Source organism: Equus asinus, chromosome 17 (genome assembly GCF_041296235.1).
Source record: "Equus asinus isolate D_3611 breed Donkey chromosome 17, EquAss-T2T_v2, whole genome shotgun sequence".
In the NCBI taxonomy this organism is placed as follows: domain Eukaryota; kingdom Metazoa; phylum Chordata; class Mammalia; order Perissodactyla; family Equidae; genus Equus; species Equus asinus.
In genome coordinates this window covers 29132913-29205001 of record NC_091806.1, presented here as the reverse complement: position 1 = coordinate 29205001, position 72089 = coordinate 29132913, and the positions used below count along the sequence as shown (strand labels likewise).

General features: G+C 38.3%; 1 pseudogene; it reads right to left on the bottom strand.

Annotated features, from left to right (window-relative positions):
- Positions 1–19231: 19231 nt before the first annotated feature.
- On the bottom strand, positions 19232–48355 carry LOC139040467 (fatty acid desaturase 2-like protein FADS2B; annotated as a pseudogene).
- Positions 48356–72089: the final 23734 nt, after the last annotated feature.

The following is a 72089-nucleotide window of genomic DNA, read 5'->3' as shown; positions in this document are numbered from 1 at the left end:
TAGAATATAGAATAGTATAAAATGATAAACCATGAATATTCACAAAAGTAATTTGTAGATTTCCTAAAAAAAAAAAGTCATTGAAATGAAATACTCTTTTAGGAGTTAACAAAAAAATTAAAGACTCCTGAAAAGAGAATTTGTGAGCTGGAAGACATATATGAAGGAATTCCCCAGAATATGGGACATAGTGACAATGATATGAAAAGTATAAAAGAGAGTTTAAGAAATGTGGAAGTTAGAATAGTAGGCATTAAATTGGCATAGGAAAAGGAAATGGCTGAGAAGTTCTGAGACATGCCAAAAGGTAAAAAAAAAATTGGAAGGTATGAAGAATCTCAAGCAGCAAAATAAAAAATTGTCTACATCTGTTGTAAAACAAAGTAAGACAAAAAAGGAAAGATCACAAAAGCAGAGCAAAAGAAGAGAATGACAGTCTCTGAAAAAGCAGACATCCCAATAGTTACAATAAAAACCTGAAGAGACAAAAATAAAATTTTCAGAGTGCTATGAGAAAATAATCACAGCCCAGAAATGTGTACCTATATAAATAGTGAAAAAGGGAGGACAAAAACATCGCCTACTTTTTTTTTAATGCCAAAATGTTTTTCATGAATCTAATCATGATGGAGAAACTTGAAAAAATTCATATGGTGGGGAATTCTAAAAATTAACTTGATTGAACACCTAACAACATCAATTTTGTAAAAGACAAAGAAGTAATAAAACAGGGAAATGTTCTAGATTTTAAAATACAAGAAGATGGGGCTGGCCCCGTGTCCGAGTGGTTAAGTTCATGCGCTCCGCTGTGGGCAACCCAGTGCTTCGTTGGTTTGAGTCCTGGGCACGAACATGGCACTGCTCATCAAACCATGCTGAGGCAGCATCCCACATGCCACAGCTAGAAGGACCCACAACGAGGAATATACAGCTATGTACCGGGGGGCTTTGGGGAGAAAAAGGAAAAAAATAAAATCTTAAAAAAAATAAAAATAAAATAAAATCTTAAAATACAAGAAGATGTTATATCTAAATTTAATAAACAATCATTGATTGGATCCTGAATCTGAAAATAAAACATCTCCAAATGATATTGTTGAGAAAACTGGGGGAATTTGAAGAGTGATTATATATTAGATTATGTTATCTTATCAACATTTAATTCCTTTGGTGTGAAAAGTTGGTTTTAACAAAGGTTTTCTTTCTTTTTTCACTTAGCTTGTGGAAGATTGTCTTCTAGCTAACATCTGTGCCAATCTTCATCTATTTTGTACGTGGGAGGCTGCCACTGCGTAGCTTGATGAGTGATATGATGGTCTGCAGCCAGGGCCCAAACCTGCGAAGCTCAGGCTGTCAAAGCAGAGCAGGCAAATTTAAGAGCTACACCACTGGGCTAGCCCCTGTAGGATATATATATATATATATATATATATATATATATATATATACACTGAATAGCTCTACTCTATCCATTTGTCTATGTAGAGACAAAGCAAAATGAAAAGAAAAAGAATTGGTTAATCTAGGTGAAGCATATACCATTTCACCATACTATCATTTTAACTTTTGTGTGTGTGTGTGTATGTGAGGAGGATTGGCTCTGAGCTAAGATCTGTTGCCAATATTCCTTTTTTTTTCCTTGATTAAGACTGTCCCTAAGTTGAGATCCATACGAAAGTTCCTGTATTTTGTTTAGGGGATGTCACCACAGCATGGCTTGATGAGTGATGTGTAGGTCTGTGCCCCAGATCTGATCCCAAGAACCCCTGGCCTCTGAAGAGGAATGCACAAACTTAACCACTATGCCACTGGTCCAGGCCTCATTTTAACTATGATGAAGATTTTACATTTAAAAATAAGAAGGTAAGGAAAAACAAGGAGAAAATGAAAGATTTTCATGTGAAAACAAATGGATAAAGTTTACCATCAACAGTTGTAGACTAAAGACACTTCTAATGACTGTTGTTCAGAAGAAAGTAATATGATCTCTGAAAAAAGTCTCAGAAGCAAGAAAAAATGGTGAGCTTAAAAGTTGGTAAACATGGGAAAACTGGAATACAGGAAGTATAAAATATTAACAATATTGTCCATGGGGAAGTGATAAAATAAAAATAGATAACGCTAATATAGGATTGGGGGATTCATTAGATTTAAGGTGCTTTAAAATTCTTGTACTTTAGACTTTTACTTAGATGTACATATTTTCAATAATTAGAAAAGATAAAAATGTAGTTTTTTCAAAGTGTATGGCAATAAAGGGAATTTTAAAAATCAATCTGAATAAATATAATGAAAGAGATAAAAAATAATAGAAAAAAACTAAGACAAATGTAAATCACCTGAGAAGGCATAAATAAATCCAAATTAGTTAGTAAGAAAAGTATCAGTGGACTAAACTCATTGTTAAAATTCAAATATTGTCAAATGAGATTTTAAAAAGCTAAAATCAAGTCGGATATAATTGAAGAAAAATTGAAAAGAATATAAACAACTAATGATTAATGGTATAGAAATCATGGTATAGGAAAGAATAAAATACTTTGCATCAGTGAAGATGAAATGCCCTAAATGGCTGCAATTTCCATATTAAATGACAGCAGACATTTCCTGCATGTCTTTCAGAGATTTCCATCTTTTCCCCAGCTTTATTGAGATATAAGTGGCATAGGACATTGTGTAAGTTTAAATTGTGCAATGTGATGAATTTGATACACATATATACTGTGAAATGTTCATCATAATGTTAGGTAACACATCCTTCACCTCACATAATGATCATGTTGGTGCTGTAGTTTTGACAGGAAGATTTAAAATCTACTCTCACAGCAACTTTCACATTTACAATGCAGTATTGTTAACTGCAGTCACCATGTTGTACTTTAGATCCCCAGATCCAGTTCCTCTTATAACTGGAAGTCTGTGCCCTTTGACCAACATCTCATTTCTCCCACCCTCTGGCCCCTGGAAATCACTGTTCTACTCCAAGTTATTCTTAAGTAATTTTTTTACCTTTTTATTGAGATTATGATAGTTTACAACCTTGTGAAATTTCAGTTTCACATTATTGTTTGTCAGTCTTGGTGCAGGTGCACCCCTTCACCCTTTGTGCCCACCCCAACCCCCACTTTCCCCTAGTAGCCACTAATCTGTTCTCTTTGTCTACATGTTTAACTTCCACCTATGAGTGGAGTCTTATAGAGATTGTCTTTCTCTATCTCACTCATTTCACTTAACATCATATCCTCAAGGTCCATCCATGCTGTTGTGAATGGGACGATTTTATCTTTTTTTAAGCCTGAGTACTCCATTGTGTATATATAGCATATCTTCGTTATCCACATTTTGCCTCCACATCTTGGCTATTGTAAATAAAGCTGGAATGAATATAGGGGTGCATGGGACTTTTGGAAGTTCTGATTTCAAGTTTTTGAATAGATACTCAGTAGTGGGATGGCTGAGTCATATGGTATTTCTATTTGTAATTTTTCCAGAAATATCCATACTGTTTTCCATAGTGGCTGCACCAGCTTGCATTCCCACCAGCAGTGTATGAGGGTTGCTTTTTCTCCACAACCTCGCCAACATTTTTTACTTTTTGTTTTGGTTATTTTTGCCATTCTAATGGTTGTAAGGTGATATCTTAGTGTAGTTTTGATGTGCATTTCCCTCATGATCAGGGATAACGAGCATCTTTGCATGTGCCTATTGACCATCCGTTTATCTTCTTTGGAGAAATGTCTGTTCATGTTCCCTGCCCATTTTTTCATCGGGTTGTTTGATTTTTGTTGTGGAGTTGTGTCAGTTCTCTATATATTATGGAGATTAACCCTTTGTCGGATATATGACTTGAAAATATTTTTTCCCAATTGGTGGGTTTTTTCTTTTTTGTTTCAATCCTGTTTTCTCTTGCCTTGAAGAAGCTCTTTAGTCTGATGAAGTCCATTTGTTTATTCTTTCTATTGTTTCCCTTGTCTGAGAAGACATGGTGTCTGAAAAGATCCTTTTGATACTGATGTCAAAGAATGCCCTGCCTATATTTTCTCCTAGAAGCCTTATGGGTTCAGGTCTTACCTTTAGGTCTTTGATCCATTTTGAGTTTAATTTTGCGAAGAGTGAAAAAGAATGGTCAATTTTCATTCTTTTACATGTGGCTGTCCAGTTTTCCCAGCACCATTTGTTGAAGAGACTTTCTTTTCTCCATTGTATGTCCTCAGCCCCTTTGTCAAAGATTAGCTGTCCATAGATGTGTGATTTTATTTCTGGGCTTTCAATTCTGTTCCATTGATCTGTGTGGCTGTTTTTGCACCAGTACCATGCTGTTTTGATTTCTGTAGCTTTGTAGTATGTTTTGAAGTCAGAGATTGTGATGCCTCCAGTGTTGTTCTCGTTTCTCAGGATTGCTTTAGCAATTCAGGGTCTTTTGTTGCCCCATATGAATTTTAGGATTCTTTGTTCAATTTCTGTAAAGAATGTCATTGGGATTCTGATTGGGATAGTGTTGAATCTGTAGATTGCTTTAGGTAGTATGGACATTTTAACTATGTTTATTCTTCCAAACAATGTGCATGGAATGTCTTTCCATCTCTTTATGATGTCATCAATTTCTTTCAGGAAAGTCGTGTAGTTTTTCATTGTACAAGTCTTTCACTTCCTTAGTTAAATTCACCCCAAGGTATTTTCTTCTTTTTGTTGTGATTGTGAATGGTATGTCTTCTTGAGTTCTTTTTCTGTTTGTTTGTTATTAGAGTATAGAAATGCTACTGGTTTATGTAAATTGATTTTATACCCTGCAACTTTGTTGCATTTGTTGATTATTTCTAATAATTTTCCAATGGATTCCTTGGGGTTTTCTATATATAAGATCATGTTGTCTACAACAGTGAGAGTTTCCTCCTTCACTTCCTATTTGGATTCCTTTTATTACTTTCTCTCACCTAATTGCTCTGGCCAAACCTCCAGTACTATGCTGAATAGGAGTGGTGACGGAAGGCATCCTTGTCTCATTCCTGTTCTCAGGGGTATGGCACTCAGTTTTTGCCCATTGAATATGATGTTGGCTGTGGGTTTGTCATATATGGCCTTTATTATGTTGAGGTAATTTCCTTCTATCCCCATTTTGTTCAGTTTTTACCTTAAATGGCTGTTGGATCTTGTCAAATGCTTTCTCTGCATCTATTGAGATGATCATGTGATTTTTATTCCTCAATTTGTTGATCTGGTGTATATGTTGATTGATTTTCTGAGGCTGAATAATCCTTCTATGCCTGGTATGAATCCCACTTGATTGTGATGCATGATCCTCTTCATGTATTGATGAATTTGGATTGCCAAAATTTTTTTGAGAATTTTTGCATCTACGTGCATCAGTGATATTGGCCTATAGTTCTCTTTTTTCGTGCTGTTCTTGTCAGGTTTTGGTATCAGAGTGATGTTGGCCTCGTAGAATTTGTTAGGAAGTGTCCCATCATCCCTAATTTTTTGGAATAGCTTGAAAAGAATAGGTATTAAATCCTCTCAGAAAGTTTGGCAGAATTCCCCAGGAAAGCCATCTGGTCCTGGGGTTTTATTCTTTGGGATGATTTTGATTACTGTTTCAATCTCTTTCCTTGTGATTGGTCTATTCAGTTTGTCTGCTTTTCCTTGATGTAGCTTTGGGAGGTTGTAAGAGTCTAAGAATTTATCCATTTCCTCTAGGTTATCCATTTTGTTGACATATACTTTTTTGTAGTATTCTCTTACAATCCATTGTATTTCTGTGGAATCCATTGTTATTTCTCCTCTTTCATTTCTGATTATGTTTATTCGAGATTTCTCTCTTATTTTCTTTGTAAGTCTGGCAAGGGGTTTGTCAATTTTATTTATCTTCTCAAAGAACCATCTCTTTGTTTCATTGATCCTTTCTACTGCCTTTTTTGTTTCAATAGCATTTATTTCTGCTCTGACTTTTATTTTATTTCTCTTCTGGTGACTTTGGGCTTTGTTTTTTCTTCTTTTTCTAATTCAGTTAGGTGTAATTTGAAATCCTCTATTTGGGATTTTTCTTGTTTGTTAAGATGTGCCTGTATTGTGATGAATTTCCCTCTTAATACAGCTTTTGCTGTATCCCACATGAGTTAGGATGGCATGTTATCATTTTCATTTGTCTCTTGATATTTTTTGATTTCTTCTTTAATTTCTTCAATGATCCCTTGCTTGTTCAATAGCATATTGTTTAGTCTCCACATCTTTGTCCCTTTCTCAGATTTATTCTTGTAATTAATTTCTAGCTTTCTAGCATTATGATTGTAGAGGATGCTTGTTATTATTTCAAATTTCTTTAAATTTATAGAGGTTTGCCTTGTTTCCCAACATATGGTCTATCCTTGAGAATGATCCATGTGAACTTGAGAAGAATGTGTATTCTGCTGTTTTCGGAGGGAGTGTTTCATATATGTTTATTAAGTCCAACTGTTTTAGCTTTTCATTTAATTCCACAGTTTCTTGTTGATTTTCTGTCTGGGTCATCTGCCAAATGATGTGAGTCAGGTGTTGAGGTCCTCTACTATTATTGTGTTATTTTTGATGTCTTCTTTTAGGTTTCTTAATAGTTGCTTTATGAACTTTGATGCTCCTGTGTTGGGTGCATAGATATTTATAAGCATTATTTCTCATTGATATAGTGTCCCTTTGATCATTATATATTGCCTCTCTTTGTCTCTCTTTACCTGCCTTATCTTGAAATCTACTTTGTCTGGCATAAGTATTGTGATACTTGCTTTATTTTGTTTGCCATTAGCTTGGAGTATCGTCTTCCACCCTTTCACTCTGTGCCTGTATTTGTCATTGGAGCTGAGATGTGTTTCCTGGAGACAACAAACTGTTGGATCTTGTTCTTTAATCCATCTTGTCACTGTGTCTTTGTTTTGGAGAGTTCAATACGTTTACATTGAGGGTGACTATTGATGTATGAGGGCTTCATGCTGTCATTCTGTCACTCGTTTTCTGGTTTTCCTGTGTTTCCTTTGTTTCTTGTCCTGTGTGTTTTGGTCTACACTTTTACTTCTGCAGTTTCTTATGCTGTGTTTATTAGTTTTTTCCTTATTTATTTTTTGGGTCTCTGTTCTGCTTTTTAGTTTAGTGGCTACCCTGAAGTTTGTATTCAGAATCTCATGCATAACATAGTCCATTTTCTGATGGTTTCTTATTTCCTTAGTCTAAACTGATTCAGTCTATTTCCTGCCCTCTTCCTAAGTTATTATTCTCATATCTTATTCCAATTTGTGTTGTGAGTTTGAGGTTAAAGTGACGAGAATGTCCTTGAAAACAAGTTGTTTTCCTTCCCTTTATCCTAATGTTATAGTTGAATATTTCCTATCCTGTTTGTATTCTGTTTGTCTCCTTACTCAGCATTTTGTGACCCCTTTCTCCTTGTTTTTTTAATGTATGAGGACCTACTTGAGGATATCTTGTAGGCAGGGTCTTGTGGCTATGAAGTCCCTGAACTTCTGTTTGTCTGGGAAAGATTTAATTTCTCCCTCATATCTGAAGGATATTTTTGCTGGGTAGAGTTATTCTTGGCTGAAGAATTTTATCTTTTAAAGTTTCCAATATGTCATTTCATTCTCTCCTAGCTTGTAAGGTTTCTGCAGAGAAATCTGCTGAAAGTCTGACAGGGGTTTCTTTGTAGATTATTTTCTTCTGTCTTGTTGCCCTGAGTAGTCTTTCTTTGTCATCCATTTTTGCCAGTTTTACTACTTCATGCCTTGCAGTAGGTCTTTTTACATTGACATATCTAGGAGATCTGAAAGCTTCCTCCACACACATTTCCATCTCACTACTTAGATTTGGGAAGTTTGCTGCTATTATTTCTTTGAGCATGCTTTCTGCTCCATTCTCCTCTTCACCTTCTGAGATACCTGTAATTCTTATGTTGCCTTTCCTCATTCAGTCGGGTATTCCTTGGAGACTTTCTTCATTTCTTTTAGTCTTAGTCCTCTCTCCTCCTCTGGAACAATTCAACATGTCTATCTTCAATAATGCTGATTTGCTCCTCTAAGGTGCCCACACAATCATTCAGGGAATCCATATTTTGTTTTATCTCTTCTGTTGTGTCTATCATCTCTAGTATTTCTGATTGATTCTTCTTTATAGTTTCAATCTCTTTTGTGCAGCAGCTCCTGAACTCCTTGAATAGTTTCTCTATATTTTCTTTTACATCATCCAGTTTTTTTATGATAGCTATTCTGAATTCATTATCGTTTAGTTTAATTATTTCTGAGTCCTCAGGACATAATTCTGGATGTTTATTGTATTCCCTCTGGTTTGGAGATTTGATGAACTGTTTGATGCTGGAAGTATGGTTTTCCCCATTATGATATTTTGTCATTGCAATTACATCCTATCGCCACTAGATAGTGGTCTATAGCCACATATTCTGACCCCTCTGCCTATAGCCAAAACAGCACAGACCAGTGCAGGTAGGGGGCACATTTTCTCTAGCAGGGCAGTCCCAGGTTTCCTGATCAGCTCTCACTATCTGGTTTCCTGGGGTCTTGCCTTGGTGAGATCAACCAACATGAAAGCTTTGGCCCCATTAGAGTCTTTCCCTCTAGGCTGCAAGGGTGCTAGGGAATCCTGGGTGATCCTCAGAACATGCAACCCCTTCCCCTCTCCTTCCCTCAGGAAGCTGCCTGCAGCAGTGATCCCAGTCTTTAGGGGAGGGAGTGAAGTTCTCTCTTACTCCATTCCAGCTCCTCTGAGGGGGACTCCAGTCTCTCTGGCCTCCATTGTGTGGCTGCCATGATTCTCCAAGGATTCCTGTGCTATTAGAGTATTTTCTGATGCTATATGGTTTCTCCTTTATGTTGTATGTTGGAGGGGAGAGAGTCCTGGGAAAGCTCACTCCACCATGATGCTGATGTATCTCCCCTTAAGTAAAGTAAATTTTAAGTCTATGCCTGACTTCTCCCTTTATCAAAGTGTTAGTTTGCAAATAAGATGAATTATTACAATCACAAAACTTAGAGCATTGACAATATTCAAGGCATTGTTTTAGGTACTGAATGCCCAAAGTGCTCCAAACTAACCCCATCAGCATATCCTGCTACTCTGTTTCCATGTTTGATTTTCAGGAGAAAGATTTTCTGGAGCCTGCAAAGAGGCAAAGATAAAATTTTTGGTGTATTTCTTGGAATTATAGAGTTGGATTTTCCTTTCCTACAACCAGCATCTGCTTAGAAAAATACAAGAATTACTTTTTGAAAAGTCATATTTATATGGAATATCCCTTTCTACATCTGCTGTAGAGGTGATAGTTTTGCTTTTGTTACAAATGTGGGTTTATTTTTGAAGGCCGTGGGATTAAGACCTATTCCCATTTAAATCTTAGATACTGGGGACTGTGTTGAATGTATAGTACTGAGCTTGCAAGGTGAGACCATTATTTTTTTCCCCCAATTTTCCATCCTTTAGGGACTTTGCACCTTGTTTACTTCCATGAGCTTGGGGAACATCTGTTCCAACTTGGGGCTAATCTTGGTTTTTGAAAACCAGGTTCTTCATCCTGGATCTTCCACTCATTCTCAACCTCAGTTTCTCCATTTATAAAATAGGGTTAATGACACTAGTCATAGCCACCTCAGTGGTGCTGGAAGAGCAAGCGAGGGATTGCACACGCACATTGTTTTTGAACTGTGAAGGGCTTTGGCATGAAACGGTTTTCGTGATTGTCATTTTTAGAAGGCTCTCCAAATCTGGGTGCCACTTTTTCCTCTTTCACTGCTGAAGCTGTTGTCGTTCTCACATAACTTGAGGACCTTCTTGGCCCCTATACAGACAGGCTCTTCCACTGAAGGTCTGCCTTGAAAAGCAGAAGAGACATTCACATGCCTTTTTAACTTGATTAGCTCCATGCCTCACTTTATTAACCTTGTGGTAGTTATTAAAAGAAAGATCACAGGCATTATTCTATAGTTCTAGACCATCATTTCAGAAAGTTCTTTACGTACCCTCCCTGAGTTCAATATCTGAGAGATTCTTCAGAATTGTCGTCCTTTCTCCTCTTGTCTATAAATGCTCTCCCTGGTAGGGACTCTGGCCAAACAAAAAATGGTTGCATTTTATTACTTCCTCTTCTTACATTCAGTGATCTCTCAGTTTTTATCAGGAAGTATTAAATGGCCGTCTTCCTTGATCTTTTTCCTAGAAGGATGGGCAAGGTGATAAGCTCTGTGGCATAGGGGTTTAAATTATGAAGTATTCGAGTCACCTATCTATGTCCAAATGTTGATTATATCACTTATTAACCAAGTGAATATTGACAAAGTAGTGAATCTGTTGGAGACTTCAGACTTCAGGTTTCCTGGGTTTAAGGATTGTATAATGCATTCTATTATGTAATCCATGTTTATTGTAGTGCTTGATACATGTGAATCTGTTGCCTGAATATCTAGCAAGTAGCAGGCATCAGTGTCTGCCAGTTGCCAGCCCTGGTGGTCTAGAGATTAAGATACCTCACTCTCAGCACTACAGATATGGTACATTTCCCAGTCATGGAAGCACACCACATATCTGTCAGTTGGCATGCTGTAGCAGCTGCATGTTGCTGTGACATGGAAAGCTATGCCACCAATATTTCAAATACCAGCAGGTTCAGCCCTGGTGGACAGGTTTCAATGGAGCTTCCAATCCTGATGGGCTAGAAAGAAAGATCTGGCCACTCACTTCTGAAAAACAGGCCATGAAAACTCTATGAATATCTGTGCAACATTGTCTGACATAGCACCAGAAGATGTAAGGATGGTGCAAAAACACTGTGCAGTATTCTGTTCTTCAGTACGTATGTTCACTAGAAGTCACAATTAACTTGATGGCACTAACAACAACAAAGCAGGCATTATTCCTGTTGTACTTTGATTGAACAAGTGATCACTGTACTAGAAGGATAATCCACACTGAAGATTGATATTGGTGATGAGCACAGCTTACCATGTTTTAATTTCATCAACTGTCCCACCACATCTTCATCATGGGCTGTGCTTAATCACTCATGACTCAAGTCTTAGAGCATGCCTAAAAGGAAATTAAATTTCACAATCCTAAAACTAATGAGGCCTATGGTTCCCTTCCATTGGCCATACTTGGGTTTCTCAATCTGGTTTTTGAATGCCTCATAAACCCAAGTTAATTCTACTTCTTCCTATGTCTCCTACTTCCTATCTCCACAGCCAGTGCCTTAGTTCACAACTTTGCTACTCCTGCTCAGGGTTACAAACCTAACTTCCTAATAAAACTTATATTCACAACTCTTACCTCCCACAAATCCAGTCTTTCTTAAATGCACATCTGGTGATGCATCTTCTCTGACTTAATTCGTTCCATGATGCCTCATTCTTTCAGGATAAAGTTCAAACTCTTTGGCTCAGCACAGATGATGTCTCACCAACTTCCCCCTGCTGTCTGCTCCAAATGTCCCAAAGGCATCATTGCTGCTCTTCAAACCATGCTGTTTCCTGCAAAGCATTCTGAGACCCACTGTCGCATCCTTCCATCCACTTTCCCACAACTCACACTTTTTCTGACTAATTTGACTCTTAGTTCAGGGAAATGTGCATCTACTTCCTCCTCATCCCTTGTGACTCAGATATTTCTGTCTTTCTTCCCATAGCCAATAGGCATGTATGTATTCTTTGTCCCTATATGCTAGCTACTAATGTGGATCATTTGTTTGCAATGGATGGTGTGCTATTTGAGGGCAAGTACACTTATTTGTAGGTTATACCTAGCATGGCATCTGGAAATAGAATGTATTCCAAACTTCATGGAATACATAAATGAATGAATGTGAAAGAAAGAGGCAAGATCTTTGATAGAGAAATCTATCCCTTCAAATTTATGCCAATGACAACTGTGAGCACAAAACCAACATTGGCTACAGTAGTAATGTTTATCGAAGACTTGCCATTTCAAGACATTGAACAGAAAGCTTTTACATGCATTGTCTTGTTAATCTGCCCACACCTTATGGTGTGAGTACTGTTGTTATCTGCATTTTACAGACAAAGGAGCTGAGGTGCAGAGACATGAATGAAAGCAGTCAGCCAAGACCACAGGGATGGTACAGGATTAAGATGGAGTTCAAATAAGTCAGTTGGAATTCAGAATTTAAGATCTTAGTCATCAGGCTGGACCGGACCCAAGATTGAAAAGAACTAAAATGGAGAAATATTATATCTTCTTGAGGAAAAACAAAGTTGCAATGATTGTATTTTAAATGTTCCATGTTATTGCAATAGATAATATTAGCACTTAATGCCTGCCAGATGCCATTTTAGGCACTGGGGACACCTAGGAAACAGAAACATATGGCTATAACTTTCATGGAATTTGCATCCTAGTGTGTGTGGAGAGCAGAGAATAAACAAGGAAATTCACTAATAAGAAAGATAATTTCTACCAAGGATAAGTACAAGAAGGAAAATATACTATGGTATTAAGGTGCCTAAGAGGAGGCACCCCCTCAGTCAGGAGAGGCCTCTTTATTCAGATACTATGGTGGGAAAAGCAAACACATCTGAGGCAAAAGATTGTTCATAATCTTTAAAATGAGAACTGGAATAAGCTTGGCTTGTTTGTGTGCTCCAAGGACAAGAAAGCAGCCTGGAGGGACAGAAGGAGAACACGTTACACATTGGGTCAGAGGCCCAGGCAATGGCCTTATAACATAGTGTCTTTGGGGTCTTGGTGAGGAGTTTGGCTTTCATCCTAAGTGTGATAGGGTGTCAATGTAGGGTCAGTGGCGAAGTGACATTGGATAAATCATTGCAGTGGACAAATTATTCTTGTTTCTTATTGGAGTATAGATTATATTAACAAGAATGGAAGTTGTGACCCCATATATGAGGCTAGTTCAGTCTTTCAATTGGGAGATAACAGTGGCTTGAGTAGGGTAATGTGAGGGAAGTGGAGACAATGATAATTAATTTCACTTTTTTGAGAAGGTAGAGTTTCTAGAAATTGCTTTGGTTTGCATGTAGTAAGTGAAAGAAACAGAGAAAAGCTGTTTGACTCTAGGTTCTTATTCTAATCAATTGCGTGATGATGGTGCACTTAACTGTGATGGAGAAGACAGACAGAGTAGGGTAAAATAAAGTGCAGATAAATCAGATAAGACATTATGAAAAACACCACAAAATCCAGCCTCAGCATAATTTAAATATAAAGTGGATTTCAAAAGGCTTCATAAGGCACATTGTCAAAACTGAAAATGGTGAAAAACTGCTAACCAGGGTCCACAGGGGTCCAAGGAGACAAAAACAGATTCATTTGGTCCCTTTACAAAACTCCTCCATAGCTGAGTTGCAGAGTAAACAATCCCCAAGCAGCCCACTGCAAAGGCAAACAACAAGAGCTCCCATTTTAGCTGACCCCTTATCTGCTTAAACTTCCTGAGGGGAGATCAGCTGAGTCCTTGTCAACCTCCTGTAGAAATCAGCAGGTAACCTACAACCAGACCTACAGCTTTGAGGGAGCAGGAGTAGCTTGTTTCCATATACCTTCTTTTCTGATAGTCTATAGTCTGTTGTTGAGGTAGGATAGGTAACGCACATTAATCCTTTTCACCTGACACACCTACCTGTTTATTACCACTCCATACTGGTATCTCTTACTCTTATTTGCCTTCCATGATCCATAAGGGTATTTCCTCCAATTGCTTGCTACACAACTCCACTTAGGTTTTCTTTCACTACAGTAAACTCGTTAGTTAGAAGGGTCCTTTAAAAGCAACCCTTCACTTTTGCTCCATCTTCTACTTTTCCTCCCCTGATTAATGTCACCACCTATGATCGAAACTTTAGTTTGTCTTTAGGTTTCCCCAGTGTTTAGTTACTTACCATGTTCAGGGACCCAGCCTTGGCACCACATCTCAATTTATTCCTTTCCATTTCATATTTGTACCACCAGCTGCATTCAGGTTTCTTTTCTCTCTTGTACAGATTGTGGCAATTGTCTTACACTCCATGCCACTCACTCTTCCAATCTTCCCTTTGTGTGGCTTCAAGAAGGGTCCTTCCAGAGCCCAATTCCAATTACACTGCTCTACAGCTCAAAGATTCTCTGTGGACCCATGTCGTCTACCTAATCAAGCATTTAATTTCTAGTCTGACATTTTAGATATTTTTCAATATGAACTCAAATTTCACTTTCCAGGCTTATCTAGCATTTCTCTAATTAACTAATTATCTAAGTAATCATCAAAATATTTATTGAATGCCAAGTCAGTGTGCTACAATGGACTAAGGCTGGTGATAAAATGGTGAGTAACTGCATACTCCCCTCATGGAGTTTTCAGTCTAGTGGGTGTACAGGCAGAAATAAGTTGTATAAGTGATGTACACAGGGCAAAATAGCTTATAAAGAGAGAATTAACCTGGTCAGTTAAATCAGAGAAGACGTCTTAGAGAAAACTAGGCTCATAGACATAACAGAAAAGTTTTCTTTCAATGGTGCTGAAAGGCCAAGGTGAACCTACTCTCAAGAAATGAAGTTGAAGTGATACTGAAGGCAAGATCTAGCACTCTGTGCCACAGTCCTGCAGACCCTCTGCTCTGTTCTTTGAACAGGAGCTCATTCCTGCCTCAGGGCCTTTGCACTTGCTTCCTATGATCCTGCTCCTCAGGATCTCATGGCAGCCTTCTTCACATTCTTCTCACATTCATCTTTCCCTGACCTCCTTATCTAAACTAGTCCCCTACTTATCAATCTCTCTCCTCATGCCCTATTTTCTTTATGCTATCATCTTGATTTTTCTTCCATTTACTTGTTTATTGACAGTCTTCTCTAGATTGTAAGCTCCAAAAGGCCAGGCTCCTACCTCTCTTGTTCACATCACCTAGCCAAATGTGTGACATAAGGTAAGTGCTCAATAAATGTTGTCAAATGAAAAAGAAGGATGAAGATAAATATATTTATATATATAAATACATGAAAAATAATGAAAGATAAGTGTATGCATGAGAAGGTTTATTCTGTTTTGAGTTAATATTTGATTTTGCATAAAGTTAACTACATTATATTCCCTTAACATAGCAAAATTCCCTTAAAGATGAAGCTTCTACTGAATTTTCACCAATTCTTTACTGAAGAGGAGAAATATGCTTTGTTGTTTGCATAATCTGAGGTTTATTTTTAAAAGTAACACTCTGTAAATTTACTTTGAAGTGCATTAACGAATAAGAGGGATTAATATGTAGAGAGATAGGTAGATGGACAAATATGAAATGAAAAATGTTTACTAAAATGTTCAAGTTGAAATTTAGGTGATGGCTATACAGATGTTCATTGCAATATTCTTTCAATGTTGCTGTGTGTTTGCAAAGTTTAATAAATGAAGTCAAGAAAGAAGAAGTGCATTCTGAGTATAGTCCTGCCATCAATAGTGTTGAAGTTCAAACTCCTCTACTTTCTGCAACTTTAGAGTTGGTGCTTAACAGGGAAATAGTCGAGATAGTCCTTTATAATATACTGGTTGTGCAACAAATGGTGCTTATATTTGGTATGATTTCCAACAGTAAGAACTGTGCACTCACATGGTTAACTAGAAGTTTATCTGATTAGAACCCCTGGTTGTCTATGGTCCCTCAGGCCTGAAATGTGCACACTGGTCCCATAAGTTTTAACACAGTCAGACATGCAAGTTTACAGGGGTGTTACTTCTTGTAACAGGAGACATTCTTTTTTCCCTTGTGACTCATAAGCCTGTCATCTGTGTAAAAGTGCTCCAGTCATTGTTAAAATGACCCAGTGTCTTTCTATCCTTTGGGCCTATGTGATCCTAAAGCCTTTCTTGCTTTTGGTGGGTCTAGAATGAGAGGAACCCTCACTATAATAATAAGAACAATAATCAGCATCTGAATGAGTATTCTTGGTTTATGAAACTGTTCCATTTTCCTTAATTCATTTGGTTGTGCCAACCATGCTATGATGCATAAAGGCAAGGTAATATTATGCTCCATATCGATTTTAGAGATTGCAATAGGAAGTGTATAAAAGGTCTGGCCAATTTCACTATACAGCCTTAAGTGAAGGAACAGAAATTGGAATCTAGGTTCTGGACTTCCAATCCAGTCACCCTTAACTAATGCTGAACTGAATATGCACACAATTTCCCACAGCTTAATTTTAAGAAGAGGAGTGAGAATTTAGAGGATACAAGGTCCAGGAAAACTTCATGAAAATAGCTACAGGGAAGGTGAATTCTTCTTGCCTTGAATTCCTGCTCAGGAACCACAAAATCTCAAATCCATTTTTCATAATGTTCGTCCATGTTTAATGGGTGTCTGTCCTTTATGAAAAGTTAAATCTCACCTTGGCTACCCCCAAGTGAAAGTTCTGTGAGCTGGATACTCTTTCAGGATTGTTGGCTAGACGTAATCACCAGGGACGCTTTCTAAGTTGCTGCTGTGCCTGTCATGGGATCCTCCCAACTTCCCCTCCCCAGGCACCTGTTCTTACTGAGATGGAAAGATAACCACCTTAATGCTTATTCTTTCAGCTTCTGGGAACCTATTAGAGATATTCCAGAAATGCCAACTGACCCTGTCTTCTGCATTTCGTCTTAGCCAAAAAGCCAATAAGCAATTGCCCTTGTCTTCTAATGCCTCTTAACTCCCCTTTATTTTGAATTGTGTGGCATGGAAATTAATGAGTGTTGACTATGGAGTCAGTCATCCTTGGATCTGAAACTTTTTTGTTCATTTTCTACCTTGATATCAGGCGTGTTGTTTTGCCTCCTTAAGCCTCAAGGTTTTCACCTGTAAAATGAGATTAATTATAAGACTTACATCATGAGGTTGTTGTAAGGATTAAATGAAACAATGCCCGTGAAGATGTAGCTCAGTACTTATCGCTTTGTAGAGTCTCTTAACTTTTGGTAAGAATTTTAATAATTCAGAGTTAGAATGTAGAACTGCTCTTCATATATTTGCTAAAATTTACCTTTGTATCTAATTAGAATGAATTATATTCACATACATCTATTCCTTCCTTTGTCCCTCCCTTCCCCCCTCCCTTCCTCCTTTTCTAAATCCCTTTATCCCTTCTTTCCGTCCTTCCTTCCTTCCTTTCCTCTGAACATCTTTATTGAATGTGTAACATGTCACCCAGCCCCTGCCGTGAAGGATATTGCAGACTAGAGTGGAAGACAAACAAATTAATTAAGGAATCACAGAAATACATGTAAAATTACACCTGTAACAATTACTACACAATATATTACAGAAGACCTTGACTTATGTTGGAAGCTTTCCTTGGGATGTGATAATGGTGCTGAGATCTGCAGGTGAGTGGCAGCTAACCAGGTGAGAAGGAGTGAGGGCAGGAAGAGTGAAGGAGCAGTTCAGACACTGGGTTCAGGAGCAAGGACCCTGCAGCAAAAGGGAGTGTGATGATTTGAAAGAAGCCTTTGGGGCTGAAATAGAGGAAGCAAGGGCCAGAATGGTACAACGCAGGGCAGAATGCATAGGGTAGGGCTAATGCAGGCAAAGTTTGTTGGCAATCTTCAGGGTTTGTCCATGGAAGAGTTTTAGGTAGGGCTGTAACATAACTCTCAGGAGTCATTTAGCTTAAAGAGGCAGAAGGCTGGCTGATTAAGCTGCTTTCATTGATACAACAACAGTTCAGAGCCCTACAGTACAGAGGGCAGAAATCAAATGTGTCACTAGGTGATTTCATGATTATGTGAACATCATAGACTGTACTTACAGAAACCCAGATGGTATAGCCTATTGCACCTAGGCAACAGGATACGTATGAGGCTGCTGCTGGAGTAACAGGGCATACTGTTTCACAGCAAACTTTCTTTTTCCTGCTTTTTTCTCCCCTAATCCCCCCAGTACACAGTTGTATATATTTTTGTTGTGGGTCCTTCTAGTTGTGGCATACAGCAAACTTTTTTTATAAGTAGGAAGAGTATACTCTAAAATAAGGATAAGAGTATAGTATATTAAATACGTAAACCAGTGAGGTAGTCATTTATTAAAATTATCAAGTATTACTTACTGTACGTAATTATACAGCATATACTCTTGACTGGAAGAGCAGTAAATTTGTTTATACCAGCATCATCACAAACTTGTGAGTCACATGCCGTCTGTCAATGTTATGACAGCTATGACATAACTAGGTGATAGGAATTATCCAGCTCCATCACAATTTTGTGGTACCACTGCTGCATATTATGTTCATTATTGACTGAAACCATATTATGTGGTACATGGCTGCACTATGAGAATCCTGAAGTCAACAAAGCCTTTTTTCCTTTTCATTCTCTCCCCAATTTCCCCATCTGATATTTTTATTTGATATTATTACCACTTCATTGCCCAATTCTCCCAGACAACCAGTTAGCTTTTCTTAGCTTTGGCATGCATGGCTTAGTCCCAGGACTGCAGAGCAATTTAATGTACTGTCATTCATTGCTCCACCTTGTACTACTCTGGCCCTTGTGCCCTCTGCCTCAGCCCCAATGGCTTCTTTCAAGTCATCACATTCCCTTCTGCCACAGGGTCTTTGTTTCTGAATCCAGGGATTTAATTATGAAACAATCAGACAAAAAGAGTACTTTGTAGTATTTGAAATAAGGGAATGAAATGGTCCCTGGTAGAATACAAGAAAAGAGAGAAACTCATACTGTTGACTCATTTGGAGCTGAGGATGGAAGCTGGTAATATTGTCCATTCCTTCCATACAGCTAAGGTCAGCTTTAACATGCCCCCATGATTACATGAGCAAAAGCACAGACTCTAAATATTAGTATACTTCTGAGAATGTCCACTCATCCTATAGCATTGAAACTTTCTCATCCTAAGACATGCTTAACTCAATGCCAAGCTTGAAAAATGCCTTGACACAGCCTGGAGTCTACATTATAGAAAACAGTTTCCTTTATTTCATTAGGGTCACCCAATGACGAGGTACCATAGTTCTGTTCTGGTCGGGAGAGATTAGGCAAACAAATCTTACACTCAGGGACACTCAATTCTTTACTAGAACACTAATCACCTTCAAAGATTGAACCTTGATCTGCATGATCGGTTGCTTTTGGGACTGGATGTAGAAAGTTCCTTTAAGAGATTTTATAACTTGGACAAAAAATGTATATCTATACACGTTTATTACACATAGGCATGTACAATATTGAAAATCTAAGGTGAATATTGAAATATTTAGAGACTTTAATGTTAATTATACTGAATTCTTAAATAAATGAAGTTCACACATTTGAAAGAAGAATAAGCAAAATTTCGTACTTCAGTAGGAAGTTCTTAAATATATGATTCTCTTCTAAAAGCAATTGCACTCATTTCCAAAGTACCCCATTAGTGGTCTCTGCTCTGACCCAATGCTGCCTATGCCCTCTTCATCAGTAAAGCTTTTGCCTGGTCCCTCGCTTCCTGCACAGTGATCAAGATAATCTGACTAAGGAATACTGGTAGAAATAAGTTCAAGATCCTATTGAAAAAAATGAAAATATTGGCTCCCATTTCCCTTTTGTCACCCTGACCAAAGCCACCTTGTGTTTCCTCTGCTTCTTATTTGCAGAGAAAACCTTCAGGGAAGGGAGTCATCATGTGTCCTTGAAATTCACACTTTTGGCACACTCAGGTATGCCAATGGTGTTCACAGTTAAGCAGGAAAAAACTCCTACACATTCACCTACCCCTTCAGAGATGCAATTATGTGCATATTAAGTCTGAGATTCTGCATCGTTTCCCTGTTTCGTAGTAAGCATCCTTCCAGAGGGCTCCAGATTTCTTCAGTGCCCTGTGGGAGGGGGAAACAAAATCACCAGAAGGTGAGACTCTAATATAAAAGGAGCTACTCCACAGATCATTTGTTCTTTTACCTGGTTCAGGGCAATGTTATCATTTTCAACTATATCTGCAAAATGTCTTTATCTGTTTCCCAGTAGAGGGAGTCAAATGCACTGAATTGATTTTTAGCAGGTGAGTTCATCTTTCCTTTATGAATGAGATTGAGTTTTTTTTCAACTTATTTTATTACGTACCCAAAAACATCACCTATACTTTTCTCTATTTAAAATAAAATTTCTCTGAGTCACTAGAAGATAAGGCAGATACTTGTAAACCAGCCCACCCTATTTCCACCTACCCATGCTATTTTATAATGTGAAACAAATTTTTTTAGGCTCTGGAAATACAGCAATGAAAAGAACAGAAGTGACTCTCCTGTGCACATGGAGTTCCTGGTCTAGATTTGGAGATATACATTAGATAATTTATCAACCAATATGTTATTTAGTCATTATTGTGGTAAAGGTCATGAATGAAGAGATGCAGGTACTACAAGAGCATGTGATGAAATTTGTGTTAGGGCCAGGGAAGAATGAGATGAGGAAAAGGCATTTGATATGAGCCTTGGAGAGTAAACAGAAATTGACTAGATGATATGAAGGGAGGGGGTGTGTTGGAGGAACCCTCTAAGCAGAAGAAAATGTGGCAAAAAAAAAAAATAAAATGGCACAGAGCAAAGAGTTATTCAGCAACTGAAGGGAGGCCAGAAATCTGTAGGGTAAAAAAGTAGGAAGAGAGTCGCAGAGAGCCTCAAACTTGAGCAGTAGGCAGGGATCAGATCAGACTGGGCCTGGCGTTGTTGACATCATTCAATATAATGTTTTGTTTTCAATCCTAAACAAAAGAGAAAGTTATTAAACTCAGATCACTGGCTGTTAATTTCACCAGCACAATGTTCTCTAGGGAACAGTGAATGCTTCAGGATGAGGATGGGTTTTCAGTTTCTCCAAGTCTGAACACTCTTGGTTAGTCACCCCTGTGGTCAGTATAGAGGAGATCAGTCACCCCTTCCTGATCCACACACTTATGCCCCACCACACCCTGCAGGCATCCAAGTTTGCAACACTGGACCAGATGATTTGACCATCTCTTCCACCACTTAAATCTAAAGCAGGTAGAGTTTCAGCAGGGGATACAAAGACAAATAAACGTAGCCCTGATTTTAAGAAGCTTGAAGTTTAGTAGGGCAGTAGGGCACTTTCACTAAGAAGTACTTAGAAGGCAGTAGGTAACAGTAAGAATTATGATTATCATTACTGTCATTGATGTTGGGCCCTGTAGAGTCTCATGTCCACAGTGGGCATACACAGCTGCTCCTTAATGAATGTTTGTTGGGTGAATGAATCCAAAGTCAGAGAATATTCTGACGAATGGCAGTGAAGAGAAATGAGAGCTTTGAGTTGAGAGAGACTCTTTATTGCCTGACAATATCTCCAAACGCTTTCAACAAGGGCTTGTTCACATACTGCAGTCCATGCTTGGCACACAGTGACCTCACCAGAGGTGCCACCTTGTGATAATTATGGCGTGGCATTGTGGGGAATAGACTAGGGAAAGAGAGATGAGAGATATAATACTTGGGCCTAAAGAGAAACTCAAAGCACAGATGTCTTTCCCCTATTATTCAATAAAATTATATCAGCAATGCATACACAACCTTGACCTTGCACAATGCTTCTGTTCTGGGAAATTCAAAAACTCTTGGCAAAACACTGTCATTTTCTCCTCACCCTCTGTGAGCCCTGTGGGTGGCAAATGTAGAGGAAGGGCTAAGAGAAAAAATATTAGCTCCATTGAAAGTGTTCATATTTGGCCAGGGCAATAGAAGCATGGGTTTTTTAACCATTATTTTGAAGGACCAAGAGAATTAGAGATAACCACACTTCATCTCTGTGTCTGTTTCTCTCTATCCTTCTAACTACTGTGTCATGGAAATGATCTAGTAATGATATGTGGGGAAAAGTCCTAAGACAGGAGTAAGAAGTGAGGAGAGGTGAGATTTTATGCAAGTTTTCTCTAATCACCAGATGACCTTCTAGAGTTTCGAGCTCCTCCTTGGTAAAATAGGAATATGCAGATGTTTTAAAAGACTAACATGAGAGCAAGGATGAGAACATATCATGAATAAATCTAAGATCTCTTTCCTTCTCTGACTGTCACAGAAATGGCTTAGACAGAGAGGATCTGGAAAGTCCCTCCCCTGAATATTCTAGACTGACTGACTCTCAAAGTATTATCATTTTCTCTTTCTTTGGGGCATGTCTACCTAACTGACCCATTGGTAAATTATTTCCAGGTACCATTCAGAAATTGCAGGAGGGATTGGATTCTCTCATGGATTATTTTCTAACCTTGGCTCTAAAGATATAGATAGATAATTAAATTGTAATTAAGTTAAACACAAATTTTCATCCAAGTGATAAAATTTTTCTTGGATTTTTCCAACAAACCAAATGCAAAAAAAAAAAAAAATCACCAATTTCTAAGTCATAGGAATCTGGAAATTCAGGCGCTGGTACTTTTCTAAGATTTCACTCCATCTACTCAAAACTATTATACATCCTTCTTTTATTTCTTCCTTTCCTTACCATTGATATTAATGGAAAGATAGATGCCTTTAGAGAATTCTGGTTCATATTTTCCTTCTGATATCTCAACACCAGGGCTCTGCTCTGGACTGTATGGGAGTGATGTTATAAGTGATAGCCCTTGCCCCTGTGATCATTAATATCACTGTTCCTATCACTCACTGGTACTTGATTTGGAAGTTCAGGTGCCCTGTGAACCAGTCGTTGAAAAAGGACTGTTCAACATTACAGCTTGTCAAGACCTGCAAAGATAAAGATTACATTAGATGTAAATGAGCCCAAGGGTCAAAGAAAGGAAATGTTTATTTATTCTTTTATTCAGTCAACAAGTGCTTATTGAGTACCTATTTTGTGTAAGAAACTGTGAGGGATAAAAATTATACATGGTCCTACATCTCAAGGAACTTACAATTTAACAAGGCAATAAGATATTTTGCTAAGAACTACATACAAGGCAACAGACGTGAAAACATATGTAGGATGTGAAGGGGCTATGTCACTACCATCCCTTGGATACAGAAGACTAAGGTGTCATGAGTGAAGACTTTGGAAGTTAGAAGTGGGATTGTAAGGATCTGGTAAAGATGTAGGGGTTAGAATACCATGTCCATTGAGTGGACTCCTAAATGCAGAGTAAGGCATTCAATAGTTCTGTGCATATTAGTGCAGTCAAATATAACTGGCTTCCTTTGTAGTATAATGTATTCTATTTTATGAATTTAAAAAACATTATTCTGAGAATGAATTCATAAACTTCTCCAGACTACCTAGATTAAGAACCCTCATGAAGGTCATTTGATTCAACGCCTTTCTAAGGTTTAATTCCAGTTGGGGTTGTTGTCATTTTGAATGCAATTTTTCTATTTGTTCTATGTCAATGTTTCTCAAAGTGTACTTCAGAAAAACTTGGGGTTCTGTAGGATTTTTTCAGGGGGTCTTCAGTTTCAAAACTATTCCTGTAATTCTTCTAAGATATTATTTGCTCTTTTTATTCTCATTCTTTTGTCCTTGTATAATGTATTTTTCCAGAGTTTACTAAACATGGGATGGCATCATGAATCTTATGTTTTCATGTATTGGTTTTATTCTTGTTATTTTAAACTCAATAATTTAAATTTTCTCCATTTTATTTTCAAATACAATAAATATAAATACATATGACCTATGTAAACAAAAGCTCTTTGAGCTTCTCAATAACTTTTAGAAATGTAAAATTGTTCTGTGACCAAAAGGTTTGAGAACCACTATTCTATACACCATGGAAGGTCCCTTGAGCTTGGGAAGGAAGTTGGAGGAGGGATCAGCATATTGGCTGGATTCTGGAGTTAATTATGGCAGGACTACTGCAAGGCTGAGGAGGCAGGGGTGTTCTGCATTGATCACAAATCTGTTGATCATTAGTGGCATGCTTAGAGAGCATGTCATGTATTCTCTCTTAGACTCTCTTTATATAAATGAAAGGAGGTGAATTCTAGGGTCTTTCTAGGTTAAAAATTCATTCTGTAATTCCAGGAGTCTTGTAATCACTTGAAAGTCTGTGTCATGTGATGGTTTAAAGCAGGGGTCTGTAAACTTTTTCTACAAAGTGCCAGAAGGTAAAGATTTTAATCCTTTGCCAGAGCTACTGAATTCTGCTGTCATAGCATGAAAACAGTCATAGATAATATGCAAATGAGTGAGCATGGCTGTGTTCCAATAAAACTTTACTTGTGAAAACAGGTAGTGAGCTGGATTTGACCCTTGGACTGAAATTTATTGACCTTTGCTTGAGTGCAAGAGCTCTGAAATCCTACTGCTAAGGTTTAAGACCTACTTCTACCACCTATTATCTCTGTGACTTTAGGCAAGTTACTCAACTTCTTCATGCCTCAATTTCTCATCTATAAAATAGGAAAAATCATAGCACTTCCCATATGTAGTTGCATGCGAAAAAGTAGACAGTGCTTGGCCCCCAGCAGACATTCAGTAAGTATGAATTACTATTATTATTATTAATTTTTTGAGTGGAGTTGTAGAAGATTGCTCCTGAGTTAACATCTGTTACCAATCTTTCTCTTTTTGTTTGAGGAAGATTCTCCATGAGCTAACATCTGTGTCAATCTTCCTCTGGATGGTATGTGAGAGGCCATAACATCATGGCTTTATGAGCCCTGTGTAGGTCTGCACCCTGGAGCTGAACACAAGAAACCCAGATCACCAAAGCGCAGCATGTAAACTCAACCACTATACCACCTGGCCAGCCTCCAAATTATTATTATTTTAGGCAATCATACTCTTAATCAGTATGTTTTGAAGTATCATCTTCCAGGATCTCCATTATTACCTGAGTGCTGAGCCAGTCCCGATTCTCTTCTCTGCTTATTTTCATTGGTATGTGTCTCGTCTGGGTGACATATACTATCCAGGGACTTTCAAGAAACTTTTCAGAGAATAAAAGGGGAAGTGATGACTCCATGGGGTGCTATGGTTCCAATCACAAGGCTGCAAGAGCTAGCTGAGCATTGGGGGAAATGGAAGAGACTCAACAGTTCCCCGAAAATGGTAGTCATTTGTTGCTCTTTTTATCTGGAGATGACACTTTCAGCATTTGTTTACATAACTTGTCATACTGCCTATTGTGTGAGAGCAGTGCCCCAATAATTTGCTGTAAACATTGGTGCAGGATCAAAAGATATCTAGAGAAATTAACTGCATATGCAAAATGATTGACAGCCTAAGTTTTGTCATCAGGTAGAGCTGGTTCCAATCTCTGGTTTGGCACTGCCAGTGGCACTTACTGGCTTTAGAAACTTGGGAAAGTGATTCGATCTTTCTGACTTTGGTTTTGGGAGACTCTCTAGTCATGAAGTAACTTTAAAAATTCCTCTCCTTGTATTATCTTTGGGAAGGTTTATGGGTGTACAACTGGATTATAATTTTAAAGGATTTGGGATTAGATGGAATACTGAAATTGTGAATAAAGAAAGTGGGGGAAAAAAGAGAAGATTGGTTAATGTTTTTCCAAGTATCTCTGTGTATTAAACTATTTCAACCAATTATTTTCACACTATTTTGCTAATGTCACAGTTATAGAGAATGGGACATATTGTCATAATCTTCTGAAAATCACAAATAGAGTAGACAAGGAATGTAAGAGGACCATCCAGGTTATTGGAATAAGAGGATATTCTTGCTTTCTTACTTGACCAAATAGATGAGGCCCAGGTTTCCACAGATTCCATAGAAATGGCCAAATATGATGAAATAGCGGATGTAAAAACTGCTGACCCAGGCCAGATCCTGTAGAGAGAAGTGCTCAAAAGTTAGATGCCTTGAACACAATTTCAATTCCCCTTCATTGGGCTAGGGTCCCTTCACATACTTGCTAAATCTTATGTCCTGTTATTCAAGGAAGTTACATCTGGAAGGGACAAAGCATTTTCATTTCCCATTTTCAACCTGATCTAGCTTCAGAGAACGAGTCAAGTTAATCACCCCCCACCACCTTCGCAAGTACAGCAGTCGCACGGATACCCTGTTGACATATGTCAGCATGAATAAGGGAAGAAGAACTGAAGAAATACAAAAGAAAATATGATGAATGAATGAGCAGATTGTGACCTCAAGTGAGCAGGAGTCTATCTTTTCCCCATGCCACCCCTGGAATATTGCCCCTGAGAAGGAATGCAAGCTGTAGATCTAAAACCACATCCTAGACTCCACTGCGCTTTTCCAGTCTTTTAGGATGAACCAGGAATTTGGTTCAAATTCCCTCAAGGAGAGTAGAGAAACTTTGAAGATTTGGGTCATTCTTGATTGAAGCATCCTGGAAGAGCTTCTGCTGTGAGCTTTCAAGTTTACTCAAGGTCTATGGAATCCATCAGTCCTTCAATTTCTTTAGGATTCATCACTGTCACAGTATGTCAAGGTGGCAGAAATAAAGAAGGTGTACTCATTGACTGGGTAGAGGGTTACGTACTTGCTTGTCCCCTAGAACCAATGAGGCTGCCTAGAGCACAAAGGCATTTATGGAGAGCCTTTGGGTTTTGACAGACTCTCTCCTTGACCAAACTTTAATCAAGTCCTCTGAATCCTCTTCTTGACTAGGCCACAGCATTGGTCTACAAACTCTTAACCTCAGCAAACTCTCAACAAAAATGATTTCATCTACCCTCCACACTAAGAGACTTGAACAAACACCAGCATAGCTTCTAATAGGTCAAAGCCACATCTCTGGGATGACGCCAGTCCCCTTAAAGTTCCTTCCTGAGAAAGTTCAAGACTGTCCACAGAAGGCACTGCTTGTTCAAGCCAAAACTTGACTATGGGCCTCTGACCTCCCTTTTCATTTCTGCTAGAAAACTTACAACTATAAACCTTTTCTATGTCCCTTTGAGATGTATCTTCTACATGCAGAAATATCTTTCTCAAGGTCCTGGGAGTCATCCTTTGGAAAAATAATCATCAGGAAGGATAGGGCCCTGCATCCATGTCTCTGTGGGAGGGTAGGAGCCTAACACAGATTTCCTAATCACATTTAGGAGCTTCCCCTCCCATCAACGTCTTTCACTAATTTCCTTTAGCATGGCCCAGGGTTTAATGTCTCCCACTTCTTGATTCACCAGAATTGAGCTCCACTTATACAGAAGTTTCTGTTTCCTATGGTCGTAGCTTGAATAAAATCTGTCTTGCCAAGTTTAAGACAAGACCAGCTCTGTTTCTCTTTGACAACTTGAGGATGACTCATTTTTACCCATGTTGCTAAGTTGGCATTTGAAGGGACAGGGTACAGTGAAAATCTACTGCTGAGCGCAGTGTAGTTTGTTAGGTGGGCATTCTGCAGTGAATCCATGCCCTTCATTCATTCTTCACAAGCTAAGGGTATGTTGCATCACTACAGACATGGTAGGTGAGTCCAGAAAAGAAACTCCAACTGCTTTATTCTCTTATATGAACACACATCTACTTAGGCTGGGGGTCATATTCTTGTCAAAATGGGGCACCGTTGTCCTCATTCCTCTTTTTGGTCATGGAAGAAAAGGAGCAGGTGACTAGCATAGGAAGGGGCTGCAGAATTCCAGTATGTGCAGCAGTGGCAGTTGCCCCCATATCTCAAAAAATTAGCTTACGTGACACTCTTTTCAGGCATGTTACCGATGACCATTGGCAACGAAAATCTTGGCAAATCAGATCATATGCAACAGAGTTTCCCAGCCTTACCACTGTGGACATTTTGGACCAGACAATTATTTATTGTTAGGGATTGTCTTATGGACTGTAGGATGTTTGAAAGTGTCCCTGGTTTTCTACACACCTGGCAGCTACTACCATATTTTCCTCTCTGTTATAATAACCAAAAATGTCTCCAGACATTGTTAAATCTCCCATTGGCAGCAACGTTACTCCTGGTAAAGAACCAGTGATCTGCAGGAGATGTTTTGGACATTCCCTGATTCGGGGTTATTTCCTGAATATTTTAGATGAGCATATTTTGAGGTTCCATGAAACCTTTATTTGGGAGCTCTTATGAGTTTAATTTTGATTTAGAGCAAAGCACTTTTGCTATGGAGGTTTTTATTACTGTCAGCATTATTCAGTTACCCGGGTTTCTTTTCACCCTGGACCAGATTCAGACCTAATATGTATATGTATATGTATATATAGATATATACACATATTTATGTACATATACATATATATATGTCAAAAGATAGATATAGATATATAACAGGTACACATATGTATATCCAAACTATGTATATATATTATGGTCTACCAAGACATCTTGTACAGCTATGTGTAACCTGTGGGAACAGCCAACATTCCTTCACACAGAAGCTGTATAGGTGTCTTTTACTCCCAGAGCTCTACATTTCCTGGCATCATACTGTCCATGCTTTGGCATTCTTTTCCTATCTCTCTTTTCTCCTGATCCAAATATCGCTATTCTTTTCTTCTTGACAGGTATTTAGTCTATCCAGGATGAGAGTCCCAGATGCAAATTCCCTTGATTGACATCCTGCCTTCCATCCTTCTTGGAGCATCTCCTTCCCTGCCTCATACCCAGAGTGATGAGATGACTATTAAAAATTCCCATTTGCTTTTCCATTTTACTTTTCAGATTTTCACCCCAGGAATTCTGAAAGAAGACATGCTGCTTTTCTCAGTCACAATAAGACAGTGGCTTGTCTCTGTTGGCGGGTTCCAGTCTGCCTTCTGGCTTGACAACTGCTTGCCTTAAGGAAATGGAATGAGAAGAAATGTGGCTGCAAGGAGACTCACCCGTGTAGAAGAACAGGTGCTGCTTCTCATAGTTGATGTATTTGATTTTCTTCTTGCAATACTGCATGGAGAGAGAAAGAAACTCAGATGGAACACAATACCTCTGGCCACTACAGTCAAGGACATCTGTGTGTATGAATAAGTGGATATCTGAGTGTCTAAAATCTCTATGCAAAGAGCGATCTGATCAACGTTGACTGGTAGTAATATTTGAGGCACTGGAAGACCAGAACAGGGATGGGAGGAAATATTGTGGCATCTTTTTGCTTTAATTAAATGTGAGTAATTCTTCCAAACATGGTTTATTATATTTGACCATGAGGATTGCTATCATATCTTTTTTTATTCACATGGAAACCATTTTGAATTGTTTTGTCCTTATGTTGAGTGGAGTGGTGATTGAGGAGAAAATTTCTTAAAAGTTTTCCCAGCTCTTCTTTAACTGCAGTGCATAGAATTGTGCTTGAAGCTCAGTCTCCATCTATATTTATTAATTCAACAGATATTTATTGAATAATCATGTGAGGAAAGATATAGGCATGGCCCCTCCTATTTATCTCATTATTCCTCCTTTGTGTTCTCATCATGGATCTCATGCTGTAGTTTTCTATTTCTAAGACATGATAATATTATATATATGATACCATGGCTGGGAATTTGATTCATTTTCTTGGCGTCTCTCTCAGTTAGTCTTTCAGTGCACAAAGACAGCAAATACCCTAAGAGGAGAGATAAAAGTAATGCTTATATCTCCAGTAATTAGCAGACACCCAATCAATGTTTAATTGAAGGAATGAATAAATAAATGATAGTTCACATTCACTCTGTATTTTTGCTGTATGTTCATTTAGTTACAACTCCATGGGCAGTGCTTGACTCTTGCTTTCCTCATTCCCTTGATAACTTCACTCTTACATATAGTTTTCCTCTCTTGTGGACAGTAGAAGTTTTACATCCTTCTTTTATTGTCACAAACAAAAAAGAAATATCATGGTGATGAAGTAATGATAGCTATTCGCAGTTACTCTCAAACTTCCAAATATTTAAGTAATGGAAAGCCTGGAAGAAAGAATAGGTAGAAAATGCTTGGGCGTTAGCAAACTGAGGTGAAGGGCTGACTTTGAATGTCTCTCCACAGGGGGACCTTCCAGGTGCAAGGGACCCAACACATTGAAGATTTGCTTCACGATTGTTGAAGGATAGAATGTTTGAAGACATTGGTAGAAAGATTCACAGTAAAATGAGAAGAAAGGAAAAGTTCAAGATTCATAAGAACTAATTTTTGTTGTGAAATAACTGAATTTAAGAATTTAAATAAATTTAAATAATGCCTTCTGTGGTAGTTTTGAAACTATACTGTACAGAAGTCAATGTTTCAAGGGATAAGTCCCAAGAACAGCTGTAAACCCTGCGAGGTGGCTTCCACCATTTGTGAAGAGGCAAAACACATATAGAATATGGCTCTAAAGAAGGCACTTCTGGAGGAAGTCAGGCTGCTTCATGAACTTCAATGAGACAAATCTCTCTTTCTCTGGGGGGATAATTAGAGAAATTAAAATGTCACAGTTTGGGTTATGAGCATATGAGTCCACAGACATCACAGTAGTCCAAATTGTTTGTGGAGCCATGGTTAAAAGTAAGTGATTTGTGATCAAACAAAGGATTTTTTTTTGAAATCTTGGCAGCATATTTCATTTCCTAATTCAGCTGGGGAAGAGGATGAATTCCCCAAAGATGGCAAAGCCTATTTTCAAAAAGTTGTACATAATTTTTGGTTTATGAACCACAGGGCTTGGGCAGCGATGACAAACCTATGCTCTTTTATTTTTATAAAACTCCTAAATTCTTTTAGAAAGAGACAGCACCCTCTTCCTAAGTACCTGATCCTCATGATTCATCATTTACCCATGAGAAGAGATACTTCTGTGGTTGTCCCTAAATCTCATTTCTTGAAAGAAGATTAACTATTAAAAACCTTAGCAATTGTTCTTGACATGATGACTTTAAGTTGAGGTTTAAAAAAAAATCAATGTGTGGAGAGTTTCTAGAGTTGAGTTTTCTGTTTTGTTTTCTGTAGTTGAAGAAGTCCATATTAGAGCTGGTGTCTCTAAGTGTCTTCAAGGCACTTGGGCAGTGGTTCCTGTATAAATCAACCAAAATCGACATTAAGTAAAAATAACAACATAGTATCTTCTAGCTGACCTGGAATTAGTTGAGATAATTAGCTATTTAGTTGTTTGTGATTTAGCAATTATTGAATATACTGACATGTCTTCTCTAAGTGAATGTCTCTATACGCTTGTTAAACATTGAAGAATCATTGTCAACCTCAGTCATCTAGTTTCACCGTCTAACATTAGCTTGGGTTGTCCAGAGGTACTGACAGGCACTGGGCAGGGATCCAGCCCTCTGCCACCAGGATTGCTGAAGCAGAGTGATATGGTTATCACATTTTATATGGCAGGAAGTTGGACTGGATGACCTTTATGATCATAGAGTCACACACTCCACATCTCCTTCTGTTCTTAAAACCCCATATTCAGTCATTTCAAATTTGTAGCCTGGACTTAAAGGAGAGGTACCCTCAGACTATGCTTGAAGCTGGAACCACCAACTTGATGTTTCCAAAGCAAGGCTCAAGACTTTTCCAAGAACCACTTCCAGGAACATTTTTCTGGTGCCCCTGATTTCTAAATGTACCTTGACAGGTTGCAAATCTCCAACCAGAAATAGTGGTACCAAATTAATATCTGGGTCTTTGTAGTAGATGTTTGGTTTTACATGATGCTGGAAGTGTGCATAATTCCACCACTTTCTCGATATGCGCTGAGGATAAGAGAGGGTTGATTAGCCACAAGATTTCTCTCCTGAAATATCCTTTACTATCGCAGTTTTCTTCATGCATCTCCAAAGTCAAAATAAAGTATTTGAGCTTCTCAAACTTGTCCCCACAGCTAGGTCATAGGATGATTCACGGGACAGAAGTTCTCAAAGCCTACAAACAAATAATTATGTGATTCAGGAACATAAATTCAAGATAAAACAACTCTTGATAATGAAAAAATCATAAAAACCTGTTGAAATAAATTGTTTTTCCATCCTTCTGTGTTTTGATTCTCATTTAAACAAAAGTCTGAATGTAGGTGGGGCAGAGAGTATTCTCCCTATTTTACAAATAAAGAAACCTCGGCTCCAAGGCTTGAATTAGTTCTGGGGAAAAAAAATGGTCTTTCATTTTGATGAATCCAACTTCAATGAATATTTCACAGAATTATGGATCTGAAGTGATCTCCCAGTGGGGCTTGGCTCAGATCATTGCATGAACAGATTTCAATGCTGTCATATACAAATAAATGTGAGTAAGATTATTGCAGCTGATGCCAAGCTTGAATCATCTCTCTCAAGATGGTTGTGGTTTTATCTCTTTGAGTGAAAGTTTGAATGTCTTAATGTCTTAATAAAGCAAAGTATTTAGAAACACATTAACTTGTTTCACAAACTAGATAGATATTGCTGTGTGGTTTGGACAAATTACACATCCTCTTTGAGGCTCAAGTTCATCCCCAGTAAGTATAGTATAATGACGTTTATATCCATGGGGCATTTGGGGAGACAGGAGACGCTGTACATAACATGTTGACACATTGACATATTGAATTTCCCCTTCTTTCTCCTATTATGTTAATAATTTATAGAAGAATAAGCAGTAGCCATAGCTTTTCTTTAGTATTTGACATCTCTCCATAACTGGTCAATGAATGTTTTAGATTTGCACTTTCCAATTAAGTAACCCCTAACCACATGTGGCTGAGCACTTCAAATGTGACCAAAATAAGACGGGATGAAACTGTATAATACATACTAGATTTTGAAGACTCTGGATGAAAAGGGACTGTAAGTATCATATTAATAACTTTTACACTGAATACAGGTTGAAATGATAACATTTGAATACATATATTGTGATAAGTTACCTTTTAAAATGTGGCTATCAGAAAATTTGAAATGACATTTCATTTAAAAGTGGTTGGTATCATTTTCATGTTAGACTATGTTGATTGATTCATCTATGGTAGGGAGAGATGAGTATGTCTGAAAATCTGTAAGTTTTGCCTTTCCAGAGTATTCATTGAGTCTTCTCTTTGCAACCCACCCCCCATCCCAATCCATCAGGAGAAGGATTCTCTTCTCACTTCTAACACTCTCTAATACCCTTACACTGGAATCTCTCTCTCTCTCTGGTCTAGATCTCCCTCTTGAATTTTATGCTTGACTGGGAAATCACTTTCCAAACATTTCCTTTTGGAAGTCTCATGATATTTAAAACTCAATGTGTACTACTCAATTTCTCTTCCTCTTTCTGGGGCCCCACAATGCTGCACACTTCTATCAAAGTGCATACCAATCACTCACTCTTGAAATTGTGTATTCACTCATTTATTCACCTATTCATTATTTATTCTGAAGTATCTCCCATGTGACAGATACTGAGCTAGGTGTTTGGAATATAAAGACAGAAAGGATAAAGTGGTGTTCCCACACTAATGAAACATACAACCTAATGGGTGCAGTAGACACTTAAACAAGGACAATGTCGTAAGCAATGATTCTTGTTTTCAATTAAAACCTCTGAGAGCCATCATTTTGCCTAAAACAGTACCTGACTGCACCCTGTTAGATAACGACTACATGTGGAAATTGATGAGTGACAGGTTTTTGTTCATGACAGATCAGGAGTAGATCTTGACAGCTCAAGGTCTTGGAGCTTAGAATACTGGTCAGAGTGATTATGGGTGAGATCCAAAGCTGTTGGACCCTCTGTCTGGAAGACACTATTATTGGAGACCAGGGAGAGAGTGATCCATAAGGAAGTATAATTACTAGCTTCATGCATAATGGACTGCTCCTGAACCAAGTTCCATGCAGAACCCACCCTCATTCTTTATTTCCAAGATAGGTCTTGTCTTGGTGCAGTATAGAGAATACAGACTCTGGACCGAAACCATCCTGAATTTAAATCCTTGTTACTAGGTATGTGGCACTGAGCAATTTCCTTATCTGTAAAATGGATGAGGTTACAGGAAGGATTACAGGAAATAACATGCTTGACACTCCTCCCCACAAAAGTGTTTCAGGATGGAGTCATGGAAAGAGTATGGGCCAGATTTTCAGACAGGGTCTTAATTTCAAATGTTCTGCCTCTTTATCCCTATAATAACACTCGATTCTTATAGGTTTTGAAATATACACACTGGAGAGCAGTAGGAAAATGTGCTACAGGGAGTACATTTGGATTTTAGCATTGCACAGAAGTCCGTAATGTGTGATATTTTGTTTTCTATTTTCAGAAGGGCTATTTATTTGTGCAAAAGCTCCAAAGATCAGAACATATATATTTTTTGCACAGCTAGTGAAGGGGAATTCCAAATTATCTCAATATCTGTGTGTTTTTCAGTGGGAGGATAAATTGATACCAAATCAAGTTTTGAAATTTAAAATTATGATGTATGCATAAGGCAGGGATATTGATGTTTATATCTTAATTTTCTTTGTTATCTCCCTATCACTCATTTTTCTTCCCACAGCTAATCTTCTTTCCTCACATAGCTGAAGCCTATATTCATATTGCTCGTGAATGATTGGTTTTGTCTGCAAGAAGGCAGAGTTCACTTGATTTGGTTTGAGCTATTTCCCCTTACCCTGTTCAGGAGTCATCAAAGTTATATTGATTTAAACTAATGCAAAAATATTTCTGAAAAATAATTTATAGAGAACTGTGTACAAATTTGGACCAATGGGAAAGCAGTGAGCTTTTAAAAAGCATTAACAAGGATGGGGCTGATCTGAAATATTCCATACGGTGGCACCAAATCAACTGCCAGTTACCACTAGGGCAGATGAGTCTCACTTTTCCTCTGATTTTCTCATAACAGGGGAGGGAGGGTCGAAGGGTCCATTACCTGAATCTCATGATGACATAAGAAACTATTTCTGAGTGAATCCAGAAACACTTCAACTATCTAACACTGGTGGACAGTGTGCTTACAGAAATTTTGTGTTTAAAAGAATCTTGTCACACATAATGACAAAATATTATCCATTTTAACCATTTTAAGTGACAGATATATTTCTAATATGAATCCAGATCCAACCCTTTGTTGTTAAATCTAGTTAAGCCTCAGTTTTCTCAACTGGGAATAAAGTAGATAAGAAGACTAGGTGATTCTAAGATTCTTGCAATTTTATGATGCTGTGATTTATGGTCCACTTCCCTATCTTCTTAGTAACATGATGATTAAACAATTTTCTTAGTGATTCTGGGTCATAATTTTGATTATGGAAAGACTGTGCCTAATATTAGTAACAGCTGAAGCTTATTGAGCATTTCCCATATGTCATGCTTTGTGTTCAGCACAACACATGAGTATCACATATAATCTTAACAACATCCCTATCGAGTTGAAACAATCATCTATCTCCATTTTACAATTGAAGAAAGTGAGGTTCATAGACATTAAGTAACTTCTTTAAAGTGACCCAGATAACTAGTGGCTGAGTTCCCATAGAAGGCAGGTCTGTTGTTAGAGCAGAAGTTCTAAATCCTGGCTGAAGTTTAGAATCACCTGAGGAGATTTCAAACCAGTGCTGAGGGACAGACCTTACAAGAGAAGAATTAAATCAGAACCTCTAGAGCGGGTACCTGGGAAGCACGGTTTTCTAAATCTCTTCAGATGACTGTAAATCATAGCCAGAATTAAGAAGCCAGAATGACTCCTCTGGAGCCTGGAGGATTTAATACTGTGCTATAATTTCTCCAACTCATCACCTTATGGACATTGGCTCAAATAGGTAATTAACCCTTTGGACATCAGTCTTCTCTAACATGTAGGTGCTATAATCCACCATGTCATGAGCATTATATAAGACAATTGTCTAAAGGGGCTAGTTCTGAACCTGGAACATGGCAGGCGCTCATCTAATGTGAGTTCCCAGCTGCCTTCCTTATCACTTGTTGTCAGTAGTTTCTGCTGACTAACTACTCTCTGGACCTGACCCCAGCATTCCCTTCACTCTCTTATTACTTGACCACTTCCAAGTCACTAGAGGCTAGGGAACCAGATAGCCAGGAGTACATCTATTATCTGGTTAAATGAAACTTCTCACATAAAAAGGCAATAGATCATCTATTATAAACATTTAGGGGACAGACATATTTCTAATATGAATCCAGATCCAACCCTGTGTTATTTAATATACTTAAGCCTCAGTTTGCTCAGCTGGAGACAGGGTAGATAAGACTAAGTGATTCTAAGATTTTTCCAATTCAATATAAAACCAGCCTGTTAAGGAAAGAAAAAGGTTCTGAGCCAGTGCTTATGAGTTTTCCTAAGATGGTCTGGTCTGAATGCAATGATTTGTCTCATGGAAGGCTCAGAGGAATTCTTTCCCACCTCTCCCCTGCCCCCAGTTTGTGCAAGAGTATATAGTCACCAAATCCTAGAGTTTCATAGAAAAAAAACCCCAATTTAACTTTCAATATTAGAGATGAGAACACTGAGGGCCAGAGATAGTATGTGACTTAAACAAGGTCACATGGTGAGCGTTATCGGAGCCAGGGCTGGAAGCTTCTTTGAGCAGTAGTGTACTATTACCATGTTTTTTTTCATTCATTCATTCATTCATTCAACACATATTTATTGAAGGCCTACTATGAGCTACGCACTCTGCCAGGCGCTGCAATGCAGTTTGCATTGCATAGGACAGTGTTCCTACTGTCCTGGAGCTTATCTTATGGGGGATAAGACCAACTGCCATCACCGCCACCTGTTTTTCCAGCAGTCTAGGTTTTGTAGCCCTCAACTGTTGAACAGAGCCATCCGAACTTCCTTTCCTATTCTCTGTCTTTCTCTTCCTGTTTATCTGTTTTCCTGTATTTTTGCTTTATTTCTTCATAGACTTACCGTTCCAGAACTCATCAGGCTTGCTGGCATCCCCTAGCTTCCCCAGCAATAAATGTCCTGATCCCTTCTAAGAATAGTCCCTCTCATGATTTTACAGGCACATCTTCATTTGTAAAGACACAATATTTTTTCTCTGAGGTGGATTCTTAATGAGGTACCAGGGATTGGGCCAAATAGTTTACTGGGTTAAGGAAAAATATTAGAACTTCTCAAATAAAAATAAACTTTTTCCTCATAAAATTCTAATTTTAGCATATATATTATAATGTTATATTACATATTGGTATATATAAGTGTATATATATCTACATTGTTAGTAGATTTACATTTATTTGTGGTGGTATAAAAAACAGTTTATATTTATATGAGTACATAGTCAAAGAAACTTGGAAACCTGTGCCTTAGGAAACGACATTCAAGAATCCCAGCATATTCCTCGAACATCTGGTACCTTGAGATGACACATCACAAAGTCGTGCATCAGGTGGTTCTACTTGCACCTCTTAAATATGGATTGGTGTCCTGTAAAAATTCACCCTGAACCTAGAACAGACGAAGTTTTTAGAGAAATTGGGAAGTCAGGAAGTAATTAATAAATTAGCCCGCTAGTAGATTCAGAGGCCAGCTGGAGAAATTGAGTGGGAGATCTCATTTGACCTCAAGCTAAGTTTACTTTGCATTTCTCACACATGTCACTTCCTTTCCATTTCCATCCTCCGTGATTTTGCACAGATGGTTCTCTCAGCCTAGAATGCCCTCCTTGCCACCATCAAAATCTTCCAGAGCGGAGTGGAAAGAGCATGACCTTTGGAGTCAGGCAGATTTGGGTTCTAAATCTTCTTTGCCACTTATGAGCTGCACGACTCTTGGTAAGATATTGGTAGCTCGAACTTCAGTTCTTCATCTGATAAGCAGGGATAATAACACCTTACTCATGGAGCTGTTATGCAACTTAAATACATGCAAAGTGATTGGGTTATGCTAAGCTCAAAACAAATGTTTGCTTCCTTTCTTGTTTCCAAAAGTTGTTTTTCAAGGAATAAAGCAAGTTAGCTTTTTAAAAGAAAAGTAACATATAAAATTCTGGCATTAACATTGCTGTTAATTCTCCATAAAACCTTCCCCATTTGTTCCAATCAGAATTAAATGTCTCTTTCTGCTCCAACAGGACATGCTTGTTCCTCTCCTTGACATCCATGTCATTCTGTCACATAGTATGTTTAGATATTTGAATGACAGTCTCCTCCAGTGGATGACTCATTTTCTAAGGGCAGGGACCAGAGGTCTTTATGTCCACAACACAATGTTGTGCTCATAGAAGGCCGTGCTCAGATATTCATTCTTGATTCAACAAAGATTTATCAAATGCCCTTCTATGTGCCAGTTCCTGGTTTTCCTTTATGGTAAAATCCACACATTCTTAATCCTCATATAATAAGATATAATCTCTACTATTGAAGAATTCACGGTTGGATGCATTGATAAATCTTGGTTGGTAAATGAATGAAAGAGAAAGATGAGTGTTACCTGGCTAAGAATGGAAATTTAGATACTGAAGTTGTATGGATAAAATTAGGTAAAGAGTAACAACTGTCATGAATTAAATATTTAGCATATACTAGATGTTTTCCACATTAAATTGTTTAGCCCTCCTCATAATATTTCCATACAAGATTTGTTATCCCCATTTTACAGACAAGAGAACTGGGACCCAGCGAGGTTTGGTAACTTGCTGGTGTGAGACACTGATGAAGAGGTTGCCAAGAAGTATCAGGCAGCAGCTGACACAAATCCAAAGACAGAAGAAAAATTCTAAGCCTTCATTTGAAGCCACTTCCCGGTCTTAGGATGCCTGCTTACCTGAGAAATTGTGAGAAGAAAGGAAATGAATATCGTAATAAGCCAGCCATTTTCCAAAATGTCACAGTATTAACCAAGCCAGTGCTTCCAAAATCAAGATCTGGGCAAGGTGAAGGAAAAAGAACCACAGGTTGGCATTGAAAATATTCATAGACTATAATTTCCTCCTCAATTCTTGGAAATCTTCCACCAACTAGGACTGTGAAATAAATATTCAAGGAATGAATTAGTTCCTTAGGGGAAAAGGAAGAACAAATGAACATAATTGAGAATCTATTTTATTAACTTACTAATGTCTTTAGTTTATGAGTAGAAATTTATTAATATGAACAAATTTAATTAGACAGAATTATAAACCAAAAAAAGTGAACAAAACCTTTATAAAAGGTTATGATATTTATTTTTCTCTTGAGAAGAGAAAGATGAGCAGTGATTTGTAAACTGTCCTCAAACTGTTAGATAATTCAGTTAGAATTAGTTGCTTTTTCTGAGTGGGGGTGGTCAGTTAAGAGATACACATGTGTAATAGTTGTCTTCTAAACCATCAGTATTATTTCAGGTTCCCACTGATCTCTGGTTATGTTTTGGGGAACTCTGTTGTCTATATGCATCTGTGTTACTATAGTTAGTGGTACAGTTTACACAGTGTTTTCAATGTCATCACCTGTTTGTACGCACAAAGGGCTCTTGCATAGAAAATGATCAACACAGATAAAGATAATTCAATTAGATTAGGTCAAAGGGTGACTTTCCCATGAGCTGCTCAACTGATCTCCAGAAACAAGACACAGGGTCTTCAGCGGCATTAGTGTATGTCTGCTTATGGGAGGGGTCCTTGTCCTGTGTACATATAGTATGCATATCCTCATGTTTGTATATGTATAATTCAAGCACTGGTTTACAAGCTTGCCACATTATACTGGAGAGTCAGTGCAAAGGTTGGAAAAAAATATCTCTTAGCTTAATGACTATAATGGGTTTAAAATCAAAATAAATGAGAAAGTAATCATGGTCTAAGAAAGAGAACAGGATTGCTCAAATGTAAGACAGATGAGAAATTTGAACCAAAAAAGAAAGAGTTATGAACATAGTTCTAGAAAAATTTTATTTCAAAATTTACTGATGCACCTTCTAAAGGATCCACTGCCTTAGAAATGTCTGCATGGGCTCATCTCTCAAGCCCTCATTAACCATGGAATTCTGATGGCAATCGATAATTTTAACGGGTCATCTCGAGAGTGCCTCCCAGCCTGGTCATCTTTTACAACTCATTTATTTTACAGAGTAGGGGGTCACCAAAGCCCCAAAAATGACAGGTCTGAAATCATCAAGTCAGTGGCAAAAATCTTTTAGATAATGAATAATTAACTTATAACTTTCAGCCACTAGTTGCATTTTCTTTTCCATAAAGAAAATCTTTCTGAAAAATAATTAAGCTTTGCGCCATCTTCCCTTTTAAACCTAGGGCTTCCTGCCCTAAATTATGGGGATATGTCTAGAGATTTGTCAACTACTATTGCCACCATTGAGTTCATGCCATTGATAGCATCTAAAATTTGTTTAGCGTTTCCTATGTTCCAGACCCTGCACTTTTAATACTTTTAACTCTTTCAATAATCTCCCAATGATATTTATGAGGTTGGTGGTATTGTGATTGCTATTTTATAGACAGAGAAACTGAACCACAGAGAGATTTGGTAAGTAGTTTAAACCACCACAACTTGTGACTGTGCTGGGTCATGAGCTCAGGCTGTCCACCCTCAGATCCCACTCTTTTAAATACAGAGCTGTGCTTCCTGACACGCAGCCTTGCAGGATGAACAGCATGCATGAGGACCTAAGGAGCAAGCCTGAGTGTTTGTCTCAGATCAGCACCTAACCTGTTCTGTTATCTCAGATGCCTCCTGTCCCTCTGTGAGTTTGTTTCCTCATTTCTTAAAGAAGAAATATAATCCTTATTTTATCTGTCTCACAATGATATATGTAAAAGTACTTTGTGGAAATTATTTTAAAAGAATTATGCAAATGTAAGCTGTTTTAAAAAAATACATTGCGAAAAATGAAATGTTAAATATTAGTTAAAATCCCCTTAAGGTTAATGTAAAACCATCCCAGTAAATTTTTAATCTTCAAGAGACCCTGTCCTTTGAAAGAAAGTATTTCAGGTAACCAAAGTGTTAGACAAAGAAAGAGTGGTGCCCTGCCTTGGGAATAACTAAGAAACTGGGCCAAAAAGAAGTGACTTGTAGACCCAGTTCTTTGATACACCAGTTGTGGGAATTTCAGAAAGTAGTTTATTCTACCTGAACTATAGTTTCTCCAAACGTAAAAAGGGCTGTAGTTAAGATATCCACATCTTTCATTCAACAGCTATTTATAGCATCCTTAATGCATGTCTGATCCTGTGCATGTAGATCCTGAGGACATAGAGATAAGCAAAACAGACATATTCTCTGCTCTTGTGGACCTTAGTTTCACAGGAAACATAGATCTAGACATTAAATAAATAATTACAAGCCATCACAGGAAAAAAATATAGTTTTAAGTTTTCTGACATTCAGTAGGTGCTTAGAGACACGGAATTACTGTTTGGTGCAGGACCAAAAATTCCATTCCTTCGTTTTACAGAAGTTTAAGTATTCTGAAAGTCTAAAGAAGATAGCATATTTTTTCATATAAGCAGAATCCAATCCTTCATGCTATTGTAGGTCCACCAAGGCATGATGGCTGATTTCTCACAGAAAATGATAACTTGGCCCGGAAATATATCTTATCCCAAACCCTCTACACACTCTTGGGTCCTTAGACTTCACTCACATTTTTGTTTCTCTCCTGGATGGCCTCTTCTGGGATAAGCTCTCCAATGAGCAGGGGCTTAAGGAATAACTGCACAATGTCAAGCTTTGGGTGCATGGCTCTGAAGGCGTCCTGTAAATCAGAGAGGGTTGTTAGAGGCTTAAAATAGACATGCTGATCCATAGATTAGTCCCACTCCTTACCTCATCATCTGCCCAACTTTGGAACTAGCAGGAACTTTGTTATAAAGGGCTTGTTTGAACTCCAGGTTGATGCTTCAAGTTGATCAAAATTACCTTTGGGAACCCTCTGTGAGAACCTCCTGCTGGAGATCCACCTACTAAATGCACTGCTTCACTCAGTAAGTCCAATGAAGCCAGGCTATCCCTAAGTATTGAAAGAGAACACTGCTTACTTTACTGAGCACAGAAGAAACGTTGAGTTAATGGGCCATGATGAATCTTCAACTTCCAACACCAGGCTTGATGTGGAAGTTGCTCACACTCTCTGAGGCATGCAGCAACAAAGACTGGCTATGCAAACCCTATCTCCCAGCAAAGTCTCTCTCTTGGTTCTTGGCCAAGGCACAGGGGAATGAGACCCTTCAATTAAGTTCTTTCTGGAGAAAGGTTAAATTTAACAAATGCCTAAGAGAGCATGAGAGCACAGACCTTAAGCTCTAGGTTGTTCGAAGTGGCTCACTTTTGGCTAAGTTTTCACTGAAGTAGTCTCATCACTATTCCTAAAATGTACCAGAGCAGTCTCTGCAGGGTCTTGTGACAGTCAGGCACAGAACAGAGCTGAACAACTGCGTTTTCCATCTCAGGTCCCACGTTAAATAGCAATTCCAAGAGGCTTTGAGAAGCAGCAGTGGTGCCTGTATCCTGGTTATATTTGGAAGTAAGAGATATTCTCTCATGCCCTAGGGATTTAAACAGCATTGGAGGAAGGAAGATTTTCCAAGAGAAAGATGCTAGACTTCTTGCTTTTATGGCACTAAGGACAGGAGTGATTAAAAATGAAATATAACCAAGGTCGTAACTTGAATACATGGCAGTCATACACATTACTCTGGAGTGCTGGTGTTGCATAATACTAAGAAAGTGGACCATGGAGCAACTTTCCTACATCTAAAATCTGGCTTTGCCACTTACTAGCTATGTTATGGTTGACAAGTTCTTGACCTGTTCCTTCTTGTATTTTTGCTTCTCCAACATGGGTGTGATCATAAGAGCAAGAGAATTCATTAAGTTATTATAAGGATTATGTGAATTCATTAGAATCTGATTGGCATATAGTACATTCTCACTGTATAATAACTATCTTTCTTATATTTATACCTATAGTGACAAGAACTCACTACATACCTTCTTTTCAATACAGAAATTCAGAGATTTTGTGCCCAAACGCCAATGTCTAATGTGGAATGCATTCTAATTAGTGCATATAGTAAAACTTCCATCTTCAAATCCTATAAGAAGAATTAGATACAAGCCTATTCATAAGAAACAGCTTATGTAATGAATATGGTTAATTACAATGGTGACATTACTTGAGCCAGATATTCATAACTCAGTTTAAACTCTTTCATCCTGTTTACTCATCCAGTTACTCATTGAATATTATAAGTTATGTCTCCTAGATATCCTTGGCACTTATCCCCTCTTCTCCATTTCTGTTGTAAACGCCTTTTGTCAGGACTTTAACAAGTTCCTGGGACGCCTTCCTTCGTTTTGACTCACTATTCTCTATTTCATTCTTCACTTAACTGCCAAGCTGGGCTTTCAGAAAGACAGAATCTTCTCATGGCCTATTTTCACCTCTTAGCACTGTGGCACTTCTCTCTCTAATCCTCTATGTATTTTTCAATTTGAACCATCATTCAAATGAGAATCCGGTTAAGACATTTTGACAGCCCAGATTATATGCAATTATTACTTTCCTTTCAGCCTCAGCTTAGAAACCTTGGTGAATTTTGTTGTGATGATTGTGAACGGGGAAGGAATGCTGTGCTAGTTAAATGCCATGTGTAGCCAAATGAGAGGAAGACATACAGTGAGGGCAAAATGCAGACAGCTTAGCTCAGCACACAATACACTTTCTCCCTCTCCTCTTTCTCCTTTCTCTTTCCTTACCTCTCCCCTCCACTCATCTCCTCCTCCTCCTTCTCTTCTCATCCTGATGCCATGACAGTCACTGGCATTCATTGAGCACATACTCCTTGCTAATATTGTGCTAAACAAAATAAGTGGCTAAGCTGCGATGCCCATTTTGGCTGAGCACTTACCTCTATCATGAATCATATCTGTACTCCACCTCTGTACATATCCTCTCTTCCCACTGCCCAGTCTTGCCTCTGTTGGCTCTGCTCATTCCAACCCATTTGATTCTCTGTTTTGGAGCTCTACATAACTCTACCCTCTTTCACACGACACTCCTCCAAATAGTTGAAATGGACTTTGCTATATTTCCTCTAAGTTTTTCTCATCCCGTCCCTATTATATTGACTTTTGACTCTCATGAAAAAGAACTTGAGGTTCTCAGTGTCCTTCCTTGAGTATGGTGTCCAGGAATAAGGAGTGGACTGTCCAACACACAGGATAAGAAACCTGCTTTCTTTGTTCCAAAGATGCTGCTCATGGGCACACTTCACAAGACTGCATTTACTTCTTTCATTAAGCACAGAACACACTCTTGCCTTATATAAAACTTGTCTCTAGTTTACCTTTACCCGTCTCTCCCTCACCCCACCCATTACCTTCTGGTAACGAGCTATCTGTTTTCCTTATCCATTAGTGGTGAACATGATGCAGTTTACACGAAACTGAAATATAGTAATGTACACATGAAATCTATACAATGTTATAAGCCAATATGACCACAATAAAATGATTTAAAGGCAAAAAAAATATGCACCCAAATTTCTCTAACAAAATTGCACTTCTTCTGTCTATGTCATTATATCATACTTTAAAGAAATTGATTAAATTCAATTATTTCTGGGGAAAAAAAAGAATGTTGTGGCTATTTATTCATATGCATTCCTTGTCATCAAATGCTTTGTAATCCTCATTTTATTGATTGCAAAATAGCCTATCATATGGATATTGTTATCTATATGATCAGTACTTCTTGGATTTATAGGTTGTTTCTGGCTTTTCCGGGGTGAGCTCTTCCAAGTGGGAACACCTGGCCTAGATTCTAGTTATTAACACTGGGCCATTAGGTTTAAATCATATAGTTGCAACACAATCAGATAACTCATATATGCAGTAATAGGAGCTGATTTGCTAATTTTGTTTTAGGAACTTATTTTCCTCAGTAAGTTCTTTGGAAAAATTGCAACCGATCTCAGGAGAAGTAACAACAAAACAGAAGAGTTGCATTTATTGAGTGTATGATCTGTGACAAGCACCAAAGGGAGCACCTTATTTGATCTCCACTGACTTTTACAACAATACTGAGATGAAGGTGTTATTATCGCCACATTCCCCATAAGGGAGCCAAGGTTCCAAGAGCTTCAGCAAACTCCTCAGGGCATTCTTTGTAAGTAGTGGAGCCTAGATGAAAAGCAGACCTGTTTCCTTCCCAAACCTGTACTCATAATCATTAAAAAGCCTGGAAACCTAACAAGAGTTTTAGAATAACCGACTACATGAATTAATTAATTAATGACCCTATAGGACAGACTGCTAGGTATCATTATTCAACTTTACATCCTCATAAAGATGTAGGATTGGAGAATAGTTTCTGTGTAAATAGGAAAATGGTGCCCCTTCCAGGCAGGTGCAGCCATGGGTCCAAAGCTGGCACACAGAGACCATACTTGGTCCATATTTGCCTTTCGAGATGCAACCTGTAAACCTCTTAAGTTCTAGAGTAAGTATTAGACCTCAGGTCCTCTGACTTTAGGTTCTGTCCCCCTTCACTAGAGAGCATGATGCTCTTCCACTCCTCAAGGACCCCTCTGTTCCCAGTCAGATGACACCAAACATAATCAGATTTCTAAGCTAGTGGTAACCAGGAAGTAAAAAATCACATCCCGAGGCTACAGGTGCTGGTGATATGAATAATAGTAACTATAATTTAATAAAGTTTTATTAAGTGTTTGACATTATGCTAAGCACTTTATAGCCATTAGTCTTATTTACCATAAACCAATTAGATGGGGAAGGTCATTCCCATTTTGAAGATGTTGAAGCTGAGGTTCAGAGCATTTCAATAACATTCCCAGGTTCACATCTGATTCCAAAGCTCAGGCTCCCCATACTCTGAGTAGCCTTGGAGTATGGTGCTTGTCAGAATTCTCCTGGCACTTTCCCATTCTTCTTGAACCATGTCCCTTTGGAACATATTTTCTATGAACATTTTTGGATTTACTTTCCTTAAGTCTAAGGTAAATGGCTGACCATTCTCAGAATTTTCATTCTAAAGTTATGAATCCTAAGGTGGCATGGCTATTTTTCTCTAAGGTTCTGATGATTTTTATTTTATTAATCAATTCCTCCTTCTTGGCTAGAATTGGATGCAGAATCATGGTCTTTTCCTAAGTTCTAGGAGGTAAAAGTTATCAATACATTACATATTTATCAGCTGAGCTGCCTCAAGATGAGTGAGTCTATCAGTTATTTTCACAATGGTTGAAGGTTCATGTCTTTACCATCATATCCTCTGAGCTAATTCTCTGACTTTTGTAAGGAAACCACTATGCATATTATCTCTGAGTTGGGGGAATGGGAGGATGGGCTAGACAGGAATTTGTAGTATTGGTTTCATTTTATATTTGTTATTCTCTCTCCTTTTGTTTTTTATTTTATTATTATTATTATCATCATCATCAGTTTTGGTGAGAAAGATTGGCCCTGAGATAACATCTGTTGGCAATCTTCCTCTTTTTGCTCTAGGAAGATTGTCGCTGAGCTAACATCTGTGCCAATATTCCACTATTTTGTATGTGGGACGCCACCACAGCATGGCCTGAAGAGAGGTATATAGATCTGTGCCCAGGATCCAAACCTCTGAACTCTGGTCGCTGAAGTGGAGCCTGTGGACTTAACCACCCCACCACCAGGCCATCCCTTCTGTCCTATTATTCTTGGACAAATGCTTTCCACTTTGCTTCGTGTACCCTTAGCTCTCTGGATTCTGACACAGCAAGTATCTTCCTGGCACACACAATTCTCCCATACCTTGTTCCAAGCTCATGCTCACTTTCACAAGAAAAGTTTGACCTTTGTTTAAAAAATATCAGATCTGACAGAAACAGTGAGGATGTAGCAAGGTATGTTCATAAATGAATAAAACTGACTGCAGAATCAAGAATCAAGACAAGAAGTCAGTAGAAGCAGAACCTAGTCAGAGACAGGGCATGAGAAATTGGGTTAAAAAGATTTGATAGCATCAAAAAACAGAATCTTGCTTATTTTGCAAATTTGCTTCTTGTGCTGTTACTAGTGCAGTCCCATTTACAGAGTGGTGTGGAGTGAATCGGTGTTTTCAATCCTATGCTTTAAAACCAGTTGGAGAATTTATATACCACATGTGAAAACAACAAGGGCAATGAAGTAAAAAAAGAAAAGCCAAAGTTTAACTCTCTGAGCAATAACATATTAATTTCTGAGTTTCGGTTAGTTATTTACCTCCTCTGATTCTCTGTCTGTACCTTGTGCAGAATAAATTTCCTAACTGGGATAAAACAAACTTCCTTATGGGATATTTTAAAAGTTATTTCTAAATGCATTTAAGGGTTTGAGAGACCTCCCTATCAAATATTAAGTGGAAAGTTTGGTAAGGTCTTAGCCATAAAAAGCTGTATGGTCAAAAACCTATGTGATTTCAAAATTTGGCACTATTACCTGCTGGCTGTGTGATACATTATTTGACTGTTTGAACATTAATTTTCTCATCTGTGATAAGGGGATAATATCCACCTTCCTCATGGGGAGGTGCAAGCGGGGTGAGGCATTTCAATGTGTCTAGAGTATTCTAGGTATCCAATAAATGTTATGGTATTTTTGATTTTCCTTAGCTGTTTTGCTGGGGGAGGCTGATGCGGAGAAGCAGTGTAGATAAGTGGAAAAACTAGAATTTCAGAAAGATAAGTTTTGAATCTGCGATCTGCTGCTGGGTGACCTTGGGCCAGTCACTTAATGTCTCTGATTTCAATTCCTTTATCTGTGAAAGAGCGTTGTATTACCTGCATTACACTGAATGAACTACAGGATGCAAGAGAGCTCTGCAAATTCTACAAGCCTATGTAACTGTAGGTTTTCATCATTGTTATTAACCTTTTGATGCCTAACAGATGAACTGCTGTCTTTGTTTTAGACCCTCCAATTATGCAAGCCTGAGAAATTTCTCTTGTGTGCAGACATATTTTTCTAGAATATACTCACCTATTTGTAAATTTCTTCTTATAAAACTGAGACTCCACTTCAAAACAAAACAAAACAAAATACCAAGAACACAGAAAAACAGGAATATACAAACATAGTATTCACCCTCAACATCTGAGTTCATCCACAAACTGGCACAGATTAAAGCTAGACCTTGGGGCTCAATTTGTTTCCAAATTCTTGGTTGATAAGATTCCTGGAAAAAAAAGAGGAGCAATTGTGGTGCTTGAACATGTTCTTGAAATACGTTTGGGAAGAGAACCAAGGTCCCAGCCATCCAGCAGCTGGAAGAGAGAGAGGGCAGAGCTTTGATTTCCTTACTGTGGCATCTTCCCCGGCATAGTAGTTGAGGACCCAGCGTCCACCTGGATGCCTCTTGGCCCAGCCAGTGACATCGTAGACCTTGCGATTGATCACCAGCTGCTGGTCAGCCACTGATTGTGTCTCTGGATCTCCTGCCAGATGTAAGTGTTGAAGATTTTTCTGGACGTATCACAACACTTCCCATTTGCCTCCTGCTTCATAGAAGCCTCAGCTTTCTCATTTTCTACTGGTTTCCAACTCCCCTGATGCTTCTCACCCAGGTAGGGTTGACTCTTTCCTACAAGGCCCCCATTGCCCTCATGATTTTCTTCAAATTTCATCATCATTGAACCCCTGGGGTTTCTGGATTGACTCCTGAAATTTCTAATCCTAACCTCTGATTGTATCATTAAAATGAGGCTTTTCCTCTCTTTTTATTCTGTTGCAGTATGATGCCTACACAGAAAAGACTTTCACTTCATTGTCTTCTCATAAGCCTGAAAGTGAGCACCTTCTCTGTTCTTAACTTCTCTGTCTGTCCCAAATCTTTTCTGCCCTGATGGATGATGAGCCACCTTTTTTCCTGGGAGGTAGGCTCACCTGTCTCTCCCCGTGGCTGATCTCTTAGTAGCCTCCTCCCTCATCATTAAATGTCTCTCAGTATAGAGCTGGGGCCAACGGCGCTTGCCTGAATGCTGTGTCATGCCCCAGGGAGGAGGGGCTAGGCTTGGGTCACATGACTCCCCTCTCTGTGTCATGCTGGTTTGGGTTCACCAGCTCTCTGACTTGCATGTGAATGAAGACATTCAGATTTGTTAATTCAACGGGTCAGAGTTTTTAAACTTCTTTAAAAACATTTTTTCAAAGAAAGGTTTAGGTTTCCCCAAAAAGAAAATCAGCAATAAACCAGTTTTATCTCTTTTACTTCCCTTTGAAAGCTGACTAGCTCTGTCAATATGCCTAAAGGTAAGTGAGCAACTGACATTTGCTAGAACACATTATGATTTACACAGTCCTTATCACATGCTTTTCCTGATTTAAACCTCAAACTGATTTTTTCAGAAAATTGCTATTAGTGTCCCATTTTCCAGGTGAGAAAACACAGGCTGAAGACCTCAGGTAACTGGCAGAGACAGGCTGTCAGTGAGAAGTAAACTGATGCATGAATTCAGATTTTCTGATTCCAAATCCCAACCTCTTTCCACTCTATTCTCCAAATCTAGGGTCTAGACATATATATGTAGTAATTTGACTTAGTGGTTTAGAAAGGAGGCAGAAGGAGACATTCCAGGGTGGCAGTGGGTGTGGGCGGGTAAAATGGTCTTAATTTTAAGAAAAGAGGCAGCATGAAATAATAGAAAGAGCCCATTCTTGTATTTGCAGATCAGTTCCAAGGAAATCAGCAGTAAATCAGACCAAGATTTATGTACTTAAATTTTTATTTCAGTGCCACTTATAATTGTTAAAAATCAGAAATTGACTAAATGTATAACAATAAGAAAAAAGGCTGATTAATTGTGAATATATTGAATATTATATAGATATTAAAAACAAAGCTTTGTAGATTTTTTAATGGCAGGGACTCGTTTGCAATATAACAAGTGAAAAAAATCAGTCTATAAAAGTCTATTTACTGAATAGTATATGATTAGAAGCAAAACCAAAATGTTGGCAATAGTTCTCTTTGGATCATAGTATTATTGAAGTTTTTTTCCCTCTTTATTCTTTATATGTTGCAAATGTTCTATAAATTAAGTCATGTTATGTTTATAATATATAAAAAGGAAGGCTTTTTTTTTTTTTAAATAGGGAAACAAAAAAAGAAAGACAAAGCTTGGATTTTGGATCTACATAGATCTTGGATCCTATATCAGCTCTACCACTTATTAACTCTGGAACATCATGCAAATTACCTTACTTCTTTGGGCTTTAGTTTTCTCATCTGTAAAATGAAAGAATAAACACAATTCTCAGGACTACAGTACATTAACATCAGTGCTATGATATTTACAGCAACTCTCAGTAATTTCCATGATTTCTATATGGGAATCTCAAAAATCAGTACATATATGCATTTGGCACATTTGGTGGGTTAAATGCATAAGTTCAGGATAGCCGCAGAATTTCAGTGTAAGTGGAGTTTGAGGGCAACCATCTTGTTGGAAGCTTGTTAGTGGAAGGTAAGGGGCTTGTCCAAGGGAGTTGACAGGTACCTTATATAGCCTTGAGATAATATCATTCTGTCATATCACACAAAGCAGACATACTTGTGGGAAGTGTGTGTGTGTTTACTGAGAGAGGTAGCTAAAGACCTTCATATCCCTCCTCTGGTGTTACCATTGGCAACACTTGGTGCATAGCAGGGGCTGTGTAATTGTTAGTTTCCACTCTGTGCTTACTTGGATACCAAGTAGACTATAAATGTAGCTACCCTTTCCTTTAAAACATTTATACTTGATTTATGTTGCAGGCATGGGGGCTTGTTTACAATACTGGAAACAACATAAACTTTGGAGCCAGAAATATCTTAGCTAAAATATTCTTGCACAAGGTTCTTATTATCCTGGTACCTCAGCTTTCTTATTCTATAAAACTGGGTGAACAAAGACTATACTCATAAGATGTGGAGACCATTAAATTATGTTATATGTACCAAGAAACTTGGCTAGTGCCTAATGCTTCGAGTTATTCAAAAGATGTAGCAGCTGGTATTAGTATTTATCATACATGTTTCAATTTTTCTCAGGAATGTAGGTACTTTTATTTGTTAGATATTCTCTTAGCTCCCTGGGCTTTACTTCATTTTTCTGTTTTTAATGTCATTTAAATGACCATTGCTATTCAGGCCCAGCAACCTTACCATTTTGACTAAGTTTGTTTGGAAAACAACCCAATTAGCTACTGGTACTTTGGCTTTAAAGAATCTCATGGTTTCATTGCAGACATTCAGGAAGGGCTGCTTTAGTCACAGAGGCTCCCAGCACACAGCTGGACTCCTGACAGTGACTGTTTGGCTGGCCTTTGTCCTACCATGAGCAGGATTCAAGTGGGGCAGCATGACCTCATAGTCTTATAGCCTTATCACAATCACTTACTGTTGTTGTCTAAGCTACTGCCTTATCTCATGCACAGAATGGAGAAATAGGCACCTAATCCTGAAAAGGGAAACATGAACGGCCACGATTATTTCTGTTCAACTCATCAAAGAAGAGATGAGATTGGCTAGAGGATAGAGCAGGAAATTAAATTCTCAGGTCCAGGAGGGCAGTAATTTTACCTGTTTTGTTTGGCACTCTATTTGTAGAGTATGGTCTAGGATTAGATTCTCACTAAATATTTGTTAAGCGAATAAACGTGTGAAGGTACGACCAGAGGTCTGGCACCAAGTTTCAGGTTTTCCAGTAATCTTTAGCTGGTCTCTTGGGTACTTCATTTTTAGAGAGAAAGAGTGAAGAGAGGAGTCATTTGTCAAGCATTTGCATATATTCATCATATTCACTTACCTCATTTTGCTTAATTCTCACAATAGTGGTATATGATAAGTATTACTAGCTCTATGTATTAGGCAGGATAAATCAGATTCAGAGAGATTAAATATTTTTCAAGGGATTAGATTGCTCAAAATTGGTGGAGATGGAGATGGCCTCTTCTCATTTTTTTGCAAAACACCCTCCAAAATTCGAGGAAAATAAATGCTTGCCCTGGTAGTCATGCTCCAAGTTGCTTCAAATGACTGGTTAATTCAGTTTTATTTTAAAAGTTAATGGCAACTTTGATTCCTTGTCAGTAATATCCAGTATGGTCTGATCTCAATTTTGGAACATACTCTACGTTTACTATTTGTTTTCATGAGACACTTGGCTCACGTTCCCCAGGTTGATAAACTTTGCATAATGTCATTTGGCCTCCAGGACCTGGAGGTCACATTTAAAGATATTTACACATTTCTCCTGCATGTTCACTGTGAATTCCTGGGGTCAAGTTTGTGGGCAAGCATTATTGTAACATGCTGATTTCTTGAAACACACTCCTTCACACAACTGAAATCTTGATTCTTCTTCTCTCCGATTTCTTAACTTTTTCTTCTCTCTTCACCTTGCCCTCTCCTCTTCTTTTCCTCTTTCTCCCTCTTTTGTTCATTATCCTTCTTTTCTTCCTTTCTGTGGGCCTGTCAGAGATTAGTAAATTATGTCCGCTTCACCATGTCTCTTCAAGTGAAGACAAAACTAGTGTTGTGCTTCTCAGGATCTCAATGGTACTTCCCCTAAGTGCATCTGTAATGTCTGTGTGTGTCTGTGTGTGTTTTACAGCGGAGAAGGAAGAACCGGCCTGAGTAAGCTGTTCTGCAGAATGATTCTAGACTGGCCTATGTGTGTGAAGTTATGAATCAACTATGGTGATTCATATGATACAAGGAGGCTTTTTTGAAAATATAAATTAAAATATATTTATTGGTTATTTTGAATTCAACATTTTTAAATTCATTTTCCACACCTCTAATACATCAGCCCTGGACGAAGAATTAGAAACTTACTGGTTAAGATGCATGTTATGCATTTTCTAAATTATCATAGCAAAGCAATTTACCCTTTTAAGAATTAAAGATAGCAAATTTAACATTCTGAAAAAAACAGAACATGAAGGCTGTTTGTGTGAAAGAGTTAGTTAAAATTCAGAAAGGACTTGTGGATGATCAGGGCAAGATTTTATTCATCAATGACCATTGCAACTTTTGGAGCTCTTGGCTTTAAAGGGAGATGAAATCTTAGTACTTTCAGAGAGTTTTTGAAGTCCATAGTTCACAGTCATTTAAGAGCAAAATCACTTGGTTCAGGTTTCTCCCCAAATTTTCATGTTTTTAAATCTGCATCCTACATAAAAGTTGCAAGAATACAGAAGTAAATACTCCTACATCTAACAATTAGATTCACCAATTGTCAAAATTTTACCATAATTGCTTTATTTCTTTCTCACTGCATATGTAAGGACACCTGTATCTATCTATCTACTTATCTATCTGTTAATCTATTTGTATGAGTAAAGATTCATGGATTCTTTTTAAATCAGTGGACTTTTATCCATTCCTATAATTATTTATCTAGCAAATTTGCCAATTATTACCAAAGGAAGCACTTTCCAGCTGACTTCTTGTTTTTAATTTAATTAATTAATTTTGAGGAAGATTAGCCCTGTGCTAACATCTACTGCCAACCCTCCTCTTTTTGCTGAGCAAGACTGGCCCTGAGCTAACATCCATGCCCATCTTCCTACTTTTTATATGTGGGATGCCTGCCACAGCATGGCTTGCCAAGCAGCACCGTGTCTGCACCCAGGATCCCAACTGGCAAACCCTGGGCCGCCAGAGTGGAAAGTGTGAACTTAACCGCTGTGCCACTGGGCCAGCCCCTCCAGATGACTTCTTGATCATCTGAAATATTCCCATCAACTTTTGAGCACATCCTTACTTCCTGGCATACAAAGACGCACCAGGTTCACTTTTCCTGCTCCAGCCCTGGAATCAGCCACTTGGTACATATTAATAGGATACTGTATTTGGAAACAAAGATCTTGGAGTGATCAGAATGTCTCCAAGATTTTGACTGTGTATACACTTCCAGAGAATTTCTTGTGGTACCAGTCTGTCCTGAGAGGTTCACAATATGTTGCAAAAGTGGTGAAGTCACTTTAGGGCAATAAATTCCCATATAGGACCAGTCTAGTAAAATTGGACCAAATTAGAGTATGGAATCCTCCCACTTCCTTTACTACAGTCTTCTTTTTGCTGTTTTTATCTGTTGCAAAGAAAAAGTCCAAAATCAGTCTTAGAAGAGACACCTGGTGTCATATTGCTTTCCAAGAGAAAAGTGATGATCAGAGAAGGCAAGTGACTAGCCTTAAATTACACAGAAATTGAGTGGGAAAGAAGGGTACTGTACACCTTTCTTATGGGTTGTTATGAGGAGTGAGAAAACACATTTAGCTCAAAGCATGGCACAATGGAAGAAGCAGCAAATGTTAACTGCTCAAAATAGTTTTGTCTAGCAAAATGCTTAACAATAATGAGGGTGACTGCCACAAAATGATGCTGGGTCATCCTCTATCATTTTATTTCCATCAGTACCAAGTAAACCCTGAGGTTCTTATGCTACGCAAGGGCAGATGGTAGCACTAAAAATGCTTGATTTTGGACACTCTTGCCAACATTTGGGGTCTGGAATTAGATTTAGTATGACTTAGAAAGAATATATTTGCTTAGACTTGTGGCTGAAGGTGAAATGTTCAGTGAATTTAAAATAAAGAGATGTGGAAGCGGCTGAGTGATCCAGAAGACATGGGGACAAGAGAGAATAGGGGTGATTTAGAGAGTTATTGCAATAAGGTTCAAGAAACCCAAGTAAAGACCTTGAACTATTATGAGAATTAATTTTTAGCTGTATAGTAGTTTTTTTGCTTATTGCTCTAAGACTAGACCACATGACCACCTTGGCTTCTTCTCAAACACCTTTTTTAAGGTATAATTGATATACAGTAAACTGCACGTATGTAGTGTATACAACCTGATGAGTTTTGACATATATTTATAGCCGTGAAACCATCACCACAATCAAGATAGTGATCGTATGCATCCCTCCCAAAGTTTCTTCATGCCCTCTTGTAATAATTCTCTCCCTCTTCCGCCTGAAGTCCTATCCAAATTCCATGCAATCACTAACTGCATTTCTGTTATTTTTCAATAATTTTATATAAATAGAATAATACACTATGTACTTTTTGGAGGCAGAGCCTGGCTTTTTTTCACTCAACATAATTACTGTGAGATTTATCCATGTTATAGCATATACATTAAGAAACATCTTACATTTTGAAGTGTCACAATTAGACATATTTTTAAAATGTCCATCTAAAAAATGTATGGAGGATAAATCAGAGAGTAGATTAAAGGCTAGGAGATTAGCTGGTAAATTTCTTTGAAAAGAGATCATACAAGGAATAGAAGAGTGAAGGAGGATGCCAAGGAGAAATTTCCAACTTACATTTTTATTAGGTAAGATTCCCATTGAACTATTTTCTTGGGAGGATGATTTTCAAAGGGTCACACTCCCTTATTAAAAATCTTTAATGGATCTTTTATGTTTCTTGCATAATTTCTAAACTCATTAGCCTGGTAGTGAAAATTTTGGCCCAGTCTATCTCCTACTGCTCCCCAACACTTGCTCTACCTCAGAAGAACCATCTTACCAAACACATTAATTTACCCCTCTGAAAAACCTAGCTTACTTCTGATTCTTATGCTTGCTCTCTATTTTATTTCTCCAATGTGCAGTAAGATCGCTTCTTCTCTGAGAACCTTTTAGCAATCAATCAGGCTGGAAATGACCTCTTTCTCCCTGATTCCATAATTTTACTGTACTCTTGAAAGATGTATCCATATTAGTAACCACTCCATGAGTTGAAAAACAAAACACAAATCAAATTGATTTAAAAAATGGAATCTATTTCCTCAAAAATTAACTTAAAAAGGTAATTAATTAATTAACTGAAAAGTCCTGAAGTACACATGCTTTTAAGCATGACTACATCTGATTGGCAAAAGTAATTTTTCCAAAACTTGGTCCTTGTCTATTTTTCTCAATGTTCAACTTGGTTCTTCTCCATGCTGGCCTCATTTTCAAGCATATTACTTCCTTGATAAATGCTAGAAGTTTGAGCTTTAAATCTATACAAATAGCAACTCTTTACTAATAGTGCAAAATAGAGACCCAGATTAACTCTCATTCTATGGCCTCAGGAAGAGAGATGCCAGGTTCACAGACCACAATCCTGGATCCCACTCAAGAACTAAGACCAAGAAGTCATGAATCCAATTGATAAGGTTAGCTCCCTAGAATCAAATTTTTGTCAATCCAGGAGAGGTAGTTACCTGAACGAAAATATGTGAGTATTATTACCAGCAGAACAAAAAGTAAAACAGCAGATATCCACCTCTATAGAAAATATGCAGAAGAAGGGAAATCACCTTTAATTCAATCATGCAGAGATGGCCAACTCCCTTTTACCTAGATGATTATATACACACATAGCCACATGCACACATAAATGTACATATACATGCATATGTATTTATACTTTTAATAAGAATTGGCAAATTAAATAATGTATGCTATTTTGTTTCCTGCTTTTACCTACTTAGCATATTTTTATAATTTCCTCTCTGTAAAATATTCTTTGAAAGCAGCATGTTAAATGGCTACATAATTTTCCACACTAAGGATATAACATCCTTATTTTGCAATATCCCTATTATGGATTAGGTGATTCCATTTCTATTATGAGTAATTAAGTAATGAAATCCTTTTACCTAAGTATGTATCTGCATTATTTCTGTAGAAGAAATGTCTTGAATGGGAAGTACTGACTCAATGTGTTTGTTTTTAAAGCTTTGACACCTTTTATCAAGTTTCCTTTGAGGATTTATGCTCATTAGTTTCATTAAACATTTAATAATTGCATCCCTATTAGAATTTCAATGACATTTTTGATCTAAATAGAACAAAGAGTTCTAAAATTTATATAGAACAACAAAAGAACCCAAATAATAAAAGCAATCCCGAGAAAAAAGAACAAAGATGGAGACATCACACTTCCTGATTTCAAAGTATACCACAAAGCTATAGTAGTCAAAACAGCATGGTACTGGCAGAAAAACAGACACACAGATCAATGGAACAGAATTGAGGGCCCAGAAATAAACACATGCATCTATGGACAGCTAATTTTCAATAAAGGAGCCAAGGACATACAATGGAGGAAAGAAAGTCTCTTCAATAAATGGTGTTGGGGAAACCAGAGAGCGACATGCAAACGAATGAAAGTATACCGTTATCTTACACCATCCACAAAAATTACCTCAAAATGATTCATAGACTTAAATGCAAGACCTGACACCATAAAAGTCCTAAATGAAAACAAGGGCCGTATGTTCTTTGGCATCATCATTCCAAGTGGATCCTTTCGAATATGTCTCTTCAGGCAAGGGAAACAAAAGGAAAAATAAATAAGATTACATCAAACTAAAAAGCACCTGCATGGCAAAGGAAACTATTAACAAAAGGAAAAGGCAACCTACCAATTGGGAGAAGACATTTGTAAATCATATATTTGATAAGGGGTTGATATCCAAAATGTATAGAGAACTCATCCAACTCAGAAGCAAGAAAAACAAACAACCCAATTAAGTTTGTTTGGATCTGAAGAGACTTTTTTCCAAAGATATACAGATGGCTAACAGGTACAAGAAAAGATGTTCAATATAATTAACTATTAGGGAAATCCAAACAAAACTCCAATGAGATACCTCTTCATTCCCATCAGAATAACTGGTATTAAGAAGACAAGAGGTTAAGTTTGCACATTGCACTTCAGTGACCCAGGCTGCTCTAGTTCAGATCCTGGGTATGGACATGGTGCCACTTGGCAAGCCATGCTGTTGTAGGGGTCCCACATATAAAGTAGGGGAAGATGGGCACAGATGTTAGCTCTGGGCCATTCTTCCTCATCAAAAAGAGGAGGATTGGCAGTCATTAACTCAGGGCTAGTCTTCCTCAAAACAAAAAGAAAACAAGAAATAAGTATAGGAAAGGATGTGGAGAAAAAAGAATCCTTATACACGGCTGGTTGGAATGCAAACTACTGCAGCCACTATGGAAAACAGTATAGGGAGTCCTAAAAAAATTAAAAATAGAACTACCATATTATCCAGCTCTTCCACTTCAGTGCATTGCCGCCAAAACATGAAAAATCTAATTCAAAAATACATATACACCCCTATGTTCATTGCAGTATTATTCACAAGGCATACCTCCTGGATTACATACTCAAGATGACAAATATATTCATCTAACATTTATGGAGGTTCCACTCTTGGCTATGTGCTTCACATCTGTTATTTTGTTTCTTCTTCATCACAGACAGGTAGATATTTTCACTCCCATCTCACAGATGAGAAAATTGAAGGTCTTAGAGGTAAAACACCTCATTCTGGATTTTATATTTAGCAAGGGACTGAAGTGGGATTTAATCCCTGGTCTGTATGAATCCAAGCCGTGCTGTTAACTTTACTATAGGTAATTCAGTATGGATAGTGTTAAATATTCATGCCTAGTGCATTTGGGTGACATGGGATGTGTCAACTATTTCCATCAATTATAAGAGTCCTTATTTTGCCCATTGTTGGCCTTAGTAATTCCAAGCTTGTAAAGGGAATTCCCTTCAGCAAAGATGGAATATATATTTTTAGGAAGGCTTTTTGAAAGGCTAATGGGAGAAATATCAAGACACAATTTTCACTAATTTATTTATTCAACAAACATTTGCCAAGATCCTTTTACAAGCTGGGTGTTGAGGACACCAAAAAGAACAAGACAAAACTCTGACCCTCAAGTGTCTTGGTTCAATGTGAGAGAGAAGCATTCATAGGATGTTATGATATCACAGAAAGAGAGGGCCCAAAATTGTCTTTGGGTATTAAGGGAAGCCTTGGTGGAGGAGACCCTAAGCTGAGTTTTGAAGAACCAAAAGGCCCTGCAACAGACTTTATGAAAATGGAGTTCTTAAATGAAAGGTTTGCTCTGCAAAGCTGATAGTGGGACATGATCACTGCCTTCTAGCCTAATCTATCTTCCGCAGATGGCCCCAAGGCCATGGATTTCCTGCACATAGGGATAAATGGCAAGTGGAGAAATATGGGCTCTTACACAGCTTATTCTCTTGCCCTGTGTCCAACCTCTAATAGAACATCCTCAGTATTTCCTTGATCATGAGCTCATTTTCCTTTGTCTATACATAACCACAAGCTTAATCAATGTTTAATTCTATATCCTGAAGCTACCTTATTTTCTTTTCCTTCACTCTTACCAATTTTTGAAAAAGTAGACTTTAGGTACTGCTACCATTCTTATGCACCCACTTACTTCCATGTTAACTGACTACTTCCCCCAGCAACCACAGAAAATTCTCCCCTGGGTTACCATGATTGCTTAACTGCTCAAACCAGGAGCTCCTCCTCAGTATTCAACCTCTTCATCTCGAGGCAGCATTTGGCCCAGTTACACAGCCTACTCTTTCCACACCTGGCTTCTGGATACTGAACTCTCTTGGTTCTTTGCCTTCTCCTATCATTCATCATTTTTTCTCCTACCATATGAGCACTTCCTAAGACTTTTCCTCCTTCTCATGTACCTTTGCTCTTTCTGCAACAGTGTTGACTCACATTACTTCACCACAAGAGTGTCTCAATATCTATATGTCGAGATCAGATCTTTTGCTGTGGCTCTAAATCTTACTTGGCACTCTGGTAAAGCCTATGGAATTCTTCTTGGAAAGATGTTTTAAAAACACAAAACAAAATATAGAATATTATTAAAAGGGTCAGGTATATTTAAAGTATGTTTAAAAATCTGAGAATCTATTTGCACTGTCCAATAGAACTTTCTCCCATGATGACAATATTCTATATCGATGCTGTTCAAGACAATAGGCACTAGCTACATGTGCTTGTTGAGGACTTGAAATGTGGCTAATGTTGAAATGTGGTAACTGTGACTAAATTTTTAATTTCATTTAATTAATTCAAATTTAAATGTAAAAAGCCACATGAGGCTAGTGCTTAGGGCATAGGATAAGTGCAGATCTAGATATCTATTTCCTCATATCTGCTAGATAACAGTTAGTAAATTATACTCAATATTCCTCAAAACCTATTGAATTCTATTCTAGAACAGGCTGTTATCCTGACATCTCTTTTAATATGAATGACTTATTTGTAACCAGGACCTCTCTCATCTTTTACTTCATTTTCTTATATGCCATTTTCTCATAAAAAAAGAAAAATATTTATTAAATATTCAGTATGTCTCAGGCAGTGTGTTAAATGTCTTCTATACTCTATCAAATTGCACAAAAAGTATGAAGCAGGAACTATTGTGTTTTATAGTTTACAATAGATTGGAGAGGTTAAATACCTTATAGGATATCATACTCATATTATTAACTGACAGATCCAGTTGTTTCCAGGTTTACAAAAAGTACTAATATTTCATGTAAGATCCACTAGACTCACTAAGAAGTCAGGTTCTTTGCACTTGGCTGAAATTCATTGAACTTATGATAACACTATGAGTTATCACATGGCAAGCAGAAGCTCCAAGTGGCAGTTATTTATGTTCTTAAGAAATAAAACTGGGGGGGATCTCATCAAGATGGTGGTGTGAGCAGATGTTGAACTCATCTCCTCCTACCAACACAACCAGGTTACAACAATTTTTGGAAGAATTACCCTGGATTGAAAGCTAAAAACTGGATAAAAAGAACCCCCACGACAAGGGACTGTCCTGACAAAGGCAGAAGAGGCAGTAATTACTGCTGGAGAGGATAAAAGCCACCTTTGGGAGCAGCAGAGCTTCTCAGTTGGCCAGGCGGGAGTCACCCTAAGGTACGAAGCTCTCTCTGGAAGAGTGAGGTCCAGAGCGGTGGCAATACTGCTATATGCATCCTTAGGACTCTGCCCAACTGAGACGGAGGTCTTACCATCTGGCTTTGCTGGCTATTGACCGCAGCAGGGACAACCCCAGAAAAGCTATAAGCTGAAAGCCGAAAAGACCCGGGTCTTAAAGGGCCCATGCACAAACTCACTCATTGCAGCAACCTAAAATCACCAGAGAGAAGGCTGACTGTCCTTTGATGAAACAAGACTCATCTAGTGGGCTCTGGGGGCATCTTGGTGAGAGGAGGGACCTCTCTGGAGACTGAGACATTGGTGGGGGCCATTGTTCTGAGCTGGTCTAGGCATGCTGATATGGACACCTGTGGGGGCCATTGAGGTTCATCCCTTGGGCTGTTAGCCCAGGGGTCTACTATTAGTAGCCATGCCCACTAAAGCACAGATTTAATCCAGTTCAGCCAGGGCAGGCAACCTGCCCTAGGGAATGGCCCCACCTAACAGCAAGCCCTCAGGCTACTTTTCAGCCTGCATTAACTGGGTGCCTTCCTCCTCTGCAGGCAGGCAAGGGTGTCTGCCTCTGTGGGGCAGGGCCTGTGTGAGGACCAGGTGAACTGTGGGGGCATAAGTGGAGAGGTGGGGGCATCTGCAGTGTGGCATCAGGGTATGCTCCAGGGGGTTGAGAAAGCTACATAGACCAGGACTGTGTTGACAGTTATGTGGTCCTGTGGGGGGTAAGGTTTATCAGCAGCAGAAGACTTGTGCTTCACAAGTAGCCATAAAAAGGATCAGACATACCTTCCAAAGCATGAAACTATTGAGTGCCCCATGCCAAGGGCTAGCCACATTCAGCTGCACTCCTAAGAGAACTGACAACAGCCTTGTTGGTCTGAGGCCTATCACAACTTTACACCCCTGAGCCTAGCAAGAGCTACACTGGGTACCAACCCAATTAAGAGGAAAACTTCAATAAGAGAGTGCTGATAGACTTTGTAGCCAACAGTGCTGAGGCTCCCCAAACCAGATTTACAAACAGCTGACCAGGGAAGGAAAGATCAGAATCCCTGGGTACCTGCAGTTGGAGCAACCCTGTCACAGAGAAGGACACAAGGAGCTCACAAAGGGTTCACTCCTGGTTCTTATGGTCTGGTGATGAGAGGGAAGCACACTGTTGGGCCTCATAAGACATCTCATACACAAGGCCACTTCTCCAAGATCAGGAGACTTAGTCAACTGACCTGCTACAAAGAAAACAGCACAGAGAAAGACGCATAATGAGGAGGCAAAGGAATACTTTCCAAGCAAGGGAACAGTACAAAACCCCAGAAAAAGGACTAAGTGAAACAGAAACTAGTGACCTACTCGACAAAGAGTTCAAACCAAATATCATGAGGATACTCACAGATATGTGGAGAAGAATGGATGAACACCGTGAGCACATCAGCAAAGAACTGGAAGATATAAAAAAAAAAAAAACCAGAAATGAAGAATACAATACTCGAAATGAGAAATTCACTAGAGGGACTCAATAGCAGAATAGAGGAAGCAGAAGAATGGACCAGTGAGCTAGATGAAAGACTAGAGGAAATCACCCAAGCAGAACAGAAAAGAAAAAAGGATTAGACAGAATGAGAACAGTGTAAAGGAACTCTGGGACAATATCAAGCGTGCTAACATTCAGATTATAGGGGTTCCAGAGGGGAAGAGACAGACAAAGGGGCAGAAAATTTATTTGTAGAAATAATAGATGAAAGTTTTCCTAACTTGAGGAAGGAAACAGACATCCAAGTTCAGGAAGCACAGAGAGCTCCAAACAAGATAAGCCCAAAGAGGCCCACACCAAGACATATTATAATCAAAATGTCCAAAGTTAAAGACAAAGAGAGAATCCTAGAAGCAACAAGAGAAAGGCCACAAGGGACATATTATGGGAAGCCCATGAGGCTATCAGCAGGTTTCTAGCCAAGACCCTACAGGCGAGAAGAGAATGGCATGACATATTTTAAGTGCTAAAAGGAAAAAACGTACAGCCAAGAATACTCTATCCATCAAGGCTGTCATTCAGAATGAAAGTAGAGATAAAGAGCTTCCCAGACAAGCAAAAATTAAAGGAGTTTATTACCTAGAAACCAGTTCTTCAAGAAATGCTGAAGTGACTTATTTAAGTGGGAAAGCAATGACCACAAATAGAGATTTAAAAAAAATCCCGAAAAACAAAACAACAACAACAAAAACCAGGCGATAAAATCACTTGTAAGGTAAAAATATATTAAAGGTAGCAGATCAACTACCTGTGAAGATAATATGAAGGTTAAAAGACAAATGTACTAAAATCACCTATTTCAATGATAATAGGGTAATTGATAGACACACAATAAACAAGAGACAATATATGATTTCAAAAAAATATAATGTGGGAGGAGGTGAGTGAAAAAGTTTAGCTTTGAGAAAGATGTCAAGGTAAAGAGTCTAGCAACTCAATGTAGAGTGTTATATGCATAGAATATTAAATAAGATCCTCATGGTAACCACAAATCAGACATCTATAAGAAGCAAGAAAAAAAGTAAGACAAAAGAAATCAAACATATTACTAAAGGTAGCCATCAAACCACAGGGAAGAGAGCAAGAGAAAAAGAAAGGATTAGAGAAGAACTACTAAAACACTCAGAAAAAAAGTGACAAAATGGCAATAAATACATATTTATCAATAGCTACTTTAAATGTCAATGGACTAAATGCTCCAATCAAATGCCATAGGGTGGCCAACTGGATAAAAAAACAAGACCCATGTATATGCTGCATACATGAGACACAATTCAGACCTACACACACTCACAAACTGAAAGTGAAAGGATGGAAAAAGATATTCCACGCAAATGGCAAAGAAAAGAAAGCAGGGTAAGCAATACTTATATCAGACAAAATAGACTTTAAAACAAAAACTGTAATAAGAGACAAAGATGGGCATGACATAATGATAAAGGGAACAATCCAACAAGAAAATATAACACTTGTAAATATCTATGAACCCAACATAGGAGCACCTACATATATAAAGCAATTATTAACAGACATAAGAGGAGAAATAGACAGTAACACAATAATAGTAGGGGACTTTAACACTCCACTTACACCAATGGATAGATCATCCAAACAGAAGATCAATAAGGAAACACTGGCCTTAAAGGACACATTAGATCAGATGGACTTAGTAGATATATACAGAACATTCCATCCAAAAACCACAGAATACACATTCTTTTCAAATGCCTGTGCAACATTCTCCAGGATTGATCACATATTAGGCCACAAAATAAGTCTCAATAAACTTAAGAAGATCAAAATAATACCATGCATCTTTTCTGACCACAAAGGTGGGAGACTGGAAATCAACTACAGAAAGAAAACCAGAAAAGCCCCAAAATGTGGAGATTGAACGAAAGGCTACTGAACAATGATTGGTTCAATGAAGAAATCAAAAAATTCCTGGAGACAAATGAAACTGAAAACATGGCATGCCAAAATCTGTGGGATACAGTAAAAGTGGTTCTAAAAGGGAAGTTTATAGCAATTCAGACCTACCTCAACAAAGAAGAAAAATCCCAAATAGACAATCTAAAAGTGCACCTAAAGGTACTGGAAAAAGAACAACAAACAAAGCCCAAAATCAGCAGAAAGAAGGAAATAATAAAAATCAGAGCAGAACTAAACAAACTAGAGACTAAAAAAAACCATAAAAAAAATTAATGAAATGAAGAGCTGGTTCTTCAAAAAGATAAACAAAATTGACCAACCCTTAGCTAGACTCACCAAGAAAAAAAGAGAGAAGTCTCAAATAAATAAAATCAGAAGTGAAAGCAGAGAGATTACAACGGACACCTCAGAAATACAAAAGATAATAAGAGAATACTATGAAAAGCTATATGCCAACAAATTGGATAATCTATAAGAAATGGATAAATTCTTAGAAACATACAGCCTTCCAAAACCGGACCAAGAAGATGTAGAAAATTTGAATAGACTGATCACCAGGAAGGAGATCGAAACAGCAATCAAAAACCTTCCCCCCAAAAAAAGTCCGGGACCAGATGACTTCCTTGGTGAATTCTACCAAACATTCAAAGAAGATTTAATACCTATCCTTCTGAAACTCTTCCAAAAAATTGAAGAGAAAGGGGTCTCCCTAACTCCTTCTATGAAGCAAACATCATCCTGATACCAAAAGCAGACAAAGACAACACAATAAAAGGAAATTACAGGCCATATCACTGATGAACATCGATGCAAAAATCCTCAACAATATACTAGCAAATCGTATACAACAATACATTGAAAAGATCATACATCATGATCAAGTGGGTTTCATTCCAGGGATGCAGGGATGGTTCAACATCTGCAAATCTATCAACGTGATACACCACATTAACAAAATGAAGAGTAAAACACACATGATCATCTCAATAGATGCAGAGAAAACATTTGACAGGATACAGCATACATTCATTATAAAAACTCTAAATAAAATGGGTATAGAAGGAAAATACCTCAACATAATAAAGGCCACATATGACAAACCCACAGCAAATATCATTCTCAATGGAGAAAAACTGAAAGCTATCCCTCTAAGAACAGGAACCAGACAAGGATGCCTACTGTCACCACTTTTATTTAACATAGTATTGGAAATCCTCGCCAGAGCAATCAGGCAAGAAAAAGAAATAAGAGGGATCCACATTGGAAAATAAGAAGTGAAACTGTCAATCTTTGCAGACGACATGATTTTATATCTAGAAAACCCTAAATATTCCACTAAAAAAACTTTTAGAAATAATAAAGGGATACAGTCAAGTCGCGGGATACAAAATCTACATAGAAAACTCGGTTGCGTTTCTATACACTACAACGAAGTAACAGAAAGAGAAATTAAGGATACAACCCCATTTACAATTGCAACAAAAAGAATAAAATACCTAGGAATAAACTTAAGCAAAGAGGTGAAAGATCTGTACACTGAAACCTATAAAACATTGTTGAAAGAAATCAAGAAGACACAAAGAAAAGGAAGGATATTCAGTGCTCTTGGATTGGAAGAATTAACATTTTTAAAATGTGCATACTTTCTAAAGCAATCTATAGATTCAACGCAATCCCTATCAAAGTTCCAACAACATTTTTTACAAAAATAGAACAAAGAACCATAAAATGTATATGGACCAACAAAAGACCCCGAATAGCAAAAGGATTCCTGAGAAAAAAGAACAAAGCTGGAGATATCCCACTCCCTGATTTCAAATTACACTACAAAGCCATAGTAACCAAAACAGCATGGTACTGGCACAAAAACAGACACACAGAGCAATGGAACAGAATTGAGAGTTCAGAATTGAACCCACACGTTTATGGACAGCTAATATTTGACAAGGGAATGAAAAGCATACTATGGAGAAAGGAGAGTCTCTTCAATAAACGGTGTTTGGAAAACTGGACAGCAACGTGCGAAAGAATGAAAGTAGACCATTCCCTTACACCATGAACAAAAATCAACTCAAAATGGATTAAAGACTTGAATGTAAGACCCAAAACCATGAGACTTCTAGAAGAAAACATAGGCAGTACGCTCTTTGACATCGGTCTGAGCAGCATCTTTTCAAGTCCCATGTCTGACTGGGCAAGGGAAACAAAAGAAAAAATGAACAAATGGGACTACATCAAACTGAAAAGCTTCTGCATGGCAAAGGAAACCATCAAAACTAAAAGACAACCTAACAATTGGGAGAAGATATTTGCAAACAATATATCAGATAAGGGGTTAATATCCAAAATATACAAAGAACTCATACAGCTCAACAACAAAAAAGCCAAAAATCCAATTGGAAAATGTGCAAAAGATCTGAACAGAGATTTCTCCAAAGAAGATATAGGCATGGCCACCAGGCATATGAAAAGATGCTCAACATCATTAGCTATCAGGGAAGTGCAAATCGAAACTACAATGAGCTCTCACCTCACTCCGGTTCAGAATGGCTATGATTAATAAGACAGGAAACAACAAATGTTGGAGAGGATGTGGAGAGAAGGGAACCCCTGTTCACTGCTGGTGGGGGTCCAAACTGGTGCAGCCACTATGGAAAGCAGTATGGAGTATCCTCAGAAAATTAAGTATAGGTCTACAATATGATCCAGCTATCCCACTGCTGGGTATTTATCCAAAGAACTTGAAAACACAAAGGCATAAAGATACTTGCACCCTTATGTTCGTTGCAGCATTATACACAATAGCCACGACATGGAAGCAACCTAGGTGCCCATCAAGGGATGAATGGATAAAGAAGATGTGGTATTTATACACGATGGACTACTACTCAGACATAAGAAATGATGAAATCCAGCCATTTGTGATAACATGGATGGACCTTGAGGGTATCATGCTGAGTGAAATAAGTCAGAGGGAGAAAGTCAGATACCATATGATCTCAATCATAAGTAGAAGATAAAAACAACGACAAAAAAATACATAGCATTGGAGATTGGATTGGTGCTTACCATAGGGGAAGGGGGGAGGGGGGAGGGCAAATGTGGTGATTAGCCTCACATGTGAGGGGATGGACTATAATTAGTTTTCGGGTGGTGCACACAATGTAATGTACACAGAATTTGAAATATGTCGTACATATGAAAATAAAAACAACAATAACAACAAAAAGTAATAAAAACTGGGAATAGAAGTTTGTGTTTCAGAGAAAATGACATTTACTGATAGAATGTTTGATTGAGGAGTCTCTACTTGTTGAGATCTAAAAATAAATGGTTTTATTTTCTTTAATAACTGCTAGTTACTGTACTCTTTGGGACTTCTCTTTGCAGGTGTCGGTGTCGCAATCCAATGTACACATCAGGATAGATGCAGAGAGGCTTGATGGCCACTCTGAGTTTATTATAACCGCATTTCAATATATACATAGTTTACATCTGTTAAACATACACAGGTGTTCTGGATGAAGTAATTAGCGAATGCCAAGAATTCTTAGTGATTTCTCAAGGAGCCCTCCCTTGGCCTCTGTTTTGATATTATCATGTTATTGCTGTGCTCTTAGACTTTCTCTCAGAGCATGCAAGGCCTCCTAGGCAAAGGCCCTCCTGCTCCCTATATCGCATCTCCATCTGTGCCCCCGGGCGGCTGATGCCTGTCTTAGGTTTCCTCCCCCTGGAGGTCTTACCCATCATTGGCTAACCGGCCTTCTCACCTCTGGGTCACAGTTTGTTGGCAAGCTTTTTCCAGTGATTATTAACCCTTCCTGTGTCAGGGGCAGCTACATTTCCCTGCTTTCTGTTTTTTAAAGCAAGGAAGGTGTCATGTTGTGCTGAGGCCAGAAGACCCATCATAACCAATGCTGGCTCTTGTTGACTTTGTTGTTTTTTCAGGGAGCACAGAAGATGTAAAGCATAAACTATTAACATGGATAATATCAAAATCACACCAGCATTAACAAATGTGCATAAATTGAGGCCCGAGAACCAATTGGAGGACTCTAGCCAGTGTAACCCATTTTCAATGTCTTGAAATATTTTTTGAGAGAACACCTTATGTACTTCTTGTAACTGCCTCTCTAACCGAGCTTGTAACCCAGTGATGTCATTAGCCAGGGAGGTATTAAATGCCCCCTGTAAATGTTTTTTTATTTCTTGCTAAGATGTCAGAGAGCTATTATACAGTAGGGGGTAACGCATTGCATGGTAAATTGCCAGTCACATTTTAATTTCATATGTATATATAATGCATTTTGCTGCTCTCCCAGCCGCTCTACTGCTGCCTCTAATGCCTGCAATCCTGACATTAGCCCTTTATCAACATCCACCTGTGTCTGTAATTCTTGAATGATATTTACCAAGACGGACTCCACCTTATGGGCTGTTTGGACACTGTTAACCAAGGCAGTAGCAGCTGATGCAATGATAATCACAGCGAACACAACGAACGCGATTAGTGTAGCCAAAAACCGATTAGGGCGTAATTTTCTCATGGACTCAAGGAGGATATGTAGAGCATGCTCTTCGGACCATGTCCGATTTAGAGAAACAGGTAACCAAATATGTGCTCTTCTTTTAACACCACTACATGGGTCACATTCAATGAGGTTACATTATAATGTGTTAAACAATCAGAATACCAATAAGGAGGAGAAATATTAACCACATACATACCAGAAGATTCTTGGATAGCAGGGACACTGTTTCCCCATAATAACACATAAGGATGGGTGGTACAAATCATAACGGTATCAGAAACATTTTTGACCAATGTTAGTAAATAATTGCCAGTTTCATTCCCATACTTGCCAGGGGACAATTGTCGTGATATAAAAGGCAACCCGACCCTCCATATTCCTTTGTGAGGGGGCTGTACACTGTCTCATTGTGAGATAGTTGTAAAAGGGGTCCGGATAGGCTGTGTTCGCTCCATGTTATAGGTTTCTGACTTGATCTGTTGAAGGCCCAAGTATGACTGTCACTCAAAAGATGTCCATGAGGTCCCTAATCCAGCACATTGGCCCCAAAGATGTTGCCCCACCTTGGATATGCTGTACGGCAAGGGGACCACTGTACTGAGTAATGTTTGTAACACAATCGGTTTTTGGATGGCAAATTGGGATGGAAGATACTTGTGTGACATTACTTTTGTCTTCGTAAGATGTTGATATAGCAGTAATGTATGTCACATTGGCTGCCTGTTGTCCTTTCTTAGGTTGGTAATACAAATACATTTGTTCCTGAAAGGTGACACATGTTGTGCTTTTGTTTTAATAAACCATACAAAAAGGTGAATTGTTAGCATACATCACCAGAGGCTCTTCTTCCTTTTGGTGCAGGCCTGTATGTTGTTGTCGGGGTACCCCGGTTCCTCCTGTCCAATCATAATCGTTAGAGGACAAAGGGGGATTGGCATGCCACCAAGTAACCGGAGTAGAGACAGGAGGATTAGGAATAAAGGCCCAATATGTGAGATTCTCATGCTCTGAAATCACCTCAACATGCATTAGAGATGAAAAGAGGAAAAAGAAAAAAACTGATTTACTTATCCGTTTGTCCATTTTCCAGTTATTCCAGAGCAGGCTGTGTGCGTTTTGATGGAATGCACTCAATGCCTTTATCTGTCAAAACACAAAGAGCTCCTCTCTTCCCACATTTAACCATAAAAGGGCCCTCCCAGATATCCGTATAAGGACGTTTTAATCCACACTTTGCCACGATGTTGTGTCAAAACAGATGTGTGTAATGCGGCTTCTGTTGGGCCATATGGTTCTGAGTTTGACCCATATATCTTTCTGCAGCTGATGTACCATCCTCTGCCAGATTCAAAACATTTTAAGTAAATAAGGCGAGATTGAGAATACCTTGCAGATCATTCTCATAATACTCATTTCCCCCTTTCATTTTTTGTAAAGCAGCCTTTAGCGTTCTAAGACATCGCTCAATAATAGCTTGTCCTGTAGAATTATAGGGGATGCCAGTTTTATGGATAATATTCCAATTTGCACAAAATTGGCGGAAAATTTGCACTGAGAACTTAGGACAATTATCAGTTTTAATGCATGTAGGAGACCCCACGAAAGCAAATATAGCAAGCCAATGATGAATGACTTGTTTAGCGCTATTTTTTGTATGTGCCGATGCAAAAAGAAATCGAGAGTGAGTGTCAACAGAAGAGATAATATACTTGAAACATCCAAAAGGCGGAAATATTGTGTCCGTTTGCCAAAGATCATTGCTGTATAGTCCATGAGGGTTAACCCCATCAGCAGCGAAGGGAGAGGTGGCTAGGGAAGATTGTTGACAGGCTGGGCAACCAGCAATTATTTGGGCAGCCTGTCCTTTTGTTAAGTGAAACCGCGAGCACAGGGCTGGAGCATTACAGCAATGTAAGGCATGAAACGAACGTGCTGCTGTAAACGCAGGACAGTCAAGTGAAACATTGGCTACAACAGAATCAACAATAGCATTCCCTTGAGATAAAGGACCAGGAAGAGGAGTGTGAGAGCATATGTGTACAATAAAGCAGAAGTGAGTATGCTGGGACAACAATTGCTTGATTTTCAGAAAATGAGTGCAAAAGCGGGACAGCATTAGCTTCATAAGCAGAATCCGTAAGAATATTCAAAGGAACAGAAGGAAAGGTGCACAGCTGCCAATTCTGCAATTTGAGTAGTTGAATGTCCGTGAGAGAGTTTGGTCAGCCAGTCACTATTAGCAAACCAAGCTATATCGGCTTTTCTGGTTTTTCCGGAGCTGTCAGTGAACAAGGTTAAGGCATCAGGAATAGATTGGGAAGAGATAACCGAGGAGATGATTAAATTGAGAAGATGTGCAAGGTAAAAAAAATGGTCTGAGGGTCAGCGCCTCGCAATTGTAAACACCGTAAACGTGCCCTTTGAATAACCTCTGCTATTCCATCAAAATATGTATAGAGTACCTTAGCTGGTGTGTGGGGCAAGTATATCCACTGCAAGCATTTTATAACCTTGCCTGCTTTTTGAAAGACGATAACAGTAGGACTCTTAGGTGTGTTTATTACATAAAGGCATAAGGGAATTTCTGGATCAATGCGATTTAAAAATTGGGACGTTAGAGCCTTGTTTACTAGGCTTAGTTCTTGTTTTGTCTCAGGGATAAGAGTGCGCGTAGAAGAGGGGGAAGAGTTACCATGTAGCAAGGAAGACAAGTGACTCAGAGAATGTGTTGGGATGCCAAGAAAAGGACGTATCCAATTGATATTTCCCAAAAGCTGTTGCAATGTAAGTAATGTTAAAGTATTGGGTATGGAAATAGAGGGAATGCATGGCTTTACCAGATGTCTATCAATCATTAATCCTAGAAATTTCCAGGGGGAGGTAAACTGTACCTTATCTTGAGCCATAAGCAGGACTTTGCCTTTTAGCATGCAATTAATTGCTGGTATGCTGTTAATGAAAAATTTTTAGTTGACGCTGCTAATAAAATATCATCCATATAATGGTAAAGTTGTATAGTAGGGTATTTGCTTCGAAAAGTTAATAACACATCTCCTACTGACTGTTGGCACATGGTAGGACTGTTTTTCATGCCCTGAGGCAAGACCTTCCACTGATATCTCCGGGGGGCCTCTTGATTGTTATAAACTGGGACAGTGAATGTGAACTTTTCCCTATCAGCAGCGCACAAAGGTAGAGACAAGAAACAGTCTCTAATGTCAATAACAACAATTTGCCAATTTTCAGGTATTAAAGAAGGGTTTGCCAATCCCTTCTGTAAAGCCCCCATAGGTTGCATGACAGCATTAATTGCCCTTAAGTCCTGGAGTAATCTCCATTTTTCAGATTTCTTTTTTATCACAAATACTGGGGTGTTTAAGGGTGCAATATGGACTAATTTCATTTGCTCCTGTACTAGCATCTTTAAAGCCTGTAATTTTTCTTTTGGAAGGGGCCACTGATCTATCCATACAGGTGTGGTAGTTTTCCATTGAATAGGTATGGGAGGAATGTTAATAACATCAGTGGCCCCTAGGAAAAATGCTTAACGTTTAGAGATAGTTTCCATTGAG